Genomic DNA, 53150 nt, shown 5'->3' with positions numbered 1-53150 from the left:
ATTTCGAGTTTGAGCACTAGATAGATGGTTCAATTACCAAAATTGTAAGATATTCTTTTATCTGCTCAAAACGCTTTTAGATATAACCTTTTAAGCTTGGTTTTGTTTTAGAAAAATAATCGAATTCTTTAACTATACTAAAATATTTAAATTATTATCGAATTATTTATATAGGACATAATCTCTTTTTAAATATTTCCTGAGAACTAACCAGTTTTAGATATATTAAAAATACCCTTTGTACTTAGACCATAGACATCCAACATAATATGTAGAATTTATTATTTGGAAATGTTGGAAAGATATCTATTCTGAAATATATATTTATTTATTATAAGTTAACTGCTAAAAAAGCTTGCTTTAACATAAAAGTTGTTTTAAAACTTCGTAACCAAGGAGTTTGTAAGGAAGCAGGTTATATTATTTTAAAAGTCTCAATTCACACTTGAAAGTTGGTTAGAATATCGTCTTTATTAACTTAACTTTGAAAATCATAAAATACGAGAGTGCAAAGCTTTAAATGTGTTCATGTTCAAGTTCGTCGAAATTAAAGCTATTTTTTTTTATTTGAATCACACACATGCAGAAACTCACACATCTAAACACCAAGTTTGATAACAATGTTAGCTGAGATTAAGTCATTATGGAACTCTTTATTTCAATAAATATCATCAGACTTCATTTTCGTTTTCATATAAAAAGGTTTTTAAGAATTATGCAAATTAGCTATACAGCAGGAAATCTGTATTTTTACAGAATAATTCAATTTCGCGGTCAACTGGAATAAAAAAGATTGGTGTGCTCAGCAGGGCAAGACGTCACGTTCACGTCGGCCCATCGCCTAAAACTATACAAAGCGCAAATTCATTCAATACATCTCACCTCTGGGCTGTTGATCCCCAATACCAGCTTCTTCCATTGGACTGTATTCTACGCAGAGTGGCTCGAATTATCATCAATTAAACCCTTACCGACCCGCTTGATCCTTTGGCTTTGCGCTGAGATATTGGTTCACTCTGCATCTTCTACCGCATTTTTACTGGGATTCATCTACAATCTCATTCAATCAATCCATAGATCCTTAGTATATTTCACTTTAACACACCAGAATTAATCAATAAGGTCATATATTTTTTGTAGGATTAAATAAAAAACTATCTTGCTGAAAATACAATAGCGAAGCTGCGATACAGTGCTAGTACTGTATGATTATTATATTTTATTCAAAAAACCAATCCTTTCAATTTTGATTAATTACCTTGATCGTTATTTGTTTTCATGAGTAATCAAACTTTTATAGTTTTTTGATTCTCGGTAATTATCGGACATGGAATTTCAATTACGAAAGCTTATAGACATGTTATAAGGTTGCATGTTATTCAAACAGTTTTCCCTTCAATATTGCTAGTCACGCTTCACCTATGATAGTGTAAAATGTTTTGTGTAGTTTGATTATAAATATTATAATGATTCCATTTATAATTTTAATTACTGTGTTTATTCAAAATCCTGTTCAAGGAACAAATTATGAACCGATTATTGTTCAAGACTTTGTGAACTGTGTAAGCGATATCATGAAAAGGAGCTTTCCTAAACCTGGATATTTAATTTTTGCCAACACATATACCAATAATACCCTAGTTGAAAGAATTAGAAGTGACGTTTTAAAAACAATTCATGAAAGTAATAAATACATCGTTCAAATATCTTATCCAGATAAATGTCCAATATGTCCTAAAGGACAAAACGTTAATTATAGCTATGTTCGTAAGGACCCATACATCGGAATGCCAGTTGCTGATTATTTTGTTATGATTATAGAAAATTATAGAGATTTCAGTTATTTTGCAAGAAAATTAATTCGATCGCGTTTCTGGAATCCGTATGCCAAATTCGTAATCATGCTTATACGATTTACGAAGAACGATGTTGAAAATCACAAACAAATTGAAAATATGCTAAGCTGTCTATTTTACTACAACGCAATAAACGTAATCGTTGGTGTTCCTAAAGCGTCAAATGTACGAAATGCAATAATTTACAGCTGGAGACCCTATGATCCGCCAACATATTGTGGAAATTTGAATGACACCGCCGAGAACAGACTTGTTGTTGAAAATTTATGTGAAAAAGGAACTGTGAAGTATAACAAGAATATCTTTGAAAATAAGATTCCTAATGACATGAAAGGTTGCGTTTTACAAATATTAGCTCTTGAAAGGCAACCATTTATTGGCATAAATGAGTCTGATGTTAATATAGAAAAAATACTTGTAAATACAATGTTTAAGAGATTCAATTTTTCTGTAAAATATAAAACTATTAGTGGTTTTAGAGGAGAACGAAATGAACAAGGTGTATGGAATGGAGCTCTTAAGGATTTGGTTTCGAGAAAAGGGCACATACTTTTGGGTGGTATATTTCCAGACTTTGATGTACACGAAGATTTCGAATGCAGCTCTACGTATTTAGCCGACTCATACATTTGGGTTGTACCTCGAGCCTACCCTTCACCGCCTTGGGTATCACTTACGATAACATTTCAGGACTTTGTCTGGTATTCTGCGATTGGTGGATTTATTTTATGTATTTTAGCTTGGAAATTTTTAGGACAACTTAGTGGAGACTCTTATTACAACAAAAATTTTGGCCATTGCTTACTCAATACATGGATATGTTTGTTAGGTTTCTCTGCGTACGTTCGTCCCAAAAAACAAAGCTTACGTATATTTTTCATCTTTTTAAATTTATATGGTATTCTATTTTTGACAGCGTATCAAACTAAGCTGATTGATGTTCTTCAAAATCCTACTTATGAAAATCATATCGATAATGTTGAAGAGTTGGTGCACAGCGAGTTAAAATTTGGCGGTATTCAGGAATTACACGATTTATTTTTCAATTCTAGTGATCCCTTCGATAATTTAGTAGGAGAAAAATGGACTGATGTATCAAATATATCCGAAGCATTGAAAGATTTAATTTTATATCGAAACTTTTCAGTGTTGTGCAGTCAATTTGAACTTTCATACCTGTCGGCTATTATACCTTATCTCAACGATGCTAATGGTGATGATAATTATTATAGCTTTCCCACGTCTACGTTTTCAGTACCTCTAGAAATGATCGCTTTAAGAGGGTTTCCTTTCATGAAAAAGATCTCACATTCTCTAAACTTACATAAACAGTTAGGGATAAATACGAAAGTGAGGAATTATTTCGCTGAGACAAGTAGAAGAAAACGAGTAAAGTTACTACAATCATTACAAAATAAAGATGAACATTTTAATGCTTTATCTTTTCAACATTTACAGGGAGGGTTCTTCGCGTTGGCTGTAGGAGTGTCAGGTGGATTATTTATTCTCTTGTTAGAACTAAGTTCGACTAATAATTTCATTAAACGCAACGTATTAAAAAAGACACCTTACTAAATAATTTTTACCTGATTTGATCTTCTGAAAGGCTGATCTGAAATAATACTATTTGCATTTAATTTTTTCTGGTTATGAAATTGTATAATAAAATCCATATGTACTTTATTTTTGGATATTTGTACTTATGACATTTTTAAAAGATACCAATAAATCTGTATCTTTCGTTTAAAAAATGTATTATTGTGAACAAAACGCTATTTTCAGTGCTATTTTGTAGTCGATTTTGAAGTCAGTTCGTGTCTCAACTGAGAAATTTATACGTCTATCTATTAAAAACTATAATTTTATTTAACCAATGTTGCATAATACTTTCTCAGAGTACATACTTATTACATTTCACAATTTTTTTCTGCGGTGAGTATCGAGTTTGATCTTACCGAGTATCCCTACTTGCTATATAATATTAATCATAATTGTTCTGTAATTAGGTATATCTTGTTTAAAGAAAATGATAGCTGTGAGTATGATCTGAGATCAATGTACCTAATAATGAAAATATTTGTTTCTCATTGCTTATTCTAATTGTATAGGTGTAAAACAAATATGTTTGGTATGATGTATGAGTTCACATTTAAATGTTTTAAGGAAAAACACTATTTGTATAATATTTTTTGCGTAATACCATTAAAGCTATTGGATGTTACATGGTCTTATAATTTCTATTAAGATTTCCTTTTATGGAAAACATTAATTTAATTTGTGCAAATCTGTCTGGGTTGGTACCACCCACTCATCAGATAATCTGCCGATCAGCAGCAACACTTGGTATCGCTGTGTTCCGGTTTACAGGGTGAGTGAGCCAGTGTAGTAGTGTAGTAACTACAGGCACAAGGAACATAACATCTTAGTTCCCAAGGTCGGTGTCGCATTGGCGAAGTAAGGGAATCCGCCTATCTATTACATACAAAAAATACGCCGTTCTGTTTTATAAGTTGAAAGTTATTTCAAATGATATATTGATTGCTATTTGGGTTGCTAACAGTCCAAAATTTCGTAGTTTTTAGAAAATTTAGACCGTCAGCCTTAAAGATAAGATAAAAGCTCCAAGTTTATTATGTAGCAACAATAATTTATTTTTTGCTTAACAAAGTTAAAGTGCTGTAAATAAAAATAGATATAATTGGGACGATTCACATTGATTTGATTTTCCTGTCTATATAAAACATCAGAAAATCATTGAACGCCTTCACGCCTCCATAACAAGATTGGAACAAAGAAAAAGTAACGAGAGAAGTTAATTAATTTGTTACCTTTGTGATTGATGTACTATTTCAGAAAAAAAAGATTGATTTAATTAGCGAATATATTAATATAAAGATTATTTATTTAAGCTTATTCATAATAAATTTATATTGAAAGGAGCATAAAAGTTAAGTTTTGTGACAATTAGTTTAATATTTTCATTATTTTGACTTGGTAATTTTAATAGTTCTGAAACAGACTGCAATGAATTGGAGTTAAGTTGAGCATATTAATCACTTAAAATGATTCTTATTTTATTTTTAATCCTATAACCAGATTGAAGTTGCGATAAACTTTGTGAAATGAAACGATTGTATTTAAATATTATCAGAAAATTTTATGTTTTTTTTTAATTAATAATGTTATCTATTAAATCTAGGTACATTTTAATAGTGCCGTATAATTTACATTACTCTGTTATTTATGAACTGATTTGGAAAACTATTTTTTGTTTGGGTATATTTCACATTTGGATGTTGTTGAATCCACCAACCCGCATTGGAGCAGCGTATATGCTCCAAATGTTCTCCTCAAATGTTTTTTATAGGCCAAACTTAATCTCTTGTAAATAGTATTTTATATATCTTTTACAATGCAAGAGTTTCCTACTGTAACTGGCCAATAATACTTACTTCAGTGGATTGTCAATTTACTATTTTTTTTATGTTAGAGGTGGCAAACGAGTAGGAGGCTCATCTGATGAAAAGTGACTACCACCGCCCATGGTCATCTGCAACACCGGGGGGCTTGCAGGTGCGTTGCCGGCCTTTCAGGAAGGAGTACGCTCTTTTCTTGAAGGTTCCCAAGTCGTATCGGTTCGGAAAAACCGCCGGCGAAAGCTGGTTCCACAGACTGGTTGTGCGAGGCAGAAAGTGTCTTAAAAATCGCGCTGTTGTGGATTTTCGGACATCTAGGTGGTGCGGGTGATATTTGGAATTTTGACGAGATGTCAAATCACCAAAGCAGTCTTCCAGGAGTTCGGGACGACGCCGAATGCATAGGATTGCCGGAAAAGACGCGTTAAGACCGAATTAATATGAGTATCCAAATAAAAGCTTCCGTTTCAGGAAACAGTTTACTATGCCTCAGCCAAGCGTTTGACGCTGCTGTGTCAACATATGATTGCTGTAAATTGGGCCGGTGTCTACCATGAAGGGATTTCGGCCTCCATAAAGCAGTTTAATTTTGTGGCAATCAGGTACGTGCGCCAGATGAATTTATTCATATAGACTGACCATCTTTTATGCGCACCTGCGGCGGGTGCAGGTTCAATGGCATGTGCCTTCTGCACAACATCCACAGACATAGGTGAAATTGTGTTTGATCTTGATGAAACCTGATTTGAAAGTGGAGATGAACTGGGTGATTCATATGAATTGAAGGGTGACGTTGAAGCTGAAATTTTTTAAGCATATCAGAGTCCTTTTCAAATTCTGCTTGCGTTATATTCTGGGGGGGAGTCGCAGGGGTATTACTCTTTACTCATCTCCATTTGGATTTTGGGTTTGGGGCCGTTAGCTGTGAAGGGCATAGCCAAGGTACTAGCGGTTATTTAAATTTATGTATCTCCTGTTTCGTTCATTAGCAGGGTATATATGGCTAGACCATGACTTCTTGGTGACTATTATTGTGTTATTATAGTGGTTTTTATTATTATTAAATACAAAACTTGAGCCAAATTGTTAAAGCTTAAATATAACTACCAAATAAATTTCTATATAAATAAATACATTTATACAATAATTTGTTATTTAATATTACGAGAAATAATAATTATTAAATCATTAATTATAATACATGGCTAAATGATCACTTTAAAGGGATACATTTATAATCTGTCACTATATTTAACGTAATACACAGTAACAGCCTGTGAATTTCCGACTACTTACTTACTGGCTAAGGCCTCCTTTCCCTTTGAGGAGTTTCATATGGAAATTAAAAGTAATTGATTAGTTTTTAAAGGCGAGTAATAAATGAAGACGAGAAATAATTTTAACAACATTTATTACAAAGAATATACCTTAATACAATTTATATACAACCTTTTTTTTAATATCTTATGTATGTAATCGATAATTCTTATCAAATACTACTTTATAGAGGACTAGTAGCTACTTAGAATAATAATAAGAGCGTTATATACTAAGTAATCTCAGATTTTATTTAAGTTAATTGATTTTATAATTTTGAATCATATAACTTTATTAATTTTTCCTGATTTGAAACAGTTTAAATAGATCTAAGATTGTCTTATCCTTGAAGATATTTCTTCCAGCACACCCGTGAAAGAAAAACATGAACGAATGATAAATTAGAGGTAGTCACGTAAAATTATACATAAAATAAATTATAATGTATAATTAGACAATTATACATAAACTCAGATTGAAAGATACTTTATATATATCTGTGACTATTAATTAAAAAGTAAATAACGTTAAATGTCACATAAATATATAATGAAAGATACCCTCTATATAACATACATAGGTATATACATAATATTTTTTTTATGATTCTTATTTACGTATGCTCGAAACTGTTTCTTTATTGCTTAGTAATATAAAAATACGTCAACAAAATCAAAATGTTTAATATAAAATTTTATGCGAGCGTTAATTTGTGATTTTTTATTTATTCAGCTTGTGTTAAGCTAATCACTTGGTATTCAGCTTTTATACACAGATTAATAAAATATAAACAACGATAATCATACGAATTGCAACAACGATTGCAACTCTAAGTACATTTGATACTGGCATATCGAGATTGTCTATTTAATTCAGATCAATTTAGAGACGATATATTAAATCAGTAACTTATATGATTTTATAGTTTCTCTCCGTCCAGATGCTGTACATTATAATACGAATGATCGGGGAAGCGTTCCAGTTCGATATAATCCATCTCCGTGCACAGCAGCCGTTCCAACATGCCCACTACTTCCTTGAAGTCCGGACGTGACGTTGGTTCCGCCTCCCAGCAGTAGTACATAATATTGTACAGTTCGCGACGACAGTGTTCCGGCTTTTCTAAGCGATGGCCTTCTCGTACCTGATTGGATAGAAAATGAATATCTATAAAACTTTAAAAAAAAAGGTAAAACAGACAAAATAGAAAACGAAATTATTTTATTTTTAAGAATAAATGTATGGTGAGTAAAATGGTCAATAAAAATATAACGACCGAGTGTGTCAAAAGTCAAAATAAAACTACTGAGCAACTTTTACCATGTTTATGATATGTATATATTATTTTGACTTATATAAATGGCTCAATAAATCTTCTATTCTTAGGGATAGGTTTTTCTATGCGACACATTTTTCATTTTTAATGCCTTTATGAATTAAATAATACTAGTTACCGGCCGCAGTTTCACCTACGTGTTCGGATAATGGATAGGGAGCTGTAGGATGATAACCTATCTACTATTCCGGACAATAATCTATCTAAGCGCTAAATTTTAAATACTTCCGTACAACAATCGAGTATTTTAGCATTTCATAATTAAGCTTGTCTCGTCTAATATTTGCGCAGACAGAATTAAATATTCATTGTTCTATATCAAAGAGCCTTTGATGATATTAAGACAAATTACGTCAAACAAAGGTATTATGAATGTTACAGGAATATTACTAAACGATACAATAATGTAACAAGACCCATTCTAAACCAGAAATATTTTGAAATGAAGTTTAAGATGTCATAGAGAAATATAAAGGAGAAAGTCAATTAAAATATATGTATCTAAGTAACTATATTTCTAGGAAAACAGTGGGTTGTGTGATGATGAATGAACATGATGGATGTTGAGCATACTCCATTTTGTCGAGGTATCACTCATTGGTCTAATATATCAGGAAATATCAATATTGTGTCACTGTGTTTCGATTTGGAGACTAAATTATTTTACAGGCTCACGAGGTACAACTCTTATATCCCAGATAAAAAATATTATCTTTATTTATTATGATATTTAAGCTTAATTTTAAACATTAATATTGTTATTTTTATGTTTACATGTTTTAAATATCAACAAAAACAGACAACACGTCACAGCTACATAGGGTACCATTGAAAATCTGTGTTGGGTTTTGGAACCCAAACTCGAAGCTTGAATGGTACACCTATTTAGGACACGATTGCTGTCATTACTATTGAAATCTTTTTCCTTCTCTTGATTGTTGTTTTCCTTTAGGATTAGGTATAGTATACATTATTAATATATTTTTCAAATTTCTTTATACTTCATTTTTAATTGCGCCGTCCCCTAAATAAACTTTTCTATCTTTATTTTTTCATTGTAGGCAACATGATGATAAAGAATGGTAACCATTTACATTGAGATGGATCATCCAATAATAGGAAATTGAAATATTTATAAGAAACACTTCTTTATCTATAATTAGTAGATTATGTTTTATTTACCTTTCTCATGACATCTCCTGCTGATAAGCCTGGGTAAGGAGTTGAACCCAGTGTAACGATTTCCCAGAGAAGTACACCGAAACTCCAAATGTCTGATTTTACGCTAAATATATCGTCGTATAACGATTCTGGTGCCATCCATCTGAAAAAAAAAAACAAAATTAATTGGTTCCAAGTCGTCTGACAAGATTTAATTGAATGTCATTCTAAAGACTGAACCTAATGCGTCTGGAAGATGGTTCTGGAAATTCACTGGATTATAATGCGTGAATTGTGTTAGGGGAAGTTCACGGTTCAAATCCTTTCAAGCTCTACTGAATTTAATTTATTAAATGCGTGTTTATACTGCGTCTCGTGCTTGATTGTGAAGGAAAATATTGTGAGTTTTTTTATCTTGCAATATTTATTTGTTTCGGTCTAATCTTGCAAGCTGTTCCAAGCTTGTTTATCCTACGGAGTGTAAAATGTTTGTTTAGTTCCGATGACAATGCATTTATACCAAGCATGACCTAATAGTACACCCAGTATTGACTGCAAAAGAAGGAACTCCTCAATAGCCAACAGCATAAACATATAATTTGTATACTAACTTGTAAACGTAGTTCATATTCCAAAAAAAACATTTCGTTCTCTTTTTTCCTAATATTATTTAAATACAGTTTCTTAAGTTTTCAATTATTTGGGAATTCATTTGTTTATAATAGGACATTAATTTGTTCCCAATTAATGCACATTTTTAGTTAGCGACTAGAGTTTTATTTATATTAGCTTATTTGTATTGATCGTATTGTTTGTATCGTATTAATTTTAATAATTTATAATAACAGACTAAGTCTGATTTATATTTTAGTTTATTTCGACGGTTCTTCTCTCTTTTGTATTTTCATTTTCAGGACCATTGGTAGTTTTTCACTCGACAATCGATAACTAACTGTAACTTATATATTGATAAAGATTAGATTTTGAAAAAAAGTTACCTAATTGGCAGACGTCCATCGCTCTTGCGTTCATAAACGTGAGTCCCAGCTACGTCCCTCGCAAATCCGAAATCCGCCACTTTACACGTTCTCTCTTCCGTGATAAGAACGTTTCGAGCCGCTAGATCTCTGTGTATTATCTGTGAAATAGTAAAACGAGATTTATTTTATAAAGAAGACATAAATGTTTATTGTTGATAGCATTCGGTTTTTATCTCATTTTGACTCCTTATCTTCTTATAGACCTATCAGATTCCATTATAGATAAATAATTCTAAATATAATGTATTTTATACAATGTTATAAAATAATATTCTACTTCGTAGTAAGGCTTCATGCAAGCCCAGCTAGGTGAGTGAGCTTGTGTAATTAGAAGCACAGGGGACCTAACATCTAAGGTCCCAATGTTTCCTTAGGTCATTTAGAAGTATTAACAAGTATCCGCTGAAATATATGTATACTGAAACGAACGTTCATAAGGGTGAAAATTCCTACAAAGTTACAGTTGCAAATGGGAGGCCCTTTAGGATAAAATTTCAGAAAAAAACATTTTTAGTGAGCGTCTATGTCGCTAGGAAGTCTAAGAAGTAACAATACTATATTACATTGTTAGTCAACTGGATATAGTATACATATATATGTATATATGTACATTTAATGGACCTCGACGTTAATGCTATTGAATATATTCATCCAATTATTTTGATAATTTAGCAGTTTGTATTATGAATTAATGCAACCTTTTTTCCGAATTATATTTAATATTAACATATTGAACGTTTTTGTTAATGTAAATAAAAAAAAATATAGTCTGACTTATATATTGTTTAGCATTTAGTTGAACATTTATGACGACTATCTCGTTCTGTTATATTGGATTTGACGTTTGACAGAAGGAGACAGACCATTGTTTTACTTTTACTTTGATTAACAATCATGGCTCAAATCAGAAAATGATATAATATAAATTCTGTATTTAGGAATCATGAAATTATTTATATGCAACAAAAATATTCTCACCCCTTTAGAGCTCAAGAAGTCCATTCCCCTGGCAACTTGAAAAGCGAAGTGGGTCAAGTCCCGTGAAGTGAGGAACTGGCTGCCTCCATGCGTGTTTCCATAGTGGCGCTCAGCTCTGGAGTCACGAAGGAACTGCTGCAGCTTACCCAGGCTAACGAACTCCATTATCACAAAAGTAGGTTCCTGTGTGTGAAATTAATAATGACAGTTTGTAGAATTAGCTAGAGATTTTTTCTTATTTGCATATTTCTAAATGTGTCCGTAATAACATTAGGTATGTATTGGATGCCGAAATAAGTCACTGGTAAGATCACGTGAAATAAGATTAACAGGTTAACACCACTGAAATTTAATGTGAATAATCTGTGTTAATAATTCAAAGTATGCTATATTTGTATCATCATGAGATGTGGTCTTAGTCTAATAGAAGGAAATTTACAGATTTTACTCTAACTTAACATAATATAAAATTTAACTAAAAATCTTGAAATACTACTTCGAGAAAATAAATTATAAATAAAATTCGAGTCGATAAAAAATCGTCATCATTATGAATAAGGAATTTATTATTTCTTCAAATTGAAATAAACCAATCGGGAACGACATCGTCAGGCCGACATCGTCGGTCAGTTCTGAAGTAACACACATAAAAACATTACCGGCGAATTGATTGCCTGCCTTTTTTGACATCGGTTAAAAATGAATAAATAACACCGATAACAAGAATAAGCACCCAAATTATATACAAAAAAAATCAGACGAATATGAAAACAAATAATATTATTTGACATAATAAATGTAATATAAAAAACAAACACAAATGGACTCAATTTACTCAGTGGTAGAGCTTTGTACAGACTCGTCCGGGTACGTAAACTCATCAAATATTTTACTGCCAAACAGCAATAGATACTTAGTTTTGTTGTGTGCCGGTTTGAAGAGTGAGAACACCAGTGTAACTCCTGACACAAGGGATATAATGTCTTGGTTCCCAAGGTTGGCAAAGGCAATGTAAGGAACGTCTATGGGCCATTGCCCGTCCGCCTACCTAACTGACAAAGGGCCGAGGGAAGAAATTCCGTACACAGAGATTATCATGTTCATTAAATTAATTTCTTTTTTTTCTTACTCTCTCAGTATCCCTCTCTCTCTCTACGTGTAGCAAATTAATCAACCAAACAATTACGCTTCATATTGATGCGTTCTAATTTGAATGTTAAGTGAGCCAGTATAATTACTTGGCATAACGTCACACGGTTTAACAGTTAGTTATTAGGAGTTGCTTCTGCTAGGATGTTTAGTATTCACTACTGATTAATCCTTATTCATCATATATTATATGTACATATGTTTAACACTTCAAATGCATATATTGAACATAAGTTACCTTTTTATTAATAAGTTCCAAACCTCACCCGTGATGATCGGAGGAGGCCTAAGCTGTTCCGCCTCATTTCCAATCATTAACTTAGTCATTATTTAATATGTATATATTTACCCAAGCTATACAAAATATTATCATAATCAAAGATGGCGGTTTTGAGTCCGGGCTGTTTGCATGGTACATACATTAAGTTTGTTTTCTTAGTAATTAAGGTAAATCTCGTGAGGGAACCTGCACGTGTCTGATGAAATTCTAACACGTGTGTACCATACACCCTGAATTTAACAGCGTGACGGAATAAGCAAAGATTCAACTTAAAGTAAGTAGGAGTTCTACCTTTTCCGTACAGCATCCTATAAGTCTGACGACATTGGGATGAGTTCCTAAATTCTTCATGACAGTTAATTCTTGTAATAAATCAGATTTTTCTTTTTCTGACGCGTTTTCTTTGAGTGTTTTCACAGCTACGGTCTGCTCACCTTTTTTGCCTGAAAAATCAAAACATTAATATCACTTGAAAAAATCTGTAGTAATATTATAAATTCGAAAGTATCTGTCATTCAGTCCGTATTCACGGGAAAACTACTGAACCGAATTTGATGAAGTTTGGTATGAAGCAAAATTGAACCTTAAGGGTTTTTTTTACTTAACACTTGTAAACAAATACGCGAGTGCAGCCGCGATTAGGCGATAACTAGAATTGTATAATTTTTTATAATATATTATGATTGATGAAAATGAGTAAATAGTGAGTTTCGTTTTATAATTCTGAGTCTAATCTACATTTCAAACGGGTAGCATACATTATAGTGTATCTTTAAATAATATATATATTTTAACATATTTAAGACTCATAAAATAATGCAGTATTCAATCTATACAATATAAATAAAAAATCAAGGTGTCAGCAACCGGGCGGTTGGACCGAATTATGCATATATGCATTATGTATATAATAATAATAATAATATAGCCCTTTATTCAGATCATAGAAAACAACATATCAAACTTAAACTACAAAAAGTATTACATAAAAATAATATTAATCTAGCAATTACTTGATAATAGATAAATAAACAACATATGTTGAACTAAATATTATCCAACATTTTTTGTTTATTTATCGTAATATATCGTGTTTTTCATAGCAGATATGATTTGTTCTATGTTATGATTTTTAGAATTTCCGTAGCCTGTGTATTGTCTTGGTCTGATATTTTTAGATTATTTTGCTGTTAATTCTGTTCGTATTAATTTATGATCGGTATTAAAATTTAGATTTTTTATTACATCAAAGTTTGTGAAGTATCTGGTTTTGTTAGTTATTATAAAATCAATTTCATTTTTATTCTACCCATCCGGCGTCATCCAGGTCCACATTTTCTTTTTGTTTTTCCTGTACACTGTATTTAATATAGTCAAATTGTTCTCTAGTGCAAATTGGACAATTTTCTCTCCATTCTTGCTTCTGATTTTGTTTATATAGGTGAAGCTTCCTATTGTGGGCTCTTTTCCTGGGCGTCTCTCGCCAATTTGACCGTTGAAGTCTCCTAATATTATTAAATTTTTGTGGCAGTGCTCTATTATAGCTCTATTTAGGTCGAAGTAAAACTTATTTATAGTATCGTCTTTAGCTTGCTCTGTAGGTGAATATATTTGTTCAATAGACCAGGGAGCTTTGTATCCCGGTAGTTTTAGATTTATTATTGCAATACGCTCCGAGATCGCTACAAATCCTTCTACATACTGAATTACTTGGTTTTTGATTATGAACCCTACCCCGTATTGACCTGGAGTCTCCCCTATATGATAAAGTAAGTAGTCTGGATGTACAACTATACTTTCACCCACTCGCCTCACTTCGCTGAGCTCTGTTATGTCCCATTTCATTTTCTCTAACGCATATATTAGCTCTGTTAAGTTATCTTCTCTCAAAGTACGTACATTTAAAGCGGCGACGTAGATTTTTGTTACCTCATATTTATTATTTAATATATTTATCTCTTCTTCTTTTGTTGGAAGGTTGTGGTCTCTTTCCCCCGCGATGACCAGTCGGCTTGGGAGAGATTTGTCATATGTCCTGTATTTATTATCAGTTGCTTTGGATGGTTTTGGATTCCGTTCGCCACTTTAATTGCTAATGTTTTCTATTGGAAGTTAAGTTTGAGAGAGAGTTCGATCTAGCCCGCATCATATCAAAGGCATCTGCCCTGTTGGACTTGGTTGAAAAATGAGACTTGCTTTTTTGCTTGGTTGTTGAAAGAAGGTTTCTCTTTTCCTTTTCTCTTGTTGGTTATTATACTGTTTCACTATAAATTTATCGTACTTGAGGTAGGCAAGATTGCCCTTTTTCCTCTCTTCTACTAACTCGGCTTGTAACTGTTTTCTCTTCTGCAGCACTTCCTTCGAGTAATCTTCAGTGATGTAAATTTTCTTTAGATTCTTTTTATTTTTCATGTTGTTATTTTTTTTATATTTTCAAACGGAGTAAGTATTTAGAAATAGCACAAAGTATTTTTTTCACTTTTTTTTTAACGGAGATTATAGAAACGGTGTTCACAGTTTAATAGCCGGAAACGAAGTTTCTAAAAAGGAAGTTTATAAATGTACTATATTATGTATTAAATAACAGGCACAGTGAAATAAATAAACAATATCTCAGAATTATTAAACGAAAATGGCAACATTGTTATTAAAAATACATAGTAAATTAAAAAAACATTGTGAAAATAATAATATGTAAAACCGCACACAACAAAGACGGAGAGAAATAGAAAGAAAAGAAAAGCTTTGTTTCCGAAACGGTAGGCAAGTTTTAAAAGTTTTATTTCATTACATTGATTTTAAATTGAATCGTGGAAAATATTTTGTTGTTTAATTTCTATGTTCAGAAAAATAGAACTAACAACGATTGTTAACATCATCTTTGTCAAAGTAAATATTATCAGGAGAGTCAACATTAAACAGAAGGCACGTACATATACATATACATCTGACACATAATACGTGTAATAGAAATATTATTTCTATTTACTAAGAGAAGCTGGCGTTTGTTTCTTATCTTCTATATATATATTTTAATTCTTTGTTCGTTTATCTCGAGATCTACTGGTCGTATTAATGTTATAGATATTAATTGTTATATTCTGTAAAATGACGATTCAAAAGATCTATTTGAATAAAGTATATCTTGATTTTGGTACCAATCGACGAAATCGTAGGATATTGAATAGTTAATAACTTCCGTTAATCCTTCCACCTTTTTTGGTTATTAATGCACTGCAAAGCGGGCGGTACTAGCTGGTTTCTATATAAGTAGTATCTAGTGTGTCTAATGGTTATAATATGTGAGATCCCAAAGGCTCTCATTTTCAGTGTAGCGCATATAGATAGATCTTGTCGGATTCAGCGTCTCATCGGATTAAGTGAGTGAGGAAATATAAAATAAACACACAAACACACTCACACTCGCACTCACACTCAAACTCACACTCGCACTCACACGCACACGCACACGCGTAACTTCACTTAATATAGTTTGTTAAATGAGGATTCAAAAAGTGCTAGTGAAAGCCTACTTGAATAAAATATATTTTGATTTTGAATAAGGCTAGTCACATTATAAGAACAACTACATATAATCTTAGGATGATGTGAATTTGAATTTGCTAACATTTTATAAGCTTTATTGGGTTCTTCTGTAGGCAACTTTTCAATAACTACCTTGAGTTTAGAAACATTGAGTGGCCGAAAGCCCGTAAATGACGTATAATGTAGTTATAATTATGAACGCCACGCGTTTTTTATTGTATCGAAATGATAAAATTTAATTTTATAAATGGGAAAATTTCAACTGACGCATATTCACAAATGATGTTAAATATAAGCTTGTACTAAGACCGGGATAAACTAGTCGTATTGAAAAGATCTGAACATACCATCAATATCAATAGCTTGAGCGCGCCAAACTTGGCCGAAGGCGCCTTCTCCGACGATATTGAAAATCCTTATTCGATGCCTTGGAAACTCCCATTCATCGCGCGGTTCTTCTTTACTAATTGTCGTTTCTTCTGAGAGCTGTAAAGTATTCACATTTAAATATATTCATTTACAATATTTATTATACGTAAATATTAAAAATCATTCAAATAAATTACAATGTTTTTTTAAAAATGTTTCAAAATATCTTTAATAAATAAAGTACCTCTAATATTAAACTATATTTTTGGTTACGTTTATATATGTATGTCCTACTTTAATCAAATCAATAGAAATTATAAGTTTCATTTAAAATTTATTTCCAGCATTGATCTCTTACAACGATCTTAAGACAGCGAAAAGTCGTTGTTATTGCTTAGTTCAAAGTTCAGTGAACTTTAATTCTAACGTAAAATCATAAATTACCAATGCTGTTTATAATCCAAGTATCGTTCTGTCTGAATTAATTAGTCCTCTCGTTCATGTCGCGTAAGTAAATATTTTATAAGGTAAAGGTGACTTATAGTTCAATATATTATAATATTAGTTATTAAAACTAGACTCGCTAGCTTTGCTTCGATAAGTTTATCAAAATTATTTATTTCTCATAAAACTCGCTAAGGCGAAATCGTTAATTTGGAATCTTCTAAAATAATGCTAAGTCACGAATTTTGAACACCCAATTAATAAACTTCGAAAATTTTGTTTTTGTTTTTCAAGTTGTTTTTTTTTTTAATTTGTTATTTTAAGTCATCGTTTTGACTTGAAATATTCAGCCTTGATTTTTATTATGTTTAAACAATTTCTTAAATTAAATTTTATAAAAAAATAGGCTCCATGTCAACTGCTACTACAAAAAAGTAGATTCCTTTTTATGCTAATCGAATTAAAACCTCAATATTATCTTTGATACGAATATTTTTTACTTCTATTTTGCTTAAAAAATTAAATAAAAGGGGGAAAAAATTATAAGTAAAAAATCAAACTTATAAATTATGAAAATGAATTAACATCCTTTTTTTTCACGCATCAGAAATTAGAAAAACAACAGAAGAGAAATAAGTATAAAACGCCTGTGTCTACTTTGAAGAGATTTTTTCCAGCACGTCCAAGGAGGAAAAAAGAAAAAGGAAAACAGATAAATAAGAGAAAGACACGTTCAATTATACAAAATCTAAATTACAATAAATAATTAAAAATCTGATACAGAGTCCCGTAGTTATCTAATATGTATATTTTGGTCTTAATAATAAAGGTATGCGATTCTGGTTTTTCAAAATTTTTAGAGTTAGTAAGACAACGAAAAGGTCAAGACTGACCTGTAAATGGTTATTATCCCATGACTCATAACGATTTGAATATGCACGAGGACGGTCCCACATGTTGAGGGCATGTGAATCTTGGAGCACGATGCCACTTGAGTCTTTGCTCTGTGGACAACCGGAATGAAGAAATGATATGGATAAGCAATTATGTCACCGAAGTAAGATAACTTGGACAGGCATTGACATCTTAACATTAGTTTTAGTATTCAGAGGCGCATGTGATTATTCTAATTTTAGTTTTAGTATTTAGAGGCACAGTATTATTTATTAATTCGTTTTACCTACAATATTATTGCTTTCAGTAGATCATCTCACTCACCATATCATCTTTTTCAGTTTTCGTTTTCTTTCCACCGTTCTTTTTCCAAACAAAAATTATAACTCCAGCTACAATAGCTACCAGTCCACCGATTGCCACAAGAGGTATCACTGTTAGTGGGACGTCATTTCCGATGGGAGTTTCTACAACTGGTATTTTTGAACTATTACCTTTAGTTTCATCAGATTCTATCATTTTATCTTCATGCGGATCATTTTCAACTTTAGCAGTTGTTTTCAAAGTAGAAGTAGTTGTTGTTATATCAGGTACTGTTATTTCTTCAATAAATGGTTCTGCGGCTTTGGTTGTGCTGTGCGTAGTTCTAGTAAACTTTGGTGGTAGTGGTACAGTTGGGTAGCTTGGTAGAGCGAATGGCGGTGGACGAGGTACATTTGGCCTTGAGCCAGTATTGTCTGTTATTGTAGCTAAGATTTCTGTTCTCTGTGGAATCGAAGAACCATCGAAAGCTGTCACCCACAGTGAGTAAGACCGATTTTCCTGAAAATAAGAACTCTAATGTGTACAATAATATTTAAAATATTAATATTATATCTACAGAGTGGATTGAGCAAGCCCGTCTGGATAACTACCACCCATTCCTCAGTTATTGTACTGCGAGACAGCGATAATTAGTACTGTTGTGTTTCGATTAAAAGGCTGAGTGACCGAGTGTAACTTTCACGAGGGACATAATGCCTTAGATTGGTGGCACATTGGCGATATAAGGAATGGTATATTTGTTGCAGCACCAATCTCTATGGAAAGTGGTCAACACTTACCATCAGGTTGCCCATTTGTCCGCCCGCCTAACTATATAACACATAAAAAGATAGCTGATTCCCACTCGGAAATCGGCTTTGAATGCCTATTTTGAAGCATACATAATTGAAATGTTAATATTATTATTACAGTCCTTGTCACATAAGACTTTCTGACATTTCACGATCATGTTCTGTGAGGTGCGTTTGTTCGTTATATGTGACATGATATGTGATGGTCCAAAATGTTTTGTTCGAAGTTATTTTTATTAATATGCTTGTCCTTACCTTATCCTTTAATGTATCATTGACGGTGACAACTCCAGTGTTTGGATCAATTTTGAAAGGGGAAGGTGGTCCACTTGTTTCCAGTCCGTATGTCACGGCTCGCGAACCAGTTCGTTCTCTATGAACCTTTGTTACTACAGAACCGATGGGATCAGTGGACATGGCGAACCAGTTGCGATCCACGTGTGTTATCGCAGGTAAGCTGAAGCCTGGTGGCATTTGTGACGTCACTGTAAAATAAAAATAAAACAAAAATTAATCGATATACGAATCTAAAATAAATAAATGATTATTTGTATTATTCAATAAATTCTACACTAGATAAGGTATTCTATTGATGATGTCCTGCCGATTTTGGCTACGACGGCGAATCCTAAGGGATTTAGTGCATAATTGTGTGTGTAAACATGGGTGCATCTTTTAATCCGATTGGAGCAACAAAACGTATTTTACAATGTTCATTAAAAAAAAAGTATTGAAATAGATTATCATTTTATTTGATTTAATAATATAGTTTGTACTACGAAAACCCTCAAATAATCATTTAAATATCTAATCTTCATGAAAAATACATAAAAATGTGCAAACTTTTGTAGTAATCGGTCAACCAGTATCGACGTATTTAATTCAAAAACCAAGCTCCATTTTTTATATGACATTTCTAATCAAAACCATGCAAATATATTTACTGCGTTTGAGAAGAAAGGAAACTTATACAACTGAAATAAGGTTGCTGTTAAATAACAGAACTTCGAGTTCAAAACTGTAATATGAGTTCAGTTCAAAGTTGTGAAGTTAAAGATCTGAAGTCTAAGGATGATTTATGGATTAATTTAGTAATAGTTCGGAGCGAGTCGAAATGGTCCAGTGGTCCCTAACCAAAAAACACTAGCTTAAATCTGGGCAAGTAATTCTGAATTTTGTGCTTACTGAAATGGAATAATATATAAGCCACTAATTATCACAACGATGGAATACCTTCCAAACATTTTCTTTAAGGGTGGAACCCTATGGAGATACAAATTCGTTGGTACGCTTATAATATATTCCTCTAAACTCTAACTAAATGCCAAATTACAGTGTAAATGTATTACGAAGAAAAATGTTAACTTACAAGATCAGAGAAAATAAGCTAGCGGTACCAAGTGTGAAAGGATAATTCAGTCATTTACTTCATGACCAGCAGGCCCTTGCAGATGTAGCGTGACTAAATTTAATACCGTAATCATATGTGTCGCTGCACTATTTTATATGTCATCAAACAGTCCAACAATGTATGATTTGATCATAACTATGTATGCGACCTCATCAATGATTCCTAGCATTCTATGTTGCGAACGGCCTTTCAATTCACACGTGACTAGGAATTAACTACACTGACAAGGTTCATATCATTTTCAGAAATAGTATATATTTTAAATTAAAATCAAAAGGTCCTATAGTGCTGTTAAAACTAAAGGTTATGATTTATTTCAATATAAATCATTTGTTTTTATTTCAATAATGAACAATAATTAATTAAGTTTAGAATATTATTGTATAGTCACCAGCATCGAAATTGCAGTTCAATCGTTTGGGTTTGGAATTGGTTTAAAATGAGATGACCTGCATTTCAGATAGAAACAGGGGATTTATTTACTAGTGGATCGCACGCGAAACTTCGTGTTTAGACATCAGACTTTTACAAATTTCGAAACCTATGACGGGATTGTTTTAATTTAATTTCATTGTAAAATTACGACGTCTGTTCGCACGTTTTTTATTTTATTTTTTATACAGCTCCGCCTCTCTTTAACCAGCCAGTAACTTTTTTTCCCTTTCTAAAATTAATTATTTGTTAAATCATAACAATTTAGTAAATAGCAATCAAGAATCCGCTTTCACATCTTCAAAGTGAGACCATAGCCGTTTTTTTTATGTGCAGCTTTCGTCCCATAATCACTGGGACAAAAATCGACTTACGCTATTAATATATAAAAAGATAACTAGTAAATAAATAAGATCAACAATTGAATGCAGTGGTCAGACTTGATATATTCACTTGAAGAAGAACTAATACTATTATTGTTATATATTTTTAAGAAAGAATAAAACGGACTGCTGGAACCGACGGAAAATAGCACAATTAGATTTTTTATTAAGAGGTTTTTGATGTTATACAAAACTGTAGTCGGTGCTAAACGCTCGAAGAATTTAAATTGTTTTAACCGACTTCACAAAAAAGTATGTTCTTTTTATGTTTGTTACCTAAGAACTCCGTCATTGTGAGCCGATTTTGAACTTTGTATTGCTCCCATTTAAAAAAAATCCACTTTTTATTTTAAAAAATACGAGGTAATTTTTTTAAAGGATTGTTATTAATTTATTTTCCGAAATTGAAGTCGGATTTATGGTTAAATTTTTTTAATATTTCGCTATCACAAACCAGATCAGCTGCTACTCTTAAGGTATCATATTTGTTATTAAAAAATATTATAATTTAACGTTCGATTTATATTTAAAATATTTAACATATTATTACTATTAAGTTGCAATTTTGAAATCATTTATTTATTTGTTGAAATTAATTTCACCTATTACATAATATTTTTGTTTAAATATATACATTTATACATACAACACTAATCCATAATATATCATTTTAACAAACATTATGATAACCAAGAAAAAGTACCCATGTAAAAGTATATTGTCATAGAAATAAAAGCTATTCGTATTTATTTATATTTGTTTATTTAACATAATTGTTTGACTCTGGTTAAATATGTCATAAGAGTTCGATTGTATCATATCATACACTTATCGGTATTATTTAAATATATTTTTTACAACAATAAACATTATTGGCAAGTATGAATATTGTTTGATAATATTTATCACAAATCGCATTGAATGTCATTGTTTAGTCGTCTAGAAAGAATGAATCGTTGCATTCCTTTCATTCGCATGAGTTCATTAACCTTTTGACAACTTTTATGTTGAACGTTATATTGAGTCGTCGCAGCGTCTATAAAGTTTGACTATTTGATATTTTGAACCGAATTGTTATCAGCGTATTCGACTATAAAAAATTCGTCTTTAAATGATGTTGTCTTCTCGACAACATGCGAATAGCTACCGTATTCCGTATATAAATAAATGACATAATTCTATAATCACTTTCGATTCCATATTGCTTCAATTTTTTTTCATATAAGCATGGTTATATTTTTAGTAGATGCAAAAACGCGAGGATAAGCAACTGGTTTGATAAACAGTCCGCAGTGAAAGTGACTTTCACCCAGCCTTGGATTACGGGCGACACGTAACGTTATTTATAACTTGCGTATGCCTCGCGTGTTTTGTAACTAATTTTGACATTCGTACGAAAGTGTTGATAATCATTTGAAACTCTTTGAACTGGCCTCGCTGCTTACGTAAACGGATTCGTTTTGACTTTGACATTTGTGAGATGATGTGTTAGTTTTGATAGTTTAACAGTCAGACGAGTTAGTTTTGATAGTTTTGAAATATTTTATTTATTTTTATCGTTAGTATTGTGGGTCACAATACAAACATCACAATATATTTAGGATTATGTTATGTAATATTCACAGCAACATTGATCACTTTGATAAATTAGTATTATGAATCATATTCATTGTATGAACACGAGAAGTAAGTATAAGCTTATAACGCCAAGTTTCCGACTTTGCAAAGTCAATAAATCCTTCTTGGGGATTGATTTTCGTTTCGTTGGCGATTCATAAATAGATTCAAATCATTAATAAATAAGGCATTCAACATATAATGGAGCGTGAATGTATCGTGGCGTTAATACTTGTTTCGAACAAGATATAATATACATATTTGTAATTAAATAACATAACTTTTATTACAAATGTTGGAAAATAATAACTACGGATCTTTTCGGTAGAATCTACTTGAATAGTGTATGTTTTGATTTCGAGTGTTTACGCTAAAATATTACTTGCACCACAAATATTTTAATTTTTCGTTGTTACTTGTACATAAATGAATTAATCATTGTTACTGTATAATAATTATTACAGATATAACCAAACCGTCTGAGTGTATAGTTGTTGTTTATTTAAAGGATGATAAATATATTTCATAATGTTTAATTTTTTTATGATACTAATATAATAATAAACACGTCGATTGATATGAAACTTTTATATTATTCCAGTGAATGGTTATAGGGCTATATTGGGAATATATAGTATGTGTATATGTTATTTTTTTTGAGACATCGTCCAATGTGAGAAAGATAAAATTGACAATATTCAAATGAGAAGTATATATGTATTTTGAGATCAATAAAGATTTTTAGGAAAGTAAGCTTTATATGTAAGTAACTGATAACATTTTATGCTTAAAAATGAAAAAAAAGTAAGTAAGTATTCATTTTTAATAAAATAAATATCGTATAAAGAAACGAAGCCGCGGTCGTAAATATAACTTACTAGACGTTATATTTATTGAATATGTCTGTATGGGGATTAAAATTAATAGGATTATAAAGAGGGTTTAATTTAATTTCAAATAGCTTTAATCAAAGTCTAAATATTCTATTTTAAACTCAAATGAAGTTTAAAAGGCAATTATGGTAAATATGCCAATGATCAAACATTCAACAATTAAATAATGGTTACCACTAAAGTTAAATAAACTTATTTATCCTGCACGGATAGATGCTTTTTTATCGTCTAGGTATAAGGTATAAGATATAATGTGTCCTTGGTTCTGCTTCTCAAGACTGTATCGAGTGTTCACGTGCAGATGACGACCTCAGAGGTCGATCTAACAAAAGGGTATAAGGGCTGATTGTCAAAAAATTATCAACAACGGTGCAGAGTTAGTTAAATTAACATTGTGAAGGCATTGCCGAGCCACTTACATCGCTAATGTACCAATTACTTTGGAAACTAAGATGTCGTGTCCCTTGCGTATGAGAGATTTTACTATATTTAATTGTGTGTATGTGTGTTTTGTTTTGACTATATTGACAACAGAGCCGAGATGGCCCAGTGTTTAAAACGCGTGCATCTTAACAGATGATTTCGGGTTCAAAACCAGGCAGGCAACCACTGAATTTTCATGTGCTTAGTTAGTGTTTATAATTCATCTCGTGCTCGGCGGTGAAGGAAAACATTGTGAGGAAACCTTCATGTGTCTAATTTCAACGAATTTCTGCCACATGTGTATTCAACCAACCCGCATTGGAGCAGCGTGGTGGAATATGCTCCAAACCTTTTCCTCAAAGGGAGAGGAGGCCTTAGCCCAGCAGTGGGAAATTTACAGGCTGCCAATGTAATGTAATGTAGGCGTTGCTTATGTATAAAAAATTACTTCCACTATACATAGCATAGTCTAATCCAACCAAGAGCAGAGAAAAACTAAATATACAACATTTGACTTGGAAATGAGGCGATGCTTGAATAATCTAATCTAAATATTCATTAAGGATTTTCGATAAACGTACGTTTTGAACGTCGACGAATCTGTCATCGGAACTTTTGAAGTAAAATTAAAGTCGATATAATTCGTTAAGTGGTATACATTTCAATCACAAACTTTTAGTAGTGCACAACATAGATACAAGCAAATCGCATGACGTACTAAATATAGGTTTGTTTGTTTTTATCCCTTCAAAGTGAGAGCATGGAAGGTATCCCGAGTTTTTTTCATAATAGGCAATCGTAAAGGTATACACGATTGCCTATCAGGATACGGACATCACGAATCCTAGGCGACACTTACATAATAAAACCTTGATAAATTAAGACGTCTATTAGAACTATTGACAATTACTGTTATTTACGCGACAACTAGTTTTTGTTTGTTATTCAATTTAATTAAATAGAAGCAATCCGGTAAAGTAATTGAGCTCACTATTTGAAAATGGAATTCAATGACGGTTATATATTGAACGTTGTTTTTAAGTACCAGTCATGAATACAGTTTATAGTAGAACGTAAATATGGTGTAAATAACACAATTACTACAATATTTCCGTCATTCGGCTTACCAAAGCTTCCACATACAAATGAAGAATAGAAAAATAAATAAAATAATGTTTTTTGTATGGCACAAATGATGGTCAGTGATTTAAATTAACTATTCCTTAAATCGCTAATGTACCACTTACTTTGGAAACTAAGATGTCGTGTCCCTTGCGTATGAGAGATTTTACTATATTTAATTGTGTGTATGTGTGTTTTGTTTTGACTATATTAACGACAGAGCCGAGATGGCCCAGTGTTTAAAACGCGTGCATCTTAACAGATGATTTCGGATTCAAAACCAGGCAGGCAACCACTGAATTTTCATGTGCTTAATTAGTGTTTATAATTCATCTCGTGCTCGGCGGTGAAGGAAAACATCGTGAGGAAACCTTCATGTGTCTAATTTCAACGAAATTATGCAACATGTGTATTCCATTAAACCGCATTGGAGCAGCGTGGTGGAATATGCTCCAAACCTTCTCCTCAAAGAGAGAGGAGGCCATAGCCCAGCAGTGGGAAATTTACAGGCTGCTAATGTAATGTAAATGTAAAAACAACAGCGAAGTTGTTTTTACATTTATATTTTTCGTTTTATATTCGTTGAGTTCGATTCAATAGTTTAAGAATTATAAAAACTGAATAAATTATTTAGTTAACACAAAACAAACTCATTGGATCTTGCACATCTACTTTAAGTTGTTTCGATTTGATACTAACTTGAAAATTAATTACTAGGATAGCATAAATCCAGTAGATAAATCTTGCTCGTAAAGGACTTATGGAACTAGAACTTATATGCGGGCAAACTAGACCGAACTAATTATAATATAATATCAATCAATGTTATTATTATAACTGCCTTAAATTTGAATCTAACCCAGGGTTTATTTTACAAAATGAATATTAGGTATGTTTACTAAAATTTGTGCATATGTTATTATTATGTTATTCATGCAATAAAACAACAACAGAAAATTGTTTTATTACTCTAGTTAATTTTAGATCATCAGCGGATAAACTCACGTGACAATCCTTAAATATTGGTACAATATCGTTAATAAATATATTGAAAAAAAATTCAAGCTAAAAAAATATTGAAGTATTTTAATAAAATCATAATTTAATTTATTGTTTATTACGCTATACGCGCTTGACGAAATTCTGGTTTGGAGTCGATATCATAATTTATTTACCATTTTTTTAGCGGTCAGCTTAATGGGATTTCTGCTAATATGGATTTGGAGTAAGGTTCTTATAGATTGGTTGGTGATACTCTTAGTGGTGTAGGCAGATCCTTTTAATAAACAAAGAAGGCTTAGTCTGCCTGCAAAAACGTCGTTTTGAGATGGAATGACTCCAATTATATCGTGTTTCAAGTTTAGCGCAAAAAAGACTGGTTTTTAGGCCATATGTAGTATAAAATAAAGTATCTTCCCGACGCCTGTACGCTTACGATTTTTTAAACTATGCAGCGGATTTTAGTAGGGTTTTTATCAATAAATAGACTGACTCTCTCAAGAGAAAAAATATATACATATTATTGAATGTATATGTATTATTGAAGAGAAAAGTCGAGAATTTTTAAAATCTCTTTTTATGTTTGTTATCAATCTAAAAATTGTGTTTAGACCGTTATTGATCCCGTGTGAAACCGGGGCGGGTTCTACTTGTTATCTAAAATCCAACTGGTTCATTACACCATTACAAGTCGAAGATGTGTCTGTTACGCAATTAATCTTCGAAGAGTATGAATTATATTTCTGATATTTGTAGTCACGACAGTCAGTTCCGGTGAATCAAACGATGACTAAATGGCACGAAAATGTCGTTTAACTTCTTTAATAAGTCGACATTTTTCAACAATTCGCTTTTTTAAATAATGAAGTAGAGCTAGAATACTGCATCTTGTCTGATAGACGGTATCCACTAACACTTTTTCATGCTGATGTAACTTTGATAGGTGGAAAAAGAAATATTTAAGGATACTTTTACACATACAACCTTATTCCTTCGTATGGATAATAAATTTTACTTTTAATTGATATATGATTATTTAGATGTTATCGTATACAGTTTATGAATTTATACCAGTTTACATTTGACTGCCAAGTCATCATGGTTACGTCCAAAAGAGAAGCGATTGCCTGAACTTTTTAAAGTCTGTATATAATTATATACAGTTTTAAAATGAATAAAAACACATATTAACAAAAAATATTATTAGTACTTTCGACTAAATGGTGACTGGCAACCCAGCAGAACCGTATTCATCTATTAATAAACACAACCCTGCGATTGCTTTATCTTAAAAAACAAAACCTAATTAGTAAGTTCGGTATGTATTGAGTACTTAGCTATAAGAAAAATATTTAGTAAATCCACCATCTAAAATTACTGAAAAGATATTTTTTTCAATACTTCATATACATTTTGCTAGAGCTAACTTGAAATTTATTTTTTTATTTAAATATCAATTTACTATAATACTCTAACTATTAAGGTTTAACTTTAGGTTATAGCAAAAACTTATCCGCTATCATAATTAAGTAATCACAAGTGAAAAGTGCTATCAGTATTAACTAATACAATGTAGTTCAACATTCGTAAAACCTACTATAAATCATACATCTGAGGAAACTCTTGGGATAACAGCAGCGTACAAAAGCTTTCAGATAATGAAAACTTTATAAATAAATCATATTAAAAATGTTTTTTGTATGTTAAAACATAACAATTTTAATTAAAGGTTTGACATGAGACATCCACGTACACCGTTTCTAGACAACATTGAAACTCAAAGAGCTTAACTACTCGCTCCAGTATTAGCCGTCCAACGGGTTTCGTTTGACAATAAATTGTTAACGTACGCAAATCTAAAAGCAACACATCATTTGTTTGTTCAGGTTTGACAAACTCTGTAAAGTACCAAAATTACTTGTACAGTACAACGTATTGGCCATTCTGCCTACTTGATATGCGCCAGATAATCTTTGCTCGTATTTTGATCATTCGAACTATCCGTCCCGTCTTTACACGAGTGGAATAAGAGTCTTCGTAAAACCTTTATATATTTATATAAACGACAGTAAAGCTCTCAGTGTATTTTTTTTCACATCTTCAAAAATAGTTTATTTATTAATTGCATACCTTCCTCATGAATCTTTTCATTCTTTAGTAAAACCCGTATGAAAATCCGTTCGGTATTGAGTTTATCCCGTTCACAGACGCGACGAATTTAATCATATGTAGTCATATTTCAATTCTTATAAGTCTAGTCTTTATATAAGTTACTCCTAAAAACAATGAAAGAAGACCAAGAAATTTATAGCACTGTTATAGCTTTGATTAACTTTTGAAGATAATAATGTTCTGGACGTTAATGATCAATCCAGTATTCGCACATATAATATAAAGTACTAATCCTGTTGCCCACTTATTATTATTATTAAACGTTGGACTAAGAACAAGGCTTAATAAAAGTCGAAGAGATTCTTGGCAAATAATAAAGAAATATAATATTTCTTTGCTTCGCCCTACTCCATTGCAGAATATTTGATTCATAAAAATACCGACTACGAAAATGATCACAAAAATATTTGGCAATTTGGTATCGAATATCGACAGCATTTATTGTATTCTGATTTGAAGGGTGAATGAGCCAGTGTAATTCCAGTCACAATTATTACCATTTTCTCTCATCAATCAATTAACTTAACAAGAAATGTGTGCACTATTACGGGACCAAGACATTAATGTACGGTCGTTTAACTGATATGCCTTTAAGCGTTTGAATGAGTTAAAATGTTTGCTGATTAATTTATTTCTAAATGCCTTCCACGCAATTCAAGCATTTGGAATAAACAAATATCGCTGTTCGCACTTTCAATGTTTAAGGGACTCTCATTGTGTTGAAGTTATATAAATGTGCTTCTACAAAAAAAGGTTTAGTACTCCAGTCTTAGTATTATAAATCCTACTTAAGTGATTTCAGGTAGAAGCTTTAACTTAGGATTAAATAGATTTAAAGCTGAAATCACAATGAACTGTTCCAATCGTTAAATATCATTGTAAGTCCCTGTAACTTCTTCAATAAGAGAATGATAAAAAAAAAATATGATGTACATTGCCATGCAATCTTCCACCGAAAATTGGTTTAAACTAGATCTAGTAAGCAGTTTTTTTTTTAAATATAATACGTCATAAATCGCAATTTACCTTTCATTCAATCAACTCAATAATAAAATTAAAATTTTTATTTCATAAACATAAACCTTGTTACTTGCTGCTACGGAACCCTTCATGGGCGAGTCCGACTCGCACTTGGCCGCTTTTTTTTACTATTTGTTATTGTAGTGGCAACAGAATTACAGAGTAATAGGGTCTGTTTTACCCTTTTGGTACGGAACCTACTACTTAAACTAAAACAAACAAACCTTTACCTAATAGCTTAACTATATTAACACAAACCGATTAAAATATATTTATTTAAAGTACAAAACTATTCTACTTAACTACTTATATACTTTAACTTTACTTTCTGTCAACTTCACTAACATTCAAAAGGCAATTTTTGCACGAATCCGTAATAAAAACCATTAAAATATATTTTCAAGATCAACCAATGATATCGCGTCAATTCAAGGTCAAAGTTGTTTGTTTGTCCTATCCATGAAGGTTTTATATGATAATCATTTTAATGCACAAAGGAAAATATTAAAATTTTCACCGTTATTATATGATATATTTTCTTATCTGTAATTTAATGCTAAAAACAATTAATATTCAACTGCCTTTAGGTATATCATAAAACTGATTTAACAACTAAATCTAATATTCGTTTTATGATTGACGTTTCATTTAAGGTTTTATGGAGGCGATATTTAATAAAAGCGCTATAGGCCAGGTTTAGACTATTTTGAATTATAACGATCGTTTTATAGCGTAAACGAATTTTGAACAGCGAAGTTCTTCGCTCTTATAGCAATTTTGACATTATAGAAATGAGACAGGTACAGTTTTGACAGGACATTAATATTTACTACAAACAATACTTTAAATTGTTCCGTGTTTTAATAGTTTTCGTTAAAGTATATTTGTTTGAAAATTAAGGTATTTATATTTTTGTTAGCGAGCATAAGCAAGGCGATACGATTGGTTCGTATTTGGAAAATTAAATAAAAAAAAAATAATAATAATAATTGTACTCTACAATACATTGATTGCGTACATATTACAGTACTAACATACATATATATGAGACAGTTATATTAAAAAAAATAATTGCTGAGGTCTTATGCTTCATAAATAATGCTGCGATCACACCATGTTTATTGTCTAAAATTTACTTACTCCCGAAACAATTATAGCTCGGAAGACTCTGAAGTTAATGCTTTTAGCTTATTACCGTAATCCTTTCCAGCTCTCTAAACATTCCGGTGTAGTACTTAAGAAAATTCGGTGGCTTCCTGAATATTGTTTCTAATTTCTCTAATACAATAATATAATGGTTTTGAAGCAGTTAATAAAATATTTGACGAAAAATGCAACACCGGGAAAATTGCAGGCGTACTTAACGTGACAAGGTGGTGTGCACACTACCAATTTCCAGTCTCCGGGCAGGTGAGCTCGTTTATTTTTCATTCCGATCTAAGAATCGAACCCAGAATCTCGGGACCAGTGATCGTATAAACTATTCACTAGATTTACGAGGCAGACATGATTTATAAAAACTATATGTTAAATTATGTTAAAATTTATATGAAAGAATCATAAAATACTTGCACACTTAAACAACAATTTCAGAGAGATTATATTATAAAAAAATCGTAAAAGTTGCTTAATAAGATTTAATTTTAAAATTTTACAGTCACGTCCTCCTTATAAAAGCGCAGCAAGACCTTTTAATAGTTTTAAACAACATTCGTTTTGTATAGGGACTTAAAAGAAAAGATAGTCACTTAAACATTCTCTATGTATATAAATTAAAGCATTATTGTATTTTTCTAATGTAAAATGAATAAAATTACAGATTGTACTTTTTTTTTAATGAGTGTTTCCTTATCTAGATATGTAAGTAGTCCTTATTATAGCGCGATCTTTGTGAAAGTTTCTAGTAATACTTCTATCATATAAACATGTGTCGTCGACATATACACAACCTTGTCATCCCTATAATTTGACATGACGTGCGAATGAGACAGACGATAGCGACATGTGACCTTGATATGGAAGGAACCGGGCCACCGTGACATGTGTGAGTTGGATTGTACTAGGGCTGCAGAAACGCATAGAGCTCAGCTAAACACACAACTTAATGGCAAAACGATTTTATATCAAGGCGTTACGGTCGCATATCGTTTGGTCTATCTAAAAAAAATCTAGTCGCTACCAAAGTAATTCATACAGTCTGTTTTATATCTTATGGCTCGTGTTTTACGGGTGATTTTCAATTGAAATTAATTGTAATGAGTGGATTCAATTTTCACCTGCAGCTGTGTATGAGAGATACGCAAACATATTTCCCACTTCGCTAGTTGTAAGAAGTCATAAAAATTGTTGGAGTGTATGTCGGACTCCGGAATCGAGATTCCTAGCCATTCCGATACCTGTGAAACAATATTATTTACTGTTTCGAAGAACCAAGTTGATTTTATTGAACAAAATACATTTCAAACATGTGATTTATATTCATCTATGATATATCTACAATACAACTGCAGATTTTATTAACCGACGGACATTCTCAATTGGAAAGAAGAAAAAACGGTCAGTGTTAATAAACTTTAGAAATTAAAGGAAAATGAATTTTTTTGGTAATAATAGCAATGTTTAAAATTAAAAAAATATAACATTTTATTAAAATTAAAATATGTTATTTTTTAAGTAAATAACCATTTGGTTTGATAAGAATAGAAAAATAAAATTCAATATGTTGGCGTGACCATGTAACACACATACACACACACATACGTATCATATAAAATATTTTAATATTCTGGACTGACATTCCTATTTCTTTTTACCATTAGGTAATACATTAAGTTTAATTCTGTGTTTTTTTATTTATTACGTGGATAGCCTTCACAAAACGATTATAAAGCAAAGTCGTGGTAGAACCCATTTTTATGATACTTAAATTGTGAATATTAAAATATAATATAATAAGAGCCGAGATGGGCCAGTGGTTAGAACGCGTGCATCTTAACCGATGATTTCGGGTTCAAACCCAGGCAGGCACCACTGAATTTTCATGTGCTTAATTTGTGTTTATAATTCATCTCGTGCTCGGCGGTGAAGGAAAACATCGTGAGGAAACCTGCATGTGTCTAATTTCAACGAAATTCTGCCACATGTGTATTCCACCAACCCGCATTGGAGCAGCGTGGTGGAATATGCTCCATACCTTCTCCTCAACGGGAGAGGAGGCCTTAGCCCAGCAGTGGGAAATTTACAGGCTGATTATGTATGTATGTTATGTATGTAAAATATAATAGATGTTTAAGTGTTATTGGTACATAGCCAATATTACCCAACTTAAATCTTTCAAACAGCCGTGAAGGTATTTAAGTCAATACAATACTTTCGTACAATTCATACGGCTCACATTTGAAATACAAATAACCGATGTTCCGCTTGAAATAGAATTCTATTGCTCATACTACCAATTTAAAAATATAAGCTTGATCATTTTACTGCAATCCGTTTATAATTCAGTTGTAAGATTTAACCCGGACAACTACAACCACATACAAGAAAATATAGAGTTCAATTAAATCTTCATTAATAAATGTTACTCAACACTTGACAAATATTACAACTAATATTCATCAAATTCGATATACTATACAAAAAAAAGCTTTATAGGAACATAAAAAAGAGATAAAAAAAATTATATATAAAATACATATTCATTTAGTTATATCAAATTGTTGAGAAATTACTTAGTTTCCTTAGTTTGAATATAAACATTACATATATTGTTGATCTTGACTGTATATCATATGAATAGTAAATATAAAAAAAATCACTTAAAAAAAATATAACAACATCATAATAGTTCAAGCGCGTTAAGCTCGGAAACACGGTGACAGAATCAAGCTTTGCCTCAGAAACGTATAGACTAAAAAAGTAACACTATGAAATATAAATCTCATCATGACAAAAAAGATAATTCATTTTGTAATTCAACTTGAAATGTTACACTAAAAACATAGATATATAAAAATATTATAACAAGTTTTAGGAATACAAAAATACAAAACAAATTGCATACGACGGCCTAATCACTAACTATTTGTTACAGACAACGTCGGGTGTAGAAGAAAACTTAAAGATAAAGATCGATTAAATATTATACGTGTATAATGCATTAATATATATTATAATATTAATGTATAAATTAGCTTATTAACTTATCCTTCTTTGATTACACTACCGAGCTAGTTATCGGTGTGATTTTTAAAAGTACGGAGCGACGGAAGTAACTACGAGCGAAGCTGCTTGTAAAATATGTTTCTATGAGTTAAACTAACACAATCTCTCAGCCATTCGATTTTCATTGAGTCATATGTTGTATTTTAAACTATATATTGATGTTATTTCAATGAAGAACTCGACGATTTTCTTACAAAAACAAAGTCCATACGTATAAATCTGCAATCGTAATTCCGTTATATTACTACCCTTTTTGTACATATAGCTTGCGACAGTGCGATACAGCTTCTATTTTAATCGTGACTTCTCACCTTTTTGCATTTATGCTGCCTTAGTACACCGTGGCACTGAATATCGCACATCAGAAATTTCAACCAGTTTCCCTTTTCCACATACTAAAGTCACGGTTGACTGAAAAGAGAGGCAACATATGCCTTATTTACATGTGATCGTCCCTAACGCTTCGAACACGTCAATGACTTAGACACGAACCTGTATGCCGTCTCTCTCTGTTTTCACATTTACTGGCATGCGTGAATGAAATAGAAACAGGGATCATAGAAAAAGTCTATCTGTGAATGTGTGGACTGGACTCTGGACGCGTGTGCCACATACGGATCGCTAGAATGGACTTGCTGGTAACTCCTTATATCCTAGTACTTTCTAAGAACATCTAATGCTTGGCGGAATTCTAATACTTGATAGCAGTGGTTCTAGTTGAAGTCTATCTCGTCATTATCATAAACATTATGTTCGAGTAAATTTATTTCCTTTTAATTAATAAATAAAGAGGAATTCATTAGAAGCAAAAAATATTATCCTTTTGGCAATCAAATATGTCGATTGTGTAGACAATTCAGGAATATATCAATAATATATCAAGTGTACATTATAAATTCTAAATAAATATACATAATATAGAAAACATAATTATCAAATCAAACTTACCCAGCGCAATACATCCTGCTATTAGGCCAATAACGAAAAACATTGTATTAACAATCATTGGTCAGTCGTGTTTAAGGTATATCGTGGCCTCCGTCGCTTCATTTGTTCTGCGTCAGATAACCACATCACAAACACATCTAACTGTATTCGTCGATCACTTATACAAATTTGTGTACATTTATTTACGAATATATAATTTATACTATAATTTTTCACTGCATTCTCCACACTACCTGAAACAAGTTAAAATAATTTAAATATTGCATATATATAATATATATTTTTTATTTTTTTAATGATTTCTAAAATATTAAATAGATGTTTAAGGATTAAAATAGATGTTTAAGGATTAAAATTATCTCGTTTTTACTTTAAGCTAATCGTATCGCAATTAAAGACAGTACGCGACTTTGTACATTTAAACACGTTTAGAAATAAAATGTATTTATGTAAATTGAATGAACGCTAACTCAAATAATTATTATAATATATTATGAAAACAAGTCGTCCAACTAAATAGCTAGCAAGAATGTTGCTTATATTATTGTACATAGAAAACATAATGTCGAGTTGCGGTAAACCTCTGACTTTCACAAGAGTTCGTTAGAACTGATTTCTATTGAGGCGACTGACACGTTAAAAACTATTACATATCCTACTGGTATTAATCTAAATTAACGGAATTAAATTAATATAAAAATTATATATGTACTCAAATTAACTTTATATGTATTAAACTGTATATTTAGTTTCTTTAAACGCGCTATTCTCAAACTGCCAAACGGATTTGCATTTTAAAGACCAAAACTTGAGGAACATTATGAAGTAGACCAGCAATATTGTATAAACAGCAATGTTCTAATGTTGTAAGTATCAAGTCTTAATATTTATATTCGTTTTATAATGTGATAAAGTAACAACAACATTGCAAATGTTAACTCCCTGAGATGATATGATGGTACGCCAAATCTGACACGACCGGAAAAGAGTTCAGGCGCAAAACGAACTGCTTTAGCTAAGTAGACGTGGGATAGCCACTTCAGTTTTACTTTTAAATATTCTTTGGATAATTTGGCTTGTTCTTCTCATGTTAGTGAGTTTCCTTTTCCGAACCGGTGGTAGTGTTTAATTTGACTATCAATAAGTAAGTGTAATGCTTCCATATTGAATAAAGGAATTTGATTTTGAGTTAAAGTTTAAACAATATAAAGGGGAGATTTAATAGTCTAGAACCGTCTGTTAATTGTATTGTAGTATGTGAAGCTTGAGTGAGCCAGTTACAGTAGTTAGTATCTTTTCAGAAGGTTTATTCCACCACGCTGCCGTTTTGGTGATACACATGTGGTAGAATTGTTTGATTGTTGATGTTTTCCTTCACTTCCAAGCACGAAATGAATAGACAGTAGTCTAACACTTTCATCTGTATAAGCGAAATACCACTCACTGATTAATCACGAAATGTCAGAAAATATAACACCTGCTAACTTGAAATATGGCAGATAGGTCCCTTATAGGGTGTAGTGCTAAGAATGGCTCACGAAACGCCACCCCTAGGGGGGTAAACGGGGGTGGCAAGTTTGTATTTTATAAATGTCGCGCGGGTAAAGTCGCAGAGTCTGCAAGTTATTTAAAATAATTTCATTCTCGTTAGACGTTTTATAATCGTGATATATGCAGGAGACTACAAACTACTTGAAGACTACATTTCCACCTTTTCAACTCAAATTTGAATAACCTACGTAATCTTATAAAAAGGACATAGGCATGTCCTTCCTTGGATTTTAAGTTTGCTTAATACCAAGTTTCATTAAAATGGGTTCAATGGTTTAGCCATTAAAGCGTAAGAGACAGACAGAGTTACTTTCGCATTAATAATATTCTGACGACCTCCGTGGTCGAGTAGTGTGTACACCGGTTTTCATGGGTACGCCACTCCAAGGTCCCGGGTTCGATTCCCGGCCGAGTCGATGTAGAAAAACTTCATTAGTTTTCTATGTTGTCTTGGGTCTGGGTGTTTGTGGTACCGTCGTTACTTCTGATGTCCATAACACAAGTGCTTTAGCTACTTACATTGGGATCAGAGTGATGTATGTGATGTTGTCCAATATTTATTTATATAAGTAATAAAAAGCAATTCAAGAGTATATACGATATTATATACTACTAGCTGTGCGCGTTTCAATTTAATAACAAAGCGTGACTTTATTATTATTTTACATATAATTCTAAAATAAAAGTAGCTCAGCGTACATCAGCTATCTGCCAGTGAAAGTCCCGTCAAAATCGGTCCAGCCGTTCCAGAGATTAGCCGGAACAAACAGACAGACAAAAATTGTAAAAAATGTTATTTGGTGTACCGTGTGTACATACATATACATTTAGTAAAACGCGGTTATTTTAATAGTACAAACAGACACTCCAATTTTATTATATGATAGATTATATTATTAACAATAAAATAACAGACATGAAAATGCCACGATACATCAATGTCATATAAGGCTGGCGGAGACAGTAATCGTCTCTGACTAGATAAAGTTCGTGATATTGTATCAATACTATGTTACTTTAACAAATGTTTGATTATTCGAATTTCATTAACCGATAACATAATCTCTAATCAATTATATTGACAAGCTATTGTTAGACATTCTAATATTGAAAGTCAAGAAATATATTTTTATAAGATATTTAGTCGAGTTTTACCACGAACTTACTACGTATGGTCTTCTGTGCAACAACTAGACATCCCAATCGTTATACAATTTAAATATGTATATACGAATCTCATTTGTGCCGCTGAATGTTAAAGTTTAAAAAAAACCTATCAAAACGAAAATCTAAAATATACTTTTTTACAAGTATTTTTGAATCGTCATTTTACAAAACTATATTAAGTCGAGTTATAACAGTTTCGGAACGTCGATTTTACCGTGAAGAACTGGCAAGAATTTCAGTAATTTTACAACATTTAAATACAAAGTTATGTCAATTAAATACAATTATATACTTTATATGTATATAATATATCCTGCCTGGAAGTTAACAAGTATTAGCTCCTATTTTTTATCATATATATAATCTTGAATAATATGTTTTTTTTATATAAAGGTACTTTTTACAAATGATACATTAACTTACTTAGCGGATGCTTACGTTATAAAATAAACTTGTGTTCCAAAGTACAGCTGTCTAGATTCTATCTGTTGTTTTGACTGTGGGTTAGGCCAGTCAGGAAAACAATTTTACAAGATATCTTTCTAAATTACAAAATAAATTTCGAAATAAAATTACCATTTCGAACGCGTGTCATATATTGTAAAGTACTTAGAATAATAAAATTTACATTTAATAATAATTATATTCAACGCCGACTAGAGCTTTCTATCAATTTATGATCGTGTGCATCAGTTAGTATCTAGTTTGTTTTGATATAATAGCTCTAAATTGAGCATATTTTCCTCCCCAGTCTATTAAATTTATTATATATAAAGGCAATTAGCAAATTCCTCATCTATGAGACTGTAGTCTCACAAGATTAAAAGGAAGTCTCAAGGAAAGACTAATCTCGTTATGTATATCGAGACTAGTCTTCCTTGAGATTTGCTGTCGTTGTCCACGTTGGTTAGGAGAACATAATCATAATTATATATTATAAAGATTAATAAATTGTTGGCAATTCGAGTGTATTTTGAAGTCTATGGTCAAGTGAATCACTCGAGCTGTTGCTTAGCTTGAGCGATCCACTTGACCACTAGTCCACGACCATTAGATCGTGCCGTACTGCTTTCACCGAAGTCGAACGTACTTAATAGATAAATTTAAAACTTTCGTTTTGTTGGAATTTATAAATTAATCACGTTAGTTTGATATTAAAAAAATAAATTTATTTTATTTATGATTATAACTATCCATATTATATTTTAAGTGTTTTACTATGTACTTAGATCATTAGGTTAGTATTAAAAAAATGTAGTTTAAATACCTAAATTAAATTAGGTTTATTTTATTTAAGATTACAATTATTTAAAGTTTTTATGCGATTACTTGATGCCATTTGTTTATTTTAAATTTACTTTATTTGTTATTTTTAGTAATATTAATAGTATTTTAAAATGAAACGATTCTTATTTTCGGCCGTTTCATATTGTTCGAATTGGTAGCTAACGGAAATATATAACGGAAACTGAACTAGATAACATATTGAGCCATATATATAGCTTAATAATGTTATACAACAACTACCACTACACTACCACTTACCATCAGGTGGAGTGGCGTCATATGTCGATGTACCCGGATTGTATAAAAGAAAACACACAAACATACATAGTTATCGGATTGTTACTACTGTAATTCATCAGGCTCTTATGCGAAAATAATATGTGCGAGGACACCAGAAATAGCTCGTGAATTATATTTTTACGAATATTTCCGTAAACGCTTTTAAAATTTTCGATATCAATTTTGTAACCAAATTGTTGTAGACATTCAATCGACACATTAAAAACTTTAGCATTTTGTGAATAAAGTGATTTTGAAATCACTTGAAGAAGATGCATCGCTTTTTGACAATCGTTGATTTTACTTTTTTATGTCTTATTCAATTTAATTGTTTTAACCGAGCTTTAAATTATCCCTCAGTTTTGGTTTCAATGGTAATATTAAATTTTTTTCAAATTCCAAATATAAAAAAAAATCGAAAATAATTTGTAAACATATTAAAACTTTTCAAAAAAAAAATCATTTATTTTTTACGTGAACATGTAGAGAGTTAAGTTACATTCATTTCGTTTTATATGTTTTATATGAACACCAAAACGTTTGACCAACGTTCAACACGACGTGGCCATCTCAAAAGAAAAGTTTTGAGTGGGCTCCAACATGTCTCTCTAGTGATGGATTGTGTCATAATAATTAGCATTCATTGACGGCTCAAATAAATTAAGTAAAAATTTGTTAACGCTAATTAAGTTTCGAGAAAATTACTATGCAGTTCCTACCTAGTTACTATGCTAGTTCCTAGTTACTATGCCGGTTCTTCTCAGGTCAGGGTGTTAATTTTTCCGAACCGGTGGTAGTGTTTCATTTGACCATCAATAAGAAAGTGTAATGCTTCTATGTTGAATAAAGGAATTTGGGTCTGAGTGTGAGTTTGAGCAGCTTCCTATTCTTCTTCATTAAGTCTTCTTATTTTTAGCGAGCACAAAGAAATTTTTATCCTTTGCAATTATTACTTCAGAAAAAATAATAATTACTTTTGATCATCATCATACCCTGCCCTTATCCCGATTTACTTGGGGTCGGCGCAGCATGTCTTCTTCTTCCATACTTTCCTATCTGACGTCATCTCACAATTAACATTCTTTCCAGCCATATCATCTTTTACACTATCCATCCACGTTCATGCTCAAGACCTTCCTCACAATATGTTCCTCATTCCTCTGCACAACATGCCTATAACATGATAGCCGCCTTCCACATAACTTTTCACATAGTTACTTTTGATATTTATATATAAAAAGTCAAATTGAAATATAAAACTGTCAAATTGACATGATGATCAGTAGTCACTGCAATATTGACGCCAAAAATATTAAGCAATATTTCCATATGCGACAACAACCTTGAGAACTAATGAGTTATGTCTCTTGTGCATCTAATTATGCTGCTCATACAATAATCACTTCATATTAATACTAGTTATTAAGATGGTTATTTAATTATCAAGAAAACATTCAGGTAGAGAGGTAGGCTAGTAGAGTTATCCTTCTCTGGGAAATTTCATTATAGGCGCTAAATGCAAACCTATGAGTTATCTTGGACAAACTCATCTTAGTATAGAAATGTGGGTATTCGTTTATTGTAACATATATATATATATATATAATACATAAAATAAATACATATATATTGTTATTCTTTAAAATCTAACATCTAGTACACCAGTCTATAGTGAACAGTTTATGTTTTTTTTTTTCGTTCTTTTTTTCTGTATGACGTGTTTTTTAGGCTTAAAATTGTTTTTTTATGTAAATATAGAGTATATACATAAAACTTAAACCAGAAGGTAAGATCAAAGGACGCAGCGCGTTCGAAGAAAGTTGGAGTGTAATTTTATAAGAAGGTAAACTTTTTAGCTTGGGCGGCTTCAAATTTACTACGAATTTAATGTTCATATATTATATAAGACTAAATATCAAACCGAGAAACATCTTAGGTATATTATTATCATTTTATTATTTATGATATGATAGCCACCTGATGGTGGTCACCACCGCCTATAGACAATAACGCTGTATGAAATATTAACCATTTTTTACATGTGCAATGCGCCACCAACCTTGGGAACTAAGATGTTATGTCCCTTCTGCCTGTAGTTACACTGGCTCACTCATCCTTCAAATTGATACACAGCAATACTGAATATACATATTCCATCAATAAATTGTTATATTCTTCATAAATTATTGATATTGAATTTATATACAACATCCTCTATTTATAAATTGTTTTATTCCACAAGGGCAAATAATAAGGAAAATATAACATGATAATATTGATTTATTAAATACAGAAAATTATTTGCTGTATATTAATCGTATGTATTCGTACGCGGTTGTAATATTTTTTTATACAGCAAATATTATAGCAATTAAAATGAGAAGATCTATCAACTAATGATTTTAATTTATTGAAGTAAATTAAAATCATTAGTCGATACGCTGAAGCGTATAATATATTGAAATTGATTATATTATTTTAGTATATTTATAACAAAAGGCAAAGGTGCTCAGCAAGATATATCTTCAAGGAGCCCTTTTTTGGTCGACTGTATTTTTTTTGTAATGGTTAGTTTGACTCTTAAATTGCCACCTGCTGATAAGAACAGTCCATCTGATAACTCTAACTGTAAGTAAGCCAGTGTTATTACAGGCATAGTTACAATGGTACTCTTATCCTTCCAACCGGAATCCAATAATGCTAAGTATTGCTGTTTGGCGGTAGAATACCTAATGAGTGGGTGGTTCCCATACGGGCTTCTATAAGCGCCTTTCTTAAAAACGTAATTAAATAATACATAGATATAATAGTCACAACAAACCCGGGCAATTTGTTGTTTGTTAGTGACGAGTTCCATTGTCTTCATGTCACTGAAGATCTTTATGAGAAATACGCTAAAACCCTCATCATAAATGTGCATTTAATAACGAAAATCCCATCCAACTCGGATACGTAAATACATATATTTTTTTATGAAAATACAAACTAACATATATTATTAGCAGCCAATAAATTTCCCACTGCTGGGCTAAGGCCTCCTCTTCCCTTGGTTTGGAGCATATTCCACCACGCTGCTCCAATGCGAGTTAATGGAATACACATGTGGCAGAATTTCATTGAAATTAGACACATGCAGGTTTCCTCACGACGTATTCCTTCACCGCAGAGCACGAGATGAATTATAAACACAAATGAAACACATGAAAATTCAGTGGCACCTGCCTCCTTTGTTGATCAATTAAAAAAAGTACATTTTACAAATTAAAATCTATTTATTCATGCTAGGTATACCGAGTGAAGCTCAAGTGAAAATTGAGTGTGCTCAAAACACACACGAACACAATGTTCCTCGCGAATTGAGAGCACGCAATCATATTTCCATTTGGAAAACCTCACGCGATATTTGTATTTCAAATTAACAGAATACAAAAGAAAATATATGTTACCAATTAAATATTAAGATATTCCGTATTCTCAGTGGGCAAAGATAGTTTCTTGAGAAATGTTAAGAAAACATTAAAATTAAAGTTTAGTACGAGAGCTTGCATCGTTTCTAGGATTGTTCGTGATTTTTTTTATTCTTGGTAACTAGTTTTTCTTTCAGAATATTATCAAACTTTTTTTTCATTCACTTTATATAGAACTTAAGTTGTTATTTATTTTATAATGGTTTTATTTTTATATTATTTTTAGTCAACTAGCAGACACAAACCCGATGCTGTGTTCTGAGTCGTTAAGTATTAGGCAAAAAAAAAAAGTAGTCTATGTCCTACGTTGGTTAATGTTTAGTGTTAAGTATATTACAGTGGTAGTTTGTTCTTAGAATATTACACCGATGATATTTTAACAACATATCATTACTAAATGTCGCTCGCAGCTTCGTTAGAGTTTGTGCGGTTAGTCTTAGCACTAACTTCTTCCTTGTTCTGCAAACCTATTTCATACCTAATTTCGTCAAATTCGATTCAGGGGTGTGGCCGTGAAAGAGGAACCAACCGGCAGAGTTTCTTTCGCATTTATAATATATTATGTTTTAGTCTGAAGACTAACGTGTGTTCTATTTCGGAAAACTTAATGACGGAACAGCGCATGTAAAACCTACCAAGAATAAGATTTACTCTCATCTGAAACAGTAGTCTAGTTATTGACAATGTTCCGCTGATCGTGTGACGTGTGAACGCAGCTTCGTCGATGATCAAAGGGGCATTTTTTCGAAAATCCATTATAAATATCATAGATTATTCTAGCTCTCGTCCAATATCGCGTCGAATCGATTTCAAATGTTGTTTATTTGGCTTTTCACCTCTCATGGTTGATATAGACTATAGAAACAGAAGCTTAATTAAGCTCGTCGAAAAGTATTCGACGATATATAAATAAAATTAAATTGTGTTTTATTTTTTACTTAACACTTGTATTTATCTACGAGATCTCGTCCACATTCTTATAAATACATTACGCTGAGCCGTGGGAAATGAAGTCAAAGATCTTTTATCTATGTGATTCAATTTAATCGTATCATTTTTTTTTATATTTTGACGTTGTTTTCTAATAAATCGTTATTGTTGCCATAAAACAGTATCGCGGTGTTATTTTAACGTCGTTTTTTATATCAACGTAACAAAAGCCTATTTCATGAGACGTCAGTATGAGTTTATTGGTTCACAGATAATGACTTTTGATAACATTTTTTTATTATATTTTTCGAAGATTCTTCATGTAAAGGATGTTTGAAACGCATTTAGGATATTTAATTAATATAATCTGCTGGGCTATGACTCCTCCCGCTTTGAGGTTAATTATGTCACGTCAAAAATTATGTATATTTAACTCTTTTTTTAATTGATATTTGTAGTATGATGTCTGTGTATGCAATAAACATTTTAAAACAAATATGTGTGCAACTTCTTCACGCGTAAAGTTTAAGTGAAACATATTTGAAACAAAAAAGGTTTAATAAGTCACATGTACATAGCTACGAACTGTTTTATCCATTACTGTCCTTTCAATGTTATTTTGATGTGGTTTAGACGATTTCATATGTTTTATGTTCACTTCCGACAGATTCTGTTTAAATACTGCACAAGGACCGATTGCAATTATTTTTTTTAAATTATTTTCTTCATGATATTGTAGTGCATTTTTTAGAATCTTTTAGTGTATTTTAAATAATTAAATTACAAGTAAAGAAAAATATTGCATATAACAAAACAAAACGCCTGATAATAACAATAACTATTCGAATATCATGCATATTATTTTATTTATTTATCGTCTTAATACACCATAATACACTTCATATTTTTTATTAACTTATTTAAAATTAAGTTGTACATATACATTATTTATATTATAATTATTATTATAATGAATATACGGTGTTTTAATTCAAAATAAACAATAAATAATTTTAAAAAAAAGATTCGAAATATAAATAAATGTACACGATTGAAAAAAAAAATATACAAAGATTTTCTACGACTACACGCGCCCGGAAGTGCAAAGACCAACGTCTCAATGGCCAAAAACCCGGATCTCTTAATCAGCTGAAGTAATATCATTGTTACGGAAAAGCCGATCTATGACAATGTAATGTCACGTGGTCATCGCACGCAATACAATTGCAATTACATTGGTAATGCATGCATCCAATGACAGTTGCATGTTTTTTAATCACGTTATGGAATTATGTTATAACGAGATAAAATCGCATGATATGTGATTCTTATAGTTATTAGACGGGTATTCGCATTTATTAGAAAAAATGCAAGGAAATTTATGACGCATTAAATTATAAATATACTTCGTAATGAACGATATGAATATTATGCGAAGAATGGTGGCTATGAAGCTAATAATTGCTGGACGAATAAATAAAATCCAGCCTAATTTTTTTTATGGTACAGGTGGCAAAAGTGCACCAGGCTCGCCTGAGTCTTGAACAGTTGCTTCGATCCATAAGAATAATGTATAACGTGCTTATATTTGCAATGCTTAAGAAAACAATTGTTTTTATATTATCTATGACAGGTAAATGAGAAATAAAAAAAAAAACTATATAAAATCTAGCAATTAATTTACGCAGAGGCACTGTAAAAGAAGAAAAAAGAAACAAAAGAGTACAGCAAAATAAATTCCAAGGTCGTCAGGCAGGCTGCCAGCTGTAAAAGTATGCTGTATCCTTTCTACTTCACCTACACACTGCGTCGACCATCAATAAAGGGGATTAAAGATAGGTATTTTTTAAACATTATCATGATATTTGTTTTTCTGTTCGGACCAATAGCAACGGAAACGCATGAAACATTATAATGTGCTAATGAGTATATGGGAAAAGATGTACTTTATTCCTAGAAGAAATATAAGAATAGAAGTTACTTCAAGAGTACCAACGACATCAAAAATTGACGATCTCCGTGGTCGAGTAGTGTGTACACCGGTTTTCATGGGTACGCCACTCCGAGGTCCCGGGTTCGATCCCCGGCCGAGTCGATTTAGAAAAAGTTCATTAGTTTTCTATGTTGTCTTGGGTCTGGATGTTTGTGGTGCCGTTGTTACTTCTGATTTCCATAACACAAGTGCTTTAGCTACTTACATTGGGATCAGAGTAATGTATGTGATGTTGTCCAATATTTATTTATTATTTCCTTATTTTCTGAAATACAAAAGCGTATACACCGTCTACTTCCAAAATCAATAATAAAGTAAAAAAGTAACATTCTGTAAATGGTTTACTCTTCAAACAACAGGCTTTTAAGAGTAAACATATCCCGTCTATGTAATGAAAAGAAATTTCGCTATAAATTCTGGGTCAATATCATCAAATTACAATATTAATTTTCGAACTTAGAAACTACGTACATAAATATATTATATTCGTTTTTTTTTCATCGTAATTAGATACGAGGTGTCAAAAACGATTCGAAGAATCGATACTAGGTCGACAAAAACTAGAGATGGGCCGAATGTGGATTGAACCGAATACCATTTCGGTTCAATTTCACCGTGCTTTCTCAAGAGTCAGTGCTGTTTTTGAGATATTGCCCTCATACAAAAAGTCGTAACATTTGAGCACTAAAATCAGTTTATAGGAGGTTATGATTTAATGTTTCAACATTATGTTATATGTCGGATAAGAAGTATTTTATTTTAGTTTTTTCTTGCTCCAAATTTCGGCCGAATGTCGAATTTCGGATCAAGCTGCCGAAATTCAGTTAAACCGAATATAAAACGAATATCTGTTCATCCCAAATAAAACCCCATATGTATTTGTATATTGCTTAATTTTATTATCGGATATTATTTTTAGTTTAACTTTGCCGATTCATAAATCCAAATAATTTCTAAAAAATACATCGGTAAAGAAGGCATATTATTCAATACAAGATTATATAGATGATAAAAAAACGTTGAGCTAATACTTGTCGACTTTCAGGCAGGATATATTATATACATACGTATATTATTGTATTTAACTAACATGACTTCGTATTTTTAAATGTTGAAAAAGAGTAACTACTGACTTGCCGGTTCTTCTCGGTAGAACCTGCATTCCGAATCGGTGGTAGCTTCACTTAATATAGTTTGTAAATGACGATTCAAAAATGCTTGTAGAAGCCTACTTGAATTAAGTATATTTTGATTTTTAGTTAATAATGGATAAATAGGTCAATTGGTCACCACCGCCCATAAACATTGGTGGTATAAGAAACATTAAACATTCGTCATATGGCCAATATGCCTTCTAATGCCTGAAGTTACACTGAGTGACTCACTCCTGAAACCAGAATACTACAATACTAAATATTACTATTTGGCGATAGAATATATGTTAAGTGATTGGTATCTACCCAAACGGAGACTGACTCAGATTTGCACAAAACTCACCATGAGACTATATATATTTACGTACAATACAATTCAGTTTCGTTCAGTCGTTATTTCGTGATCGAGTAACAAAAATGCATCCATATTTTAGTATTTACAATATCATTAGGACTATTTATTTATTATTTATTTAAAACTATTTTAAAAACGAAGGACATATTATGGATATCTCTTAATTTGAGGAACAGGTGGCGTGTATTTATATAAATTTAATCAATTTATTTTAAGCTTAAATAAATTCGTGAGCGCAGTTTAATCTGAATAATTAATTGATTACTCAGTAGTGATTCATAGTTCGAGCATTCATGTATATTTTTTATACAGTAGAGCTATTTCTTAAGAACATACTCGAATCTCATTGCAGAACACGATTGTGAAATATCAGCTGAGATCCCGTGTTTAGAATGCGTGATTGTTAATATATAATATTAGATAAATCCAAGTTCAATTTATGTTTATTGAGATTATCCATGACATGTCACATTTGACAAGCCTGGTGAGGGAGCTTCAAACCATTTATTCAAAAAATAAATTAACGGCCTGTTACTTACTACTTTAATTAACAAATTATATAATTCACAAAAAGTATCAAACAATTTCTTAAAAAAAAACATGCATTGATATAAGCCTCGTGGGGTATTTTTGTATTTCAATTATTATAAGAATAAAAGATTAACAATAACAATTTAATAAATTATATATTTTTTTTATTATATAGAAAGTGGACATCACCGCCCATAGACATTGGCGATGTAAGAAATATTAAAAATTCCTTCCTTCCAACATTGGGAACTACGACGTTATGCATGTGCATGTAATTACACTGGCTCACTCAACCTTCAAAACGAAACACAACAATAATAAATACAGCTGTTTGGCGGTAGTATATCTTTTGAATTTGTACCAAATAAATCTAATCATCTCATGAATTTTACGGCTTGTTTAAAATAATGCTCTGGACTCTTCAATATTAGTTTTATTTTTACTCCCATTATTAAATAATGAAGCTCAATCGTGCAATGAATCGATTAAAAATCCACCGTTAAGCAATGAAGACTTCAACGATCTGTAATAATAACAATTTGTAATTACGCGCCATACAAAAACTATAATGGATTCACGAATGAAAAAAAAAACCATTGAAACACAGGTTGGTTTCTATAATGATATACAGCATTTATTGTATGTCTTATGTCTAAGTTTTTATTTGTAAACGAAATCCATGTAGAGTGACCTCGTTAGTCCTGACTATCAATCCACTATTGACTACAGAAAGCTGAAATTTGGAAAATGGATTTGTCTTACATCGTAAGCATCGTCTAGGAATTTTGTTAGTTAATTTCAAGTTTATATCTATGTATATTAATAATTTCGTATAGGTCTACGGTGGATCCGATCGAAAACTATACACGCTTACAAATCGTTACAAAATAATGATCTTTTAGCCGACAACATATATCCGCAAAATTCATGTAATGGAGATATTTCGATATTAATTCCATGAAATTCAATGACATAACGTTAAATTAAACAAATAAACGGGCGGCCCTGTTTGACATTTACGGGTGCGTTCAAAATGTGTATTCCAGGTAACAATTTCGTGCAGGGGTAATGTTCGTAGTATATTTAGAAGCCTCTGTCAATAGTTCCACAGATTTTTAATAACTAGACCAGCAGTGGGATCATATGCTAATTAATATAAAACGATTTGATGACCTCCGTGGTCGAGTAGTGTGTACACCGGTTTTCATGGGTACGCCATTCCGAGATCCCGGTTTCGATTCCCTGCCGAGTCGATGTAGAAAAAGTACATTAGTTTTCTATGTTGTCTTGGGTCTGGGTGTTTGTGGTAACGGTACCACAAACACCAGATCGGAAATCAGAAGTAACGACGGCGTTACTTCTGATTTCCATAACACAAGTACTTTAGCTACTTACATTGGGATCAGAGTAATGTATGTGATGTTGTCCAATATTTATTATAAGAGCGTTTGATATTAAAAAGGGTGTTATAAAGAAGCCTAATCAAATTGTATAAATACAATGTAGGCGTTTAATCCTCAAAATGAAACCGGTTTCTTGTATCGCGTTAGGTTGGCAAAATGCGCGCCCGATACGCATGATTCTATTATGTATTCCTCAACAGGTTAGAACCACTGGCTCTCAAAGTTTTGAGGCCTCGATATCAAAATTAAGATATTGATGCGCGTAACTGTTACGACACATCGGGTGTTTAAGACGTCGCTAAACTTCTTAAGAAAAAGGAATTTGTTAGCATTAAATTAAATTAAATTTTTAATGACATGCTAACAAAATAGGCACAAGGAAAAAACAATCCATTAGAAATGTAATAATGAAAAATAAATTTTATGATTGAAGGAATACAGCCCTCCACAGATATTATTTTAAAACAATTACAAGTTTATTATTATTTTCAATTTATTATAGTATTTGATTGATGTTTTTACAGCGGCATTTATGTATAATGTAGTTTCGTGTATAACGTGAAGGTTAACGTGTCCGAGGATATGTATTCCACAAACAAGGTATTGAGAGCCACTGGCCTACCATCGCAATGATAAGCGTGAAAATTTATCATCCACAATTTATATGGCATTATAACGAACCGCCGCTTAACATTCGCTGCGATTAAAATGTGCCCTTTGATTGATAAACATATTCGATATTCATATTTAGTCCTTTGATACAAAATATCTATACTAATATTACAAATGCGAAAGTAACTCTGTCTGTCTGTTTGTTACATACGGTTAAATCGAATTGGGCTAAACGGCAAAATGGTTCCTTCGGGAAATGAGATTTACTCTAAATCTCAATTCCCAAAAGCACGATTTACCCTTTAGTTTATTTCTATTCACTGATGACGTATGATCAATACTTATACTAAGCGTTAAATATTCCACTGCTGGGCAAAAGCCTCCTCGAAACCCAAACGCAAGTGGCAAAATTTATTCAATACATGTTGTTTATTTTTTAAAGAAGAACGTTTTTTAGTATGAAATATAACAAACTAGTTGTCGCCTGCGGCTTCGCTCGCTTTTTGAAAATTGGTCGTCAGGGGTTGGGCGTAAAGCCTATGTATTTCTTTGGAGTTCAGCAGACAGACAAACGGACAGATTTACGTTCTTATTATACTAATATAGTTTTAAAAATAATACTTGACTGACAAAAACGTCGTAAATAATATTTGAATATAAGATTTATTATTACAAAAAAAATAAACGTGAAGTAGTATTTAATTTTTTATCGTTAGCTAAGTCATGAATGTTAATACATAATGTAGCGGCCGTCACGCTTTTTTATTTTTTATTTCAAATGCGCCAACAACCTTGGGAACTGAGATGTTATGTCCCTTGTGCCTATAGTTACATTGGCTCACTTTCCCTTCAAAGCGGAACACAGCAATTCTGACTACTGTTTTTTGGGGGTATAATATCAGATGAAGGGGTAGTACATACCCAGACGGGTTTGCACAAAGTCCTACCATGTTAATAATGTAATCTAAACTAATATCATAAATGTAACTCTGTCGTCTGTTTCGTAAATTTGATGAAATTTTCATCCCTCAACTTAATTTTGAACTCCAAGGATGAATATAAGCTTGCTTATGCCTGAACCCTACTCCCTTTTTATATCTAGACATTTTAAATCGACTTCGTAATATTCTCGCTATTCGAAAGCAAAAGTTAAATAATAATTTGAATTCATCAAATCAAGTTATTTCCTTTTAAACGTCGCTTGCTCAACGGTATACAGGTCGATGTGAAAAATCACACGTTCACACTTTTAAAACTCCTTGAGGAACAATATCAATGCTATTATTTTTTTAAATATAAAACTCGGTGTAGTTTAGCTCATGCACAGTGACGCAACACGTCTAGAGAAAGTGTATTGGCGTAGTCGAAAGCTGTCGCTGGACTCGTGTTCAACTTCCATTCATTAATCAATAGAAAGTTTATAGTATCGATATAAATTTAATTAATCATGACATATGTATTTTACATCGATACTTGTAAATTATTAGCATTATACTTTTAACAGGGTACTAGTTTAATAAGAACTACATAGATCTAATGCGCTTTTTTTTACTCCGGTTAATATTGAGGTTTGTGCTATGATTTCACCATAATACTTCGTTTATAAAATAGATTTATTTATTCTCATACAGAACATTCACTTACAGACAGATTAAGTACATTATATACATTTTAATATCACTCAGTAGCTTAAGTACTATTTCACCCAGGACCCAAAACTTAGTTTGATTATTTTTTTATATCATATTACGAATATTAATATTTAATTCGTTTTAACTTACCATATATTAAGTTAACATCCAAATAAGTTCACAGTTTATAAAACAACACTCACACGATTTGTTAAAAAATCGATTCACTTTTAAAAGTAAATAACAACGACTTTAAGATGTAATAATTTGGTACTTTTGATATTACATATTCATTTAAATAGCACAAAACTTAAAACAATTGTATTGAGGCTTCGAGTTAAATAATACAAGATGGCGGACGGCGCACGCGCAGCGAACCTCGCGACTGTGTACTGACTGTTCACTTAAGACATGACAATGTCATCAAACCCCACCAAGTTACCACTGTTATAAAATTACCAAGCCAATAGCATCTTTATAGTAATACACAATAAAGTTAAAATTAAAAAAAGAATATATAACTGATTCGCTTCAAGAATTAGCAGGTTGATTTCGTATTGGGGAAAACACAAGTTCGTTTTGTGTGGCAACTGACATTTAATTTTCTCTTACTTAAATATCGTAAAAGCTTAAAATAGGACACAATTAATTTTGGCTAACATTATTATCAGTATGTCCAAGACTATAGGTCCGATTGACTTGAAATTTAATTTTCGAGATTGACAACGAAATACTGACCTGAGAAAGCATTGCATATAAATAATATTTATCAACGTTTAATACGATAATGTTCACAAAAGCAAAGTTTATTTACCGTGCAGTCCGCGTTTTTTCCTCTAATTTAATTATATTACAATTTCTGCAAACGTAACAGAAACGATAAAATTAATAACAAAAATACACAGACACATTTGACGCGATCAATTTATCGACCGTATGCCTCGTCGTGTCTAAAATCTCAATACGAAAAAAACACAATCGGAAACTCACAATGTTACTGGGCCTCGTACATAGGTTTGTATAGAATAGGAATTAATATAATTATTTGTCAAGTTACACAAGGCGAATGAAACATTAAAAAATAAATATGAATATCAAACCTCTTACGACAAACGATAAATTCGATACAATAACGGATGAGTATTTTTAATTTCCCTTGGATAATGAAAAAATTCGATAAAATTTCGATAAAAAACCTATAGTCTCTTGAGTAAAAGCGTAATAATAAAGAAACTTAATCGAATACCTTCGAACCAATAGCGACATATAATTTCTCAGAAAAATAAAATATTGTACTTACATGATAAAGAATATAACGGATATCAAGTAATCTCCTTATACGTTAAACCTCTGGGGTTGTAGAAATTATGGAAATTATGTATATTTATCATCAACTAAAAACGAATTGTTTGACGATTATGATTATGATTATGATTATGATTATGAGTGAAGTAATATTGCTTATATGTATAACCCTTCTCAGGTTATAGGTTACCTTACGCGACCAGATTTAAAATAAGATGGCTACTTAGATTATCGCTTATAATCATACAACTTCCTAACTTTATGATACTAATATAGATTCAAAATGATCAGTCTAAAGGTTTTTTAAACTATTAATAATATAGCGTAGTTTTATGAAAAAAATATGAATGGATTCTGAATGTATACAACTTGCTCAGAAGTCTTTACTAGGTCAGCCGAAAAAATCGGCAGGTCAAGTAAAACTGGTTTACTATTTGTGACGTCAGGATAAAAAGAGCGCATGTAAATCAGTGCACTTGACAGAAGTGAAATATACAAAATTTTGTCCTTTCGCGTCGGGAACATTTCATTTTGAAAGTTGACGTTGTACCCAAAGGCCTTAACATTCTCAGCGAAAAAAAAAATTAACAACATATATTTTTTATATATGTAATATATTATACTACATTATTTATACTTTAGAGGAGATACTTTAATATAATTTGAGGAGTAGGTTTGGAGCGTATTCCACCACGGTGCGGGTTGGTGGAATACACATGTGGCAGAATTTCGTTGAAATTAGACACATGCAGGTTTCCTCATGATGTTTTCCTTCATCACCAAGCACGAGATGAATTATAAACACAAATTAAGCACATGAAAATTTAGTGGTGCCTACCTAGGTTTGAACCCGAAATCATCGGTTAAGATGCGATGTGTCAGATTAAGTAAGAAATAAATAAATAACTAGACGATTACAAACAAGGCTTACACTATGTAT

General features: G+C 31.6%; 2 protein-coding genes across 3 annotated transcripts; one reads left to right on the top strand and one right to left on the bottom strand.

Annotated features, from left to right (window-relative positions):
- The first annotated feature begins 1466 nt into the window (after positions 1-1466).
- On the top strand, positions 1467-3431 carry LOC113392192 (uncharacterized). The gene has a single exon (XM_026628487.2). The coding sequence runs from the start codon at positions 1467-1469 to the stop codon at positions 3429-3431; it is 1965 nt and encodes a 654-aa protein (XP_026484272.2).
- A 3235-nt stretch (positions 3432-6666) lies between these two features.
- LOC113392184 (tyrosine kinase receptor Cad96Ca) lies at positions 6667-34761 on the bottom strand. 2 transcript variants are annotated; one of them, XM_026628478.2, is made up of 10 exons: positions 34546-34761; positions 19157-19386; positions 18111-18608; positions 17786-17896; positions 16427-16565; positions 12825-12976; positions 11105-11287; positions 10085-10224; positions 9108-9249; positions 6667-7733 (listed from the first exon to the last, which is right to left on the bottom strand). In XM_026628478.2, the coding sequence occupies exons 1-10, from the start codon at positions 34601-34603 to the stop codon at positions 7509-7511; spliced, it is 1878 nt and encodes a 625-aa protein (XP_026484263.1). In that variant the 5' UTR covers positions 34604-34761; the 3' UTR covers positions 6667-7508. The 2 variants fall into 2 exon arrangements, with proteins under 2 accessions (XP_026484263.1, XP_026484264.1); XM_026628479.2 differs by lacking the exon at positions 17786-17896.
- Between the last annotated feature and the right edge of the window lie 18389 nt (positions 34762-53150).

The sequence above is a fragment of the Vanessa tameamea genome, chromosome 7 (assembly GCF_037043105.1).
Source record: "Vanessa tameamea isolate UH-Manoa-2023 chromosome 7, ilVanTame1 primary haplotype, whole genome shotgun sequence".
Taxonomy (NCBI): Eukaryota; Metazoa; Arthropoda; class Insecta; order Lepidoptera; family Nymphalidae; genus Vanessa; species Vanessa tameamea.
Note: the sequence above shows the minus strand (reverse complement) of the source record. Positions and strands in the feature narration are given on the sequence as shown.

Excerpts from the sequence above, each read along its gene's own strand:
- LOC113392192 (XM_026628487.2), top strand. The coding sequence starts at position 1,467 with ATGATTCCATTTATAATTTTAATTACTGTGTTTATTCAAAATCCTGTT.
- LOC113392184 (XM_026628478.2), bottom strand. The coding sequence starts at position 34,603 with ATGATTGTTAATACAATGTTTTTCGTTATTGGCCTAATAGCAGGATGT. Across the intron at positions 18,609-19,156 it reads ATGATACATTAAAGGATAAG|GAAAATCGGTCTTACTCACT; the intron begins GTAAGGACAAGC and ends TCTTATTTTCAG. Across the intron at positions 12,977-16,426 it reads TCAAGCTATTGATATTGATG|GCAAAAAAGGTGAGCAGACC; the intron begins GTATGTTCAGAT and ends TTGATTTTTCAG.